Source organism: Leiobunum rupestre, chromosome 1 (genome assembly GCF_980474605.1).
Source record: "Leiobunum rupestre chromosome 1, qqLeiRupe1.1.hap1, whole genome shotgun sequence".
NCBI classification, from domain to species: domain Eukaryota; kingdom Metazoa; phylum Arthropoda; class Arachnida; order Opiliones; family Sclerosomatidae; genus Leiobunum; species Leiobunum rupestre.
In genome coordinates, this window is record NC_143384.1 from 52,651,527 (window position 1) to 52,714,156 (window position 62,630).

The 62,630-nt window shown below is 36.8% G+C and overlaps 2 protein-coding genes across 4 annotated transcripts; one reads left to right on the forward strand and one right to left on the reverse strand.

Annotated features, from left to right (window-relative positions):
- Positions 1–12,017: 12,017 nt before the first annotated feature.
- LOC149963227 (uncharacterized) lies at positions 12,018–29,378 on the reverse strand. 3 transcript variants are annotated; one of them, XM_090180437.1, is made up of 7 exons: positions 28,001–29,378; positions 25,520–27,964; positions 22,069–23,682; positions 18,269–18,979; positions 17,208–17,960; positions 15,094–15,467; positions 12,018–13,542 (listed from the first exon to the last, which is right to left on the reverse strand). In XM_090180437.1, exons 1-7 carry the CDS (start codon positions 29,370–29,372, stop codon positions 12,487–12,489), a joined length of 8,325 nt encoding a protein of 2,774 aa, XP_090036563.1. In that variant the 5' UTR covers positions 29,373–29,378; the 3' UTR covers positions 12,018–12,486. The 3 variants fall into 3 exon arrangements, with proteins under 3 accessions (XP_090036563.1, XP_090036562.1, XP_090036561.1); XM_090180436.1 differs by having other exon boundaries at positions 17,208–17,977; positions 18,292–18,979; positions 25,520–29,378; XM_090180435.1 differs by having other exon boundaries at positions 25,520–29,378.
- Positions 29,379–46,514: 17,136 nt separating this feature from the next.
- Positions 46,515–56,056, forward strand: LOC149963228 (uncharacterized). Its single transcript, XM_090180438.1, has 3 exons — positions 46,515–46,753; positions 51,921–54,031; positions 55,197–56,056. The coding sequence occupies exons 2-3, from the start codon at positions 52,006–52,008 to the stop codon at positions 55,817–55,819; spliced, it is 2,649 nt and encodes an 882-aa protein (XP_090036564.1). The 5' UTR covers positions 46,515–46,753; positions 51,921–52,005; the 3' UTR covers positions 55,820–56,056.
- Positions 56,057–62,630: the final 6,574 nt, after the last annotated feature.

Here is a 62,630-nt window from a genome sequence, read left to right on the forward strand (position 1 = left end):
TCCAAATTTGGATAAGAAAATTGACGTCCAAATTTGGATGGATATATTAGAGTCCGAATGTGGATCTAGCTATCCAAATTTGAAGAGTTATCAATCCCTTTATGGCTTTAAATATAACCAAAATTAGACGAGTTGTCTTGCATTTTGGGAGGTATTGGTTCAGATTTGGACAAAAAAAGGTTCAGATTTGAACTCTATTTAATCCCCCATTGGATTGGCAAGAGTCCCCTTTTGGACGGGCGAGACTCCCCTTTTGGACGGGCGAGACTCCCCTTTTGGACGGGCGAGACTCCCCTTTTGGACGGGCGAGACTCCCCTTTTGGACGGGCGAGACTCCCCTTTTGGACGGGCGAGACTCCCCTTTTGGACGGGCGAGACTCCCCTTTTGGACGGGCGAGACTCCCCTTTTGGACGGGCGAGACTCCCCTTTTGAACGGGCGAGACTCCCCTTTTGAACGGGCGAGACTCCCCTTTTGAACGGGCGAGACTCCCCTTTTGAACGGGCGAGACTCCCCTTTGGCATTGTAGGATTCGAATAAAAAACTCTTCGGAATTCCAAAAGTTTTAGTGTTTTAAATATATAAATTGTTGAAATAACACTGCCATAATTTTACAAAATATAAATTTTATTTTTTTATTTAGACATTTGATTTACAAAAGTAATTATGGATGGAGCTACTTTATCTACACTAATTTTAAACCTCGTTTTTTGAAAATATTCTAATGTTCCGCGACGAGTCTTTGGAAGTTCCATTTGGAAAGCGTAAACACCCGTAAATAGAGCCGCTCGATTATAGAAACTTAAAATTTTTCTTTTTCAATTTCGACCCCGCCTTTACATATGGTGAAGTCTTCATTTCCTTAACAGATTTGGAGTGACAGTTTTTGGACTAAATAAATATAATAAAAATATATAAATTAATTCGGAAAAATAAATGTTTCATATGTGAGATTATGGTTCTTTAGCCAATCTATACTTAGTTGCAGCCTTCGAAGAATATAAGTTCTAATACTAATAGCGCAATGATATAACTGCTCATTCCTGGTGTGTACGACACGCATTGATGATTTCCGTTTACGTTGCTCTAGGACCATTTAGATATGACGGAATGCGCGCAAATAGCTGCGTGCCACGCTCTCAATTATGGGGTGGTATGTTCTCGACGCGAAGGCTTCCGCGTGCAGACTACCTGTACAATGACCAAAGGAATGTCCCCCTTCACAACCTTCACGAAAAAGGGGGAAACCTGAGCCGCCACGAACCAACTTTCTCGCTATGTCCAGCATAAACTAAACAGGTTTCTTGGACCTGTCTTTGATGAATATTGTTACAAAATGGAAGCATTTTAAATTTTTTTGTCAGTAACCTAGTTTTTAGCTTAAAATTAATACTGCGCTGTAACAAAGAATTCTTAAGTTTAAGTATAAAACACTTACCTTAAAGATATAGGTCGTAGTGATTTTTCCAAGTTCCGAAACAAAATTTCGAACAAAGCCACTTGTAGAGGTCGGCGGAACGAATGAATTAACCGGCAAAATTTCGATTAACCATAAAAAGTTGGGTTAATTGTTTTTATGAACATTTTATACAAATAAACAACGATTTAACATGCAAAATTAATCGGTTTTTTCGTATATTTTTTGAATAATTTGCGGTTATAAATAAAAAAAAAACAACAACGTTTTTAACGTCATCTGTTTTTTATTCCCTTTATCGTTGCTGCCCCCTGCCGCTGTTCAAAAACGATCTGGTTTTTGAAATAAACTTTATAATGTTTGAAGTTAAAACTTTTTTTTAAAGGATCCACACTTGGCTTTAAGAGGGCAAACAGGAAGTTCATTTACTCGTATGATCCAAAGTTGGAATATTTCGTACAATTTTGAACAAACATTGGATTAATTTTTCTAAAAGTCCATATTTCGCTTTAAGAGGGCAAACTTTGATTTCATTTACTCGTATGATCCAAAGTTGGACTATTTTGTACAATTTTGGACAAACATTGGATCCTTTTTTCTAAGAGTGCAGTGTATTTGATTTCTCATGTAAACTGTTTTGTGATTTGGTTTCACCACTGAGCACGACGGCATATGAAGATTGGGTACATTTCAGTCACGGGTTAAAATTAAACGAAAGGTCCCAAACAAGAAGCTATGATGGTATGGCTAGAGCTGGAATTTTGTTTTTTAAATTCGCGAAAAAATCAGGAAAATTCAAAAGTTATTAACTTGGAAGTTGAACGATTAAAAAACGTAATTGAACGTAGTGTTTGTACGGGGTCAAAATAAAGTCGGGGTCGGGGTTATTCTATTCCCGGAATAATAAAGTCAGGGTCGGGGTCGGGGTCGGGATCGGCGATGGGAAACTATTTGTATGTATTTTGAAAATTGTTCAGTTTAAGAAACCTGTGAATTTTAAATGAAAGCTATAGGTTTTTATTCAACATGCCAAGTAAGTACTTAGTAATTATGAATACCACCGCACTCTGCAGGCGAGACAGCAATTCTAAAACTAAAACTTAAAAAGCGAGAACCACGTCAGCGACCGTGAGCGACGAAGGTCATTCGACTCATTCCATTATCGCCTACGAAAAAAGGGAGGGAAGGAACCTATCTTTTATTTTAAATTACAAAAACCTTAACTCCGAAAATGGCCAACCCCTTCCTAATTTTTGATCGTCGGAATCGAGGACAAAAGTTAGGCATCTTCGACTCTCGGGGTCGGAGTCCCCGTATGAACACTATTTGAACGATTAGTAGAAGCTATATTATATTTGGATAAAAGTAATTTCGTTTTTAGGGGGAACAGCGAGAAGCTAAATACCCCAAATAAAATAAATTTGATCCAATAATGAGTGACCACGTTTCTAGGGCTATATGTTCCTTAGCACTATATAAAATGCCCATAAATCAGTATCTGTCCCTCACAATTGAAAATGAACTGATTTCATCTATGTGAAATTTTATTCGTAAAAATCGCGTCATTTTTCTATATTGTTAGATTCATTCCAAACAAATACCCTGGTGGTAGGCTGCTGTTGGCCTACCACCAGTGTATTTTTCAAGGAACTGGAAAGCGGTGGAGATCTGACTCGTCATTATGACGTAGAAAGAGGATGAAGTAGAGAGGGTTCTTGTTTTATACGAATGTTTATCACTAGTCGCGCTGGGTTTATCCTTTAACATTCCGCGTGCACTATTTCCTTTTCTTTATGTTTATGGGCATCGTGGCAAATTAAAATTAATTATGGAAGATTCCAATAATAAATTGTCTGATGGTGGAAAATGTAAAAACATTGAAAGCAGTAGAACCAGAGTGAGTCTTTTAGGATCTTTTGATAAATTTCAATCTTTGAAAAACAAGTGGATCGAAATATGTGTTGGACGTACTCCAACTTCTCAAAGTTGCAGCAAGCCTACATGTAGGCCTAAATCTTCTGATGGGTATAAAGATGATTCATCTTTGTACATACGAACCTCAGCTGCTAATTTCATTCACAACAAGGATATCAATGCTAATAATGCAGAGTTCCGGCAGAAAGTGGATAAACGCAATTGTCTAAGCCCAAGGGAGTGATTTGAAATCTAGTGTAAGAGGTCTCTTTTATCTCTGATAACTCGTATTTATTTACAGGCTCACTTAAATCATTCCACCCAGTGATTTTATCATACGCCTTTAAAAAGCTTCCATTTGGGTAAACCATTTTGATGTTAATGAAAGTCTAAGAATAAACTTTTTTGCCGTGACTGGCTTGACCGAACTAAGGGTTTTAAAAACATGCATCATCAAGACTACCAATCAGAGAGCTAAATGAAGTGCTAAAAGACTACGAAGTTAGCGTTGAAAATTAAGGCAGGTTAACATTAATTTTGTTCAGCAGCTTTTATTTTTAACCCAGTCAAAGTAGAAATAATAATCAATTGAAAAAAAATGTATAAAATTAAAAAAAATGGTTTTCCTTTATTAATGCAAGTCTAGGTACTTATCGACGCGCACACAAGTATCCACCTCTAGTTGTAGCTCCTCCTTTTTGTATTTTTATGAAATTAGTCACCGATTATTTATACCCAGTTTATTGTCCAGTAGCACCTATTGCCCCTGCGTAATGGCTCTACATACCGAGCAGTGAAAGCTCTGTAGGCCGAATGCCTATAACACCAGCCCTGTTATTATCAAGGTACGTGATATTGCCATCATCGTGCCTTATTTCCATGATAATGTGCAAAGCTGCACGGTTGAGGATAAGACCATCGAAATCCAGTTCAGTTATGCAACCAGTATTTCTATAAAAGAATCTTAGGTGAAATATCAATCGCCTTTCTTGTGAAATAGCTGAATAGATACTTACCTCTTCGAAGTAAAACACACGCTCTCTTCGGGAGTTGGCATTTTTTTACAGTTACCACAGTTGCACCACTCTGGTGTTCCATCTGGGTATCTAGCCGGTCCTGGAGGGTTTGGTGGAGCTGGCCGATTGCTAGCTTCTCTACGTTTACATATTCTGTTTGTCCAGGCCGGGGTTCAGGATCATCCAAATAATTTTTCAAACTTATTTGGGGGTGACTTTGTGCAATTGCTCTCAAAACATGTATAAGTTGGGCCTGAGTAATCTTGGTAATCTTGGGAAGATTTGATCTCTATATTGTTATGAAGTTACAATTATAAATATTCTACAAAATCAAAACTTACATCACTTGGGCCAACTTTTGGGTTCTTCTTGAACATTTTACATTGGACCACTAATGAACTTGAAGATGGCTTAAGGTTCTCATAATTTAACACTAGTTTCTGATTTTGCATTATTGCACTGAATTTTTCCATCATTTCCGCAAGTACAACGGGGAGTACAATTTCTCCCATTTAATCGACAATCGCAGCTATTTCGTTTGCCCGATAAGCAATTTATTTTGCAGTTACCAAATTCCACCATAGATTCCATCCCACGTGCTTTCAAATAATTTAGACCGTGAGGGGCCGCAAAAAGCTGCAGTGCTTATTATTGAATATCTCTATTTGTACTCTTTCGCGTGACGTAGACAAAAAGAAGTTCCCACTCCCTCAACACCACCGTTTTTCTCCCCACTGAAACGTCACTATGACGTTTCTCAAATTCAAAAAGAGCGACCACTTTCCAGCACTTACGCACCTAAGATCGAACAAGGGCCCGAAAACTCCCTCGGGCCGAGGGTTTAAAAATGTTCGGCTCGGCACCGAAACTGAGGCAAAAGTTGAACATAGGGTCGCCAAATCGTGTGCAATAATAAATAAATAAGTCTCCCAAATACATGAACAGAATACAAAACAAAATATAGATTTATTTAGAGCTCGACCAAGGGTATTTTATTTAGAGAATAGACCAAGGGTATTTTATTTAGAGAATAGACCAAGGGTATTTTATTTAGAGAATAGACCAAGGGTATTTTATTTAGAGAATAGACCAAGGGTATTTTATTTAGAGAATAGACCAAGGGTATTTTATTTAGAGAATAGACCAAGGGTATTTTATTTAGAGAATAGACCAAGGGTATTTTATTTAGAGAATAGACCAAGGGTATTTTATTTAGAGAATAGACCAAGGGTATTTTATTTAGAGAATAGACCAAGGGTATTTTATTTAGAGAATAGACCAAGGGTATTTTATTTAGAGAAAGAAACACATTTGTTAGAAGAAAACTTAAACCACAAAGTTAATAAATAACCCCTAATAGAAACCCAGGAGGGTGCACAGGAAAATAAAATTTCACTGTTTAAGTTAAGGCTATGTTCATGTTTTTAATAAGCGCGTATGATCCTTGATACTTCGGCTACATTTAGAAGACCCTCGAAAAGCCCTGGACATTGGGGTAAATTCGACGAGGCACCCTGTTTTTAACTGAAATGAACTTCTACGTATTTCGGGACGAATGAGCTACACACAAACTTGTTTTTGTGTTGTGTGTTCTAAAATAAAAATAAAAAGAGGAACTGATGGAAAATATATATAATACTAACTGCAAAATTAATAATTATTTAGAGTAATATAATAAAATAACAAAAACAATTGGATAAAATAAACAGCAAACCAGGGATAGGACCTATCTAATTAGACTTTCATATCTAAATTGCACTATTTTATTATGAAAATTTATCTCCCATTGAGATATTGAAAGGCGAAATTCCTTCCAGATTGAATGTGACCACTGTAGGTAACAAGTTCATCGAAATCTGGGGGGCTCGGATGCTGCAAACATTTTACTCTCGTTATTAAATAATTCTGGTTTTTAGTATCAATTTACGAGTTATTAGTAAGTTTTTTAATTTCTTCAAATTTGTTTAGGATTTAGATATATTATCCCTTTTAATTATGGACTAATCTACTTTTTCGCGTATTTTATCATCCTATACTGGAAAAAGGTTGAGGGGGTTGTATTTCGGAAGTGGAAAATATTTTACATTTTAATCATTCAGCCTGATAGAAACCAAATTTTTGTTAGAATAGTGTTTTATTGTATACGGATGTAATCAGTGGGGTACAAAAGGGGTCGGATTGGGGAAGATTTACCAAGGCTAACCTGGAATTTTTCCAAGTCACAAACTAGACCTCAGTTTGCCAACTATAAAAAACATTGGTAGGCTGAGCCTCCCCATCACATAAGGGACGCCCCTGGAAATAATGATTATAATATAATAATTTATTTTAATCCTATATGGAAAGATGACCCTAAAAAGAGCGCACATTGAAGAAGGCGGCCACGGTCACCGTCGAGCTGAGGATGGGGCGGACGACCACCCAGTAGTTAGTCGGAGTAAGGTTAAATAAAACATTACGAAGGTACTTTTTGAACTCTGTAGAAAGTGACGTGTAGGCAGTGTCCACTCAAGTGTGGCATTCATAAACGGGCTTGCAAACCAAGCGTTTCAATTACGATATCAACTAAATTCTGCGTGATAGAAATGCTACATTTAATTTTGCGGGTTTTTTTTTTACAAACAATCCATAAGGTATTTGTTTCTATTCAATATATAATAGCTGTTTTCGGGATAAAAATGTAATGTAAAAAATATGGCATAATCTCATGCCATAAATAGATATTTGGGTTTTTTAAAAGTATTTTGGATGAAGTTTTTCTTACAATGACCTAATTACCTTTACGGCATTATTTACTTTTTTAAGGAACAGTCGACTGACGGATTTTGTATTATTATGCCCACTGTTTATAAAGTGTTAATTGATGTTTTATATACGGTTAGTTGAGGTATTTTTAGCCGTTAAGTCACTTTTCGGAATGCTAAAAAGTAAAAACGCTGTTTTTTAACCGTTGATTGGCGGATTTATAGCAGTGATTTTACTGTAGACTGCTGTTTTATAACAATAATGATCTTATCTACTTTTATTTATGGTGAAAGTGGGGCACTATCAAACGCGAGTTTTGACCACAATCGAAAACGTCTAATTTTAAGCTGACTATAATTTAAACCATTACATTTACACTCTTTTGGACGGTATATGCTATTAGAGTGTAAAGTCTATTATAACGGAGCAAGGTAAAAATATATAACACATTTGGCAACACATTAATGTTCTCAACACTGTAGCAGAGCCTAAGCCTTAGCGCCTGTTCCGGATAAGGACGAAGGAAACACGCTATTCATTCTAAGACGTTAAATAGTAAACGATATTATTGAAATTGAAAACTAAGCCTCTTATTTTTGGCAGAGGATGTACGTTCGTCGATTCTTTCAAACTCTATCTTTTCACCTGCATATTGGTATTTCGTGTACACATAAGTCTATAATTGAATAAGTTGAATGAGTATGTTAAGTAAAATTTATATACGAATTGTTAAACATGTAAATGTACAAAATAATGTCGAAATGGTCCATGGGCCGAGATATGCAAAAAGCTCGAGGAAATGGGACTACTGTATCGGAATGCAATGGCGGTTCGAGGTGCAATACGTTAGTCCGTTAGTCTACTTTCCTGTAGTGTTTATACCGCTTTTTTCTAGCGTGCAGATAAACTTTACCCATTAAAAATTGTAGGTGAAAAGGGTTTTGATAATGACCGAGAAGCTTGAAACGGCAGAGCTGGTAAATTTAGCGGTGGAATATTCACAATTTAAAATCAGAAATAAATTATCAAATTTCTAAACGTGCAATAGCGTGATTAACTATTACGGGATACGAGCTTTTAGATTTTATTTTAACTTTATTTTCTGTACTAACTCCAATTTAAGGGGCTAATATCGTCATTTTTATTTCATTTAGATGGTCTTTTTTTTGCTCGGAAAAGCGATTTCTTTCAAAAACTATTTATACTACTGATTTCAAATTTAGAAGGTCAATTTAGTATTTACTATACCGGGGGACATTTGTTTGAGAAATTTTCTCGTTTTTGGTAATGTTTTTCACCGATTTTGAAAAGTTATTTCTTCACCACTAGGTCCGAGATACAAAATTGCTATTATAAAGTTGTTGTCCGTCATTGAAAACTTTTAAAAAATTTGACTCGGCGAAAAAAGACTATTCAGTGAAAATTCGAGATTGAAAAACTTACAAATTGGTCAAACCAAATTACAATTGTTTGAAACGATAATTAAAAAGCGAACAAGTCTTATGTAGACGTATTAGAGTTTTTACACTGGAAAAAATGTACACAGTTTTTTTTAAATGCAGATATTTTAATCAGATTAATTTTTACAATATTCGAAACACGCATTGGGTATTTAAAGGGAAACTCGTTATCCAGTAGCTGAGCGTGTACCGAGATAGTTGCCATTTACAATGGAGAAGCTGGGCAAAACCTTAGAAGAGTGACCGAAATCTTCGCAGAAAGACATCAAAATGGAGCACCTTCGGTAAATGCAGTAAGACGAGCACTTCACGATTTCAATCAATTGGCAACTTGCAACCCAGGTTTCGAGGATTGGGTCAACCGGATTTAGACTTCGATAACAATGTTTTAGCGTACTCTGCGGCAAATCCTCGTAACAGTTGCGCTAACGCCGCTGCTGATTTGGGTTATTCCGCATATCGTGTGTGGAAAATTCTGCGTAAGAATCGCTATCACCCATACAGCGCTACGCTTCACCAAGGACTAATTGACGGAGACCATCAAAGACGTCATTAATTTAGCAACTGGTTACTAAATGCTCTCTTTGAAGATCCGCAATTTTTGCGCCTGTGTTGTTCTCCGACGAAGCGTCATTTTCTAGAGATATGCCCTTTAATCATCAAAATAGCCATCTTTGGTGTGACACGAACCCACATAGGGGCTCCTCCCCATTTTGCCCGGCAAGTAACTGCGCACCTCGACAACTAGTTTCCTGAAATGTGAATAGGAAGAAATGGTCCAGTGCATTGGCCAGCAAGGTCACCTGACCTACCACCGCGGGATTTAATATCTGGGGATTCATTAAAGCAAAAGTATACGCGACGCCAATTGAAACTAGGGAGGAACTCATCAGAAGAAGAATCATGGCTTGCCGAGACGTCACACCAGAAATGATAGAGAGAGCGTTTGCGAACTTCATTGTCCGCACACAAACCGGCGTTGCAGCCAATAGTGGTATTATGGAACATGTTTTGTAAAAATTGATATGATTAAAATATCTGCATAATTTAAAAAAAACAGTGTACATTTTTTCAAGTGTAAAAACTCTAATACGTCTTTATTAGATTTGTTCGCTTTTTAATTATCGTTTCAAACAATTGTAATTTGGCTGGACCAACTTGTAAATTTTTCAAGCTCGAATTTTCATTGAAAAAGAAGTCTTTTTCGCCGAGTCAACAATTTTTAATAGTTTTCGATGACGGACTTCAATTTTATAATAATTTTTTTATATCTCGCACCTAGTGGTGAAAAACATCACCAAAAACGTTGACATTTTTCAAACTATTGTCCCCCGGTATAGTAAATTGACTTTCCAAATTTGAAATCAGTAGTATAAATTGTTTTTGAAAAAAAAATCACTTTCCGAACAAAATAAAAAGACCCTGACAATTTAATTAAAAAAGGCTTAGCCGTCACCTCTTTTGTCATTTAATCTATATGTTTCCAATAAAAAGAGCTTTTAAAGACCATTAGAAATAATTATTCATTGTGTGTTCATAAATATAAATAAAGATGATTTAAACGTGAAATAATTGACTAAACTTCGTTGATTTTGTATGTAAATAAAAAGAAGAAAAGTAAATGGTTCTCTTTTAGTGTGACCAAAGCCGTCAGACTGATCTTACCATACGCGATACAGCAGGATAAGCATTCCAAGTAGAGGTATGGGTTCCTGAGCGGAATGATTAAAACGTAAAATATGGAAACACTGTTTTCTAGCAACTGGAAAACAAGGTTGCCACATATTTTCGAGGTAAATAGATAATTTTGTAGAAAGTTAATTACGTCTTATTGCTGCTGCGTTGTTCAACATGCATGTACTAGTACAACTAATAAAAAATAAAATCACATTTTCTTATTAATTAATTTATTTGTGTGACTACTTAGAAACAACATTTTACACTACATATAAAAAATTGTAACGTCTGGAGACCACAAGTACAATGGATCATCAAATAAATAATTTAAATTAACCTCTTAAAGTAATAAACCAAGTTTCCTCATTCGTCAGCTGTGCCTGCAAACCATTTGCAAGAAGAAGAAAAAGGATTCAACTAAAAAGGTGACACTGACGTTTGAAATTTACTAGTTTATCGTCAATCCTCGAATATAATTGGACGAATTAACTAGCACGAGGAAAGGAAACGAAGGAACAAATCAATATTTACAATTATTCAAACGCCAATGTGGCCCTTAGGAAAGGTACCAATCATTGTAATTTATTTAGAATATTGCCCATCAATCTTCAGTTTTGACCATGGCCGCCATTTTGAGTGTTAAAACGTTTTCTGAATTGGTGGTATTCACGAGAATACATTATTTAGGAAGGTGGTGGCAAGCCTTTCACCTCACAGGAGCCAACAGCTCCCTACACTAACTATTACCGTTAATAGCTGTCATGGCTCTACGGCGGGGAATGTTTATGGAAAGTGGCATGATGACTCCCTGTGGGGGAGTAGTAACACTCTGTTCAATAGAAGCCATTGCGAGGTGGTAAGTATTTTTCGCTTGGTTGATAAATCGTTTACTTTAACTGTTTAAAAAACACTGTGGTTAAGAAAAAATGACTGATGACACTAAAAGGAGTGTAGACGCCATTTATACCAACATGGGAAAAAGGGGATACAAGGTTGTACGTGAAAATATTATTAATGATAGAAAAATACATTCCTTTAAACCTTATCACCTTTCCTTATTTAAAAAAACTAAAATTATTGCAAACAAAATGAGTACAATACGGTCTAGTGCCTTACCACTATAAGTTATTTTCAGGGATAGGAAAAATAAGTGATTGGCAGATTTCGACCACAAAAGGTAATTGGAGACCAACAGACTTAAAAAGCCAACTAATGGGGAAACCAATGTAACACTGTGGAAAGGAGGAAACTGTGCTTTGATCTAGTTCTAAGGAAGTTCACCAGTGATACTGGCGTAAGTATTAGCTTCAGTGTCACGGTGAGGTTTGAGCAAATTCTGCTAGTTAGTTTTCCCAAATCCACTGTTGTTTCACAGCGCGTACTTGGTTATTCCTCAATACGTATATGATATGCAAATAATTTCGTATTCATATCAAAGATATGTCTATTTATTATATTTATACATAAGCTATTTTTTATTTTTAAACAATAATTAACAAGCACCTCATTTTGAAACAAAAATTACTTTAAAAAAAATGTGAAATTGTTCAGTTTAAACGACAAATGAAACTCTGTTACAGACACAAAGTTTTCCAACGATTTTATTCAATAGACGGAGTAGTTTAGTGGTGTCATTTGATTATGAACGACTAATAGAAAACGTGGTGTTTTCGACAACATCTGTGTTGGTGAACTAACTAACGCGGAATAAGTAAATGTTATTTTTTTAAATTAATTTTGAACCAAGATTTCAACAAAATTTCAGTTTAAGAAACGTCACTAATAAGTGCGCCATATTTAGGCAGTAACAACCTAAAACAAACCAGCTTGTAGTGAATGCACTATAAAGAATCCGATGTTAGATATTTCCTATTTGACATTCATACCTTATCGCACTTAAGTGAGCTATATAATATTATCACAGTTTTTTAAACAAAGCTTCAAAATTAGAATTTGACTCAAAAACTACATTTAAAAACCAAAATAAGTTAAACCAATATAATTATGTACAATAGTATTTCGCGTTCCGTTTGGATCAGACTTTGGTTTCCATTGTAGGAATTACCAGAAATTTGATCTTCAACACGTTGTACTTTTTCACAACCATTTCACAAGTATTGGTTTTCGAATATTTACAAATAATTTGTGCTAGGCCTAAAACGTATTATCGGTGGTCCTACGTCTTAAACCAATTATAAGTTGTCATAGACCTTAAGCCTTTAAAAGAGGGTTAGGTCTTAAACTTATTATCAAGAGTCCTAGGCCTTAAACCTATTATCAGTCGTACTGAGTGCTCTGGCTCTATCTGATTCGCTTGTCTTAAACTCCGGGGTAGCTATAGGAGCTATTTCTATACTACTACCGACTAATTTTAGATGCGTTTGCAAATGATCGGCCAGTGAGAAGGGCGAATTGAGTACCTGATCGCAAATGCCACATTGATTCGGATTGGATGGGCTCAAAGTGAACGGGTCATCTTCGCGTGTCCCGTCGCAACTCTGTCTTCCGAGACTACGATGAGTTTGCGCGTGTATTTCTAAATGGTCTTTAGTGAGGAACAATTTGTGGCACACATTGCAGCTTCGTGGTAGCTTGTTAACAGGACGCGTTGGTGGTAGGTCAGACGCTTTACTGTCTGCCGTAACATTAGAAGCTGCCAAAATGGCGTTGAGGCGTGCTTGATGAACCTGTATATGTTGGGTCAAATTAACCGTCGAAACGAACTCTTCATCACACAAAGTACACTGATACGCGTTATTGCGTTCTTTTACAAACGGTAGAATGTCTTTGGAAATTTTCGCCGGTACACGTGAGGAGTACTCGTCCCTCCGACCACTGATACCGTTATCGAGGTAGATGGTTTTAGTACTTGAGGAATCGACGATACCCATTCGGTCGTTCGGCGAAGAAGCGTTTGTGATAGAAAGCTTATCGAAAAACTGTTTGGCGCTCGAAGCGGAAGGAGCAAAGACGACGCTGGTAGACTTGCCGATATTGTGAGCGGAGTTATTTGGAGATAAGGCGGACATGGGAGCGAGAGAGCGAGGGTCGCTGATTTTGATGGAGCAGAGATCGGTGGCGGACAGTGAGCCGTGGCTTTGATTGTGCAGTTCTAGATGACCTGGCGTAGCGAACCGTTTGCCGCATTCATCGCACGGATAAGTTTGATGGAACGTGTGCATCGCTTTGACGTGACGGGTCACCGAAGTTTTCAAGCAGAAGTACAAGTCACAGTAGCAACATTTTAGGTAATCTCGGTAAGGGTCCAGGGCCAGGATGTCTTCCAACGGCATACCAGTGTCGTTCTCATATATCTGGAAATTAACTCTATTAAAAACCAGGATCTTCTTATGAAACGGTTTAAGAGTAGGAATGAACAAGAAAAACGTTGTGTGTTTCCCCTAGGGTTGGCTAGTTAAAGCACACTTGTTTAAACTATGTTTTAATCAGGGTTGCCAGTTGGGCGAAAAGTCGCCCAATTTGGGCTACTTTCAAACCGATTGGAGACAAAAAAATGCTTGGGCGATTTGGGCTCCTTTATCTGACGTCGCCGTTAAAACAAACCGACTTTATTTCGATTTTTTATACCCGATACTAAAAGATATTAAGCCAATCACCAAGCTTTTTCAACGGGGGATATTATAAATTTGTTTGGAGAGTTTGAGCGATTATTCGAAGCCGCAGCCGTGAGGATATTGAAACCAAGTATATTCAAGTTTAACAAAGAGAACAAGACATTGATAACATTAGATTTGGTCTGAATGGAGAGCATTTACATGCCAAGTGAGTTATGTCATTTCGGGGTTAGTTTCTTTGACCAATTAAACCAGTCTTTAAAGAAATGTACCAAAGAAGAGATTTTGAAGAGGTGTTTTAGCTTTTTAAAAAGCGTATGTTTAAATTGCCAATTACGGCTACCAAGCAATTTAAATGTTGTTAGGAAGTTAGATAAAATTTCTCCCGAACATGTACTAATAAATTGACCCCAAGTGTTGAACGATTTGCCATAAGATTTTTTTAACTGCACGAAATGGGAGTTGGAAAGTCAACTTCGATTGCTAAGTTCTCTAGTCTGGGAAAAGAAAACAAATGTAAGTGAATTTTGGATAGACTTATACCGTTTTCAAGATGCCTCTGGAGAGCACATAATGAAGGTATTAGCTGAAGGTGCAATTAAGCTTTTAAGTTTACCAATTTCTAACGCACAAGTAGAACGAGTTTCTCCCAAGTGAACTTGACGAAAACTGATCTTAGAAACCGAATGAATCTCGATTTATTGTCTAGTATATTATATGTTAAATTCGGACTAGCGCGAATAAACATAAAATGTTCGGAATTTGTGCCTCCAACTGAACTTTTAATTTTTGAAACGCATTCAACCAATAAATGTATAACCAATTAATATAATGTAACTTCTATTTTTTTAATAAAATGATTGGTTTGATTTAAAAATTAGTTTAAGTGAGGTTAAACCATTTGGTTATTAATGTTTTACTTTGGGAGACCAATTGAGCTACTTAAGAAGGACTGAATTTATTTTGGGTGACAAATTGGGCTACTTTGAAATAACGTTTGGGCGACTTTCTCAAAAACGACCTGGCAACGCTGGTTTTAATCTTGGTTTAAGCCATGGTGTAAGAACTAACACCATAGTGATTTTGGTTTTTCTTAAAAACAAAACCCAAATTTTATCCAATTACGCCTCTTACAGAAAATAGAAACGACCAGAATTTTGGTATTTTTAACCAAAATGTAAAACTGCATTAACAGAAGCTACAATAATTTTTAATTAAATTGAACCAAAAAGCATGTAGTTTTGTTTTTTGCCGACCCTGGTTTCCATGTTAATTAGCAGCTAGACTTACTTGTCCTCGTAGAGGATCCTTGGATTTCAAACCGTGATTGGTCCGTTTGTGGTTCCAGAGAGAGCCTGGACTGGTGTAAGACTTGCCACATAAGTCGCAAACGAAGGGTTTTTCGGCTCGGTGAGTTCGCAGGTGGATGTTCAAACGGTACTTTTCCCGAGTGGAAAAACTGCAAAGGTCGCATCTGAAAGGCCTGGGATTGCCGTGTGCCTTCAAGCAATGTCTCTTGTAGTGACGCATCTCGATGCCCTTTCCGCAGTCTCGACACTCTATTATTTCCTTCGGAGAAGTCGAGCTGCTCTCCTGGCTGGTTTTCGCTTCCATCGGAGATCCTGAAACACTGGAAAAATACCCAGTCGCACGCACAAGGTAATCTGAAACGATTTTCACATTACACTTTTGTTTTTCGTGAACAGATTATGTAAATTAATTAAACACGCAAAAATAAGTAAGCGTAGAGATAATAATAGTCAGCTAGGCTTATACCCAAGGCACCACCTTAGGCCTAAGTCATCAAGCGACTTTTAAAGCCATTATCCCAGGTTACAATGCGAAGGAGGGTGGTGGCAGACCCTTCACGCCACGCGCGCCAACAGCTAGCTACACTTACTATTACCGTTAACCTCCGCAGTTATTATGGAAAGGGAAACCGTAGAACTCGGGGGAAAACCCCTTAAACCAGTGGGGAGGGAATTGGCAAACTCAACGCAGAAGGATTAGTTCCGAGTTTCCACCCAGTGCCACAAGCTGGGATCGAACCCGGCTCCTCATGCTGCGGGGCGAAATTGCTAACCACTCCGCCATCCCATATCGTGTAAGTAGTCAAAAGGGCACTTTCAGATTTCTTTGCTTTAACGCGTTAAGTAATTTGTGAAAAATTAACTCAGCTTGAGATACTCACATAGTATCAGAATAATAATTAGAAAATAAAATTTCTATTGAAATTTACGAGTTTCCTTTAAAAAAAGAAGAATTTGTTGAAATTACAGAAAAATATAGCTCTCAAAAAGTAAAAAGGTGGTTTAATAAATGGTAATAGGGTCGATAACTCATCTGTGGAACTTGTTAACTTAAGCATCTTTGGTCAAAATGTTTTCCAAATATGTAATTTTTGATATTGAACACATGGAATGGTAACGTCTAAAGTACGAAACAATCATAAACCTTAAATATAGGAGGTGTGGTAGGTCACCTGAGTTCATAATCTAAAATTTAAAATGTGTTTAATGAAAACGTGTTCAACATATTTTGGGTTAGTTTAAGCTAATTTAAACTTGTGGTTTTACGTAATGAATGTATTTATTTGCACTTAGGAAGCATGAATATGTTCATCAACCTTTTCCTCTTCGCTAATTTTATATGTTAGGATACACTTAGACCGCCTTCAGAATATCAAGCTACGGCATGGCATACCTGGCCTATACCCTGCCGCGGAGGATCGTCTCCAGAAGTAGCTATTACTAACCCATAGATTCAACCAAGAACTCCATAAACCAGTATAATTCTAGGGCCCCGAATTTAGACAAGTGGGTTTATCGCCAAAAGTATAGAGTTATATCCCGTAACAATGGATCTCATCGGGCCCGGATTCCGGGGCCACTTAACTCACATACTTGGCCTCATTGCTTCCAACCGATTCTCAGATAACAGTTATTCGAGGTGAGCAAATGATTATGATAAATCAGATATCAGATTATCTGTATTTACCTTAAGATATTATTAGATTAGTTGATATGGTTGAAACTGCAAACCTGATAGTTTAAACTCGAAACTTATCTGAATTCATTATAAACCAACCAACGGTTGATGATCAGATTTCAGATGCCTCACAGTTATCGATCTCACATATGCCCTTTAAAATTCTTAATTATAGTTTATTTCGATTTCATTTCCACAAGATTTTAAATATATACCAATCGTTTAAGTCAGATAATTGAATCTGGTAAGATCAGGATAATGAAAATTTTCAGATCAGATTGCTTGGTGAGGGCAATATACTTTCAGATATCTGAGAATTACGACCTGAACGACGTGAGCACTGAGCAGTTGGCGGTTAGAAGCTCTACTTATCCTACGCATCGGAATTCCCTCGTAAGTTATAATGAAAGTCTTACCTTTTATAGACACACGTTTTTCGAGTAAGTCATGTTTGACGCATTGGTACAATGTCGTTTCTGGTTGAGATGGATATTCAGACAGGGCAACGTTAATTTCACTAGCATTGCCTTCTAAGTCTGTTACTGATGTCGGAATGTCAACCATTTTTGACGCGGTGTCCGTCAAATCTTCATTGAAATAAGTTGTGTTTACTGCTTGGAATTCCGCTACTGATTCGCTGACTTGAAATATTTCTTCGCCTTCTGATTGATAATCATTCGCGATGGACAACGCGTGTGTTCCAGGATATTGGTCAGCGGGTTCGACACCCCCGTGAACGTTCATCTCGTGGACCAATAACACGGCCATGTTCGGAAAGATGTCCTTGCACTCCGCGCATTCAAACAGGGCTTGATTTTTAGCGCTACATTCCAGTCCCAAGGTTGCTTTACAAGGTCGTTTTTTCCGCATCGAACTCCACTTTAATATGTTCGGTTTGACTTGGGTATGCGCCAGTAGGTGAGCCATCATTTGTTGCTTTTTCTCGAACCGCTTGTGGCAAACCGTGCATTGAAATGGCACGAGGGTTCTGCAATCGACTATCTTGATGGGACAGTCCGCGTTCTGAAACTCAACGTTCTCGACAACGGACAAGTTAACCGGTGCCCCGTATTGAAGTGCCTCGTTGAAGCAGGCGCTAATGGTACTCTTTATCGATTCCGACGAGCTTGGTCTTTCAACTTTGATTTTAATTGGAGGTGATGCAGTCACTGAAAGAAATTCAGTTGTGCCAAGAATGTTATATTAAAGTGAGGTTAATCAATGGGCTAGATCTAGACTGGTAATGTTGTGTGTAAGTAATGGATTTTCTACGTATACTGAGTAACTAAAGCTAAATTCGTCTGGGAACCTTGAAAATTGCAACCTTAGATCAATTGATGTAGAGTGCTTTTGTGTCTAGTGTTTGGTGTTATTGCGAATTATATAAATTCTGGAAGTTATTTCTAGTTATAAATTAAATATATAAAAATCTTCCTGGTCGATAAGTAATTTCTTAAGAAAATAATTTTATAATTACCTGGATTTGAATACGCATTGAAGTTCAAATTCCCAATGTATTCCAAATTCTGCAAATCGTTCTGTTCCAACTTTTCCAACTTCACACTGAACTCGCGTAAATCGAATTTTTTCTTGACTAAATCGTAATCGCTGAGAGACGGCTGATCAAATAAGACGGTCGGATTGGACTGCGAACTCGACGTTCGAACGACGGGCGGCGGTGAGCAATCCACGTTGTGACTTTCCAGGTCCGTTCGTTTCTTAAACACTTCCCCGCAACGTTCGCATTTGTACTTGTGCTCGAAATGAACGTTCCAATTGGAAGGAAGACCACGCTTGACCATGCTTCGCGTTCTGCGAAAGGTGTTTGCGAAACAGTCCGTCGAATTAGGAAGGTTTTCTGCAACCAGAGCACAAGCGTCTACCGGCACTTTACAAGAACTCTTGCAGGCTTTGGAGCGGGGTGTTTTAACTTTTTTAATCCATTTTCTTCGTTGCTTACCAGGATGGTGGAGGTGAACGTGTTTCGACAATGAGCCTTTCTGATTGGTGGAGAAATGGCAAACGCTACATTTGAAAGGTTCTGGGTCTCCGTGCACAGAAAGATGATGGTCGATGTAAGGTTGTTGGTCGCGGAAAGCGTTCCCGCAATCTTTGCACAGAAACAATTTAATTTTTCTTATCGGTTCCGGTTTTTTTGTTTGGTCGTTTTCCAGGTGCGCATCTCGGACTGTAAATATACACGTCATCTCAATTAAGTGGTTTTAATTTTAAGGAAAACAAAAGTGGCATGCGGAATCTATCTGGCAGAAATGGCTTAAATGCTACTGAACTTCCATGTTTATGTTGTATCAAATAAATTTCACATTTCAACCAACAGGTTTAACATTAGGGGTGAAGGCGCTGGTAAGGTAAAAACAAGTCGTGTTAGCAAATTTTTCGCTTGTCTTCAATCGTTCGAATCCTACAATTTTGGCGGATTTCAATTAAATTTACGAGGAACGTTTAATATCCAATAATTAAATATCATTTTATTCAACCTAACCCTAACTCCTAGGGATGTATTACTTTTAAAATATCGGATATTTATTCGGTCAGTTGAATGGGACCCCGCCAATTTGGTGCTATTTTTTTTATACATATTGGATATATTGATTCGGACTAATGGGAATTCGGTTTTATGGGAGAACACCCGATTTTTCGATTTAGTTAATTATCCCTTTAAAGCTTATACTTCTAGCATAGCACACCAGTGCCGCTGGTGGAGTCGCTTAGAACTAGATCCGATCACAGTTCCCCGATTTTCACAGCGTCACGGTGCCGGTTCAGTAGTTTCTGCTACGTAGTTTCCTTTGTTGCCCTTTAAAGGGACTGGAAATTGGGGTTTTGAAATCGTCTAGTGACGTGGTATCTCCAAAAAAATCCGGACCCTGTTTATTTTCTTTTTTTCCCGCTTGAAAAATTTGGCTCTGACGGAGATGTTTTGAAAATAGTGAGGAGCGACCCGAGGGAGAGACTAGTGAGAGGTATTCATACGCGAACTAAGATATTCGGGCATTCGTGGACGTGGTTTTGGTTCTAGTATTTTAATATTTATTTAATTATAATGAAGTTAATGAACGAGTTTAATTCAAATAAAAAACGGAAACGTGATGATACGAAAATATCTCTTGTTGGTGAGTTAGATAAGTGAGAAAAGGTAAAATAACTGTGGTTGAGTACTAAGGTTTATCAAAATGCTCCAGTGAAACCAACGCCCTTAGAAATTGGCTTCGATTCATCAAGCGTTTTTTTACAAAATTCGATGAAACTTGCAAATAATAATTTAAAAATTACGAACACCCTACTACCAAAAGACCTTATCGCTCAAATGAATTGTTCGTTAAACAATTGTTGTTCATTAAACTAAATTTCAATAAAGATTAATGAAATTTTAAAACTTCCTACGAGCTCAGCTAACACTAACCAAGACCACGCTGGATTTCGTCATACAAAAATCTCAACACAGCGGTGCCTGTTTACATCTTCGGGAACTTGACAAAAAGTAGTTCTACGCGCTAAATCTCGTTAATGACGTCACAGATGACGTTTTTCAAAACCCCAATTTCCAGCCCCTTTAAGTCGAAGAATCGTAATCATTCGTGTTAAATTAGTTGAGGCAGGACAAGTTATGAAGTGTAAAGTTTGCCGTAAACACCAAAATAAACTATTTAGATTTTAACTTAATTTGTACATTTTAACCTCAGTTGTGTAAATGTTTTTAGCCAGTACAGATATGCCTACCAAAGTCGATGACGTGGACTAATAAAAGCCTAGCTGAGACAGCCAGGTACTTGAATACAATTAAAACAATGATGCTCAAGCGTATAACAGATATTATTTGTAAAGGAACTGATTCAAAAGAATGGGAAACAATAAAAGTATTTCCTGTTGATGATGTTTGAATCACCAAGAATAGCAATTCGCCTTGCAAGTTCGTCACCTTTTTCTTTTCACAAGGAAATGTTATAAGACCGGGCTGTCCCTGTCAGGGATTAAAATTAGTTCATGACGAAGATAAAATGTATCCTGATTGTTCCTTTTTCAGCTAAAAAAACTAAAGAAATAACTCACAATCAATCACTTAAAACCCTATTAAAATATCTTAAACACAAGAAAAAATTGTGAACCCCTAAGTCTAAATTTTATAAGAAGTTATCTTCAAAAAAGAGTTGGACCGCTGGTTCAAAGAAAATAATACTTGTGAACTACCGTTAAACTAAAGCCATAAACGCCACCTCTGAGGCCCTTTAACACGTTATGAACTAAGACGTGGGTTTGTGTATGGACCGGGTTGTCACCGTTTTTGATATTCAAATTCCGTGAGTTTATCTGGTTTTCCATGACCATTTTTAGAGATTATCCCCGATTTTTTAAGCCAAAATTAAATTTTAACGTATATTTTAGTCATTTTTTCTGTTGGCAACCAAAAGTAAATTATATCACTTTTCCCTAACTATTTCAAAATTATTTCTTAAATACGCCAACTTTAAGACCATATTTTCCAATTCCCAGAGTTTTAGACCCATTTTCAAATTCCCTGACTTTTCCAGGTACTGTGGCAACCTTGATGATATACAAGGTTTAATTATTGACCAATCAAAAACCCACTCAAACTAAAAACCGATTTTCTTGGGAAAATCATAAATGTAGTAGTAGTTGTTGTAGTAGTAGTAGTGGTGGTAACAGACAGTTATAACAGACCACAAAAAATTGCAAATGTCTTACATTTAAGACACAAAATTGAAATAACAGAAGACACTAGCTGCAATTTAAAATTTAGCTAGTTTGTACTGTAAAATTCTAATACAAACACACTCTTAACATTCTGAAGAAACTGCCAAACGGCACCGTGGCACTGTGGAAGCTAGGAGCAACAAACACAACACCCCACACAAGGAGAACGCTACCCCTCAAAAGTCGTGGATTTTCTGGTGTACGTTTTTCATTGGCTAGACGCTTTAGCGCCTGCTGCCGTCGGAAGGGGAAAAATCGGAAATTGTCTTCCCCCCCGCCCGTAAAACGTTCATCGTAAAGGCTCGTGACGCTCGTCCAATGAAATTCGTACACAACCCTTCGTTAGCCCGTTTAAAGGCTAGCTGCGTTCTCCTTGTGTTTGTTGGTCCTAGGTGGCAGGATCTAGTTCTAAGAAAGTTCACTATACTCTAGAAGTTTCACGGTGCCGATTGAGCTGTTTCTCTCACCACTTTGGTTGCCATTTAAAGTGGGGTCAATGACAAAAAAATCAAGTAATGAAAACGGAATTAGAAATTGACCTACCCGACGACTTATGGTGTTCACTCTCTGCTACGAATCGGTCGGAGTAAGATTTATTCAATTCGTCTAATTGAATGGCGCATTTGTACGACGGTGTCAGGTTCTCTGGTTGGTCTTTCTTGGGTTGGAACATTGTTTTGCTGACCCGAAACAACCTTATGGGCGAAACGGTTTTCCTTTCGTGGGAAAGTTCCATCTCGTTGGTATAGTAATTCTCAACAAAAGTCTCGTTAACGGTTTTAGGAGGTAGGTTAACCAATGTTGCCGAGTTCTTGTCAGTTTCACTCCAAAAAAATTCACGGCTATCGAAAACATCGCGCTGGTTCCCATTCTGACCCGTTTCACCTTGAACTTTTGAAAGCATTTCCAAGATTGCGGTTATATTTTCAATAACCTGCTGAACATCTTTCGAAACCCTTGGGCTTTCTATGCAGACCACTTCCCTATCTTCAGTGGCAGTGGCAACCTCTTCAGCAATGGCTTTCGAGACGTCTTCAGCAGCTATTCTCGGGTCTTGATCAGCAGCTACTTTTAGAACTTCTTTAGCAGCTACCTTGGGTACTTCTTCAGCAGCTACCTTCACTTCTTCTGCTTTGGCTACTTTGGAAACTTCTTCAACAGCTACCTTTGCTACTTCTTCATCGGCTACTTTGGAAACTTCTTCAACAGCTACCTTTGCTACTTCTTCATCGGCTACTTTGGAAACTTCTTCAACAGCTACCTTTGCTACTTCTTCATCGGCTACTTTGGAAACTTCTTCAACAGCTACCTTTGCTACTTCTTCATCGGCTACTTTGGAAACTTCTTCAACAGCTACCTTTGCTACTTCTTCATCGGCTACTTTGGAAACTTCTTCAACAGCTACCTTTGCTACTTCTTCATCGGCTACTTTGGAAACTTCTGCAACAGCTACCTTTGCTACTTCTAAAGTCTCGGTTACCACGGGAGTTTCATCAAGAAATGAAGAACGTTCTTTAGCGCCTGTAGATATCTTTTTGGCAATGGTTGATGTAGTTAAGTATAACTTGTCGGAGAGAGAATTGAAAGAGTCCGATATTGAGCACGTGCTTTTTAAATTTTCATCCTTAGTGAAATTTGATACGAAATAATTCGGGTCCTTCAATACCGTCGCGAAATTCGATTGCGTAGTCGAACCAACCCGGGGCGAGGATATTAATCCTGGTAGATCCGAGGTGATGTCTTCGAGGGAAAATGAATTTGAAGAATTTTCGAATTCGGAGAAATAGGTTTCATCATATTCGTGGTGAGACGAACTAAATTTCGAGGAAGGCTTGGACTTGTTGACCATTGCGTCGTTCTGAGATATAGGATCCTCAGCCTGGCTAGTTTGTGACTCGAATTTAACTCCTAATGGTTCAGGCTGGAATAGTGGTCTGCGCTCCGCCATGGATGTTACGGATTGGAACACTGTTGATTCTGGCTGTAAAGTGACTGGTGAATAGGAAAGCTTAGAATAGAGCAATGATATTTCACGCTTGGCGAACAATGTATGGATTCCAGAAATTGGTTGCTTTTCTTTCGTTAATAAGGTTTCGGATCCAGGAACTGAAAGTAATTTTATTGCATCCAATTCGTTGAGCTCATTCGTTTCCATAGCTGTAAAATTAAAATGTAAAATTTTTACTGTAAATGGGGCGAAATAGGATGTTTAGACTTTACAAAAATTTAGTTTATTCCGATACAAACATGTATTTCATTTATAATTGTCAACGGAATCCAAGATAATAAATACAGAAGTTTTTAAAATATAATAAAATTAAATACAGAAGATTATTTTTTTAGACACTGGAAAAGTTTTAAAATTTGTATTTTTTCTATAGAAATAATTATATAGGCTATCGATACCTTATACTTTCAATTTAAATTCTATAAGACTATATTCGTAGCTTGCTCGTGGGTGTGGCTTGTGATCGTTGCCATGGTAAGGCGTAAAGGTTTAAGCTACGACGTATGCCTACGACGCTACGAGCAAGCAACAAATAGAAAATATTTGTAAGGATTGTTCAAAAGAAAAAACACAAATTTCAGGTGTAAGATAACTGAAAATCAGATGGCAAGTGATGGGCTAAATTCAGAATCTGCAACAATCAGTTTTTAACATATAATCGCACACCCTAAGAAAACACTTTTTGTTGGCAATTACCACTGAAGCAGGAGATAAAAAGATTCTGCCATCGTTCTGATGAATTACTCAAAAAGTAGGATTCGTGATTAACGAAATATAATTGTAGTCCATACTAAGCAAATAAGTAAAAAATGAAAATAGCTTTACAATTTTGCTCATTACAACTATGATGGGGAGGCTCACTTATTACGTAAAATTTAGTCGAGTAAATTTAGGTTTTCAATTCGTAAAAAAATGAAAGTAGGTTGAATACATAAAGTGTCAAAAGTCCAAATTATTCTGTAGTTTATGGCGGGAAAAATATCTACGTTGGTATTTCATCTACAAAAGTAAGGTTAGGAAGGTAAATTTTTTTGTAAGACTTTTTCTATAGATAATTCTTGGCTTTTATTTTGGTATGATTCGAGCTTTTGACACATTATGTAATAAGTCTAAATTAGAGTGCTTCCCAAAATTACACTCGGTTGCAATTTCTTTCGAAATTTGGGCACAATGTCCAAAGTTACTAGATTATTAGTCATTTTCTGTATTAAATGTTTTGGGTCATAGCTGGTAACGCAACGAAAGTATTTAAAACGAACCTTAAGTGTTACGATTTGATGGAAAATACTATTGAAGACACTCAACTGCTCAGATAATTATTTGAGTGCTCAACGTTAAGAAATAAGTTGAAACCGAAATATATAATATAATCTCTCAAGTATAAGTATTTACATTCCACTATTCTGCTAATGTTATTCGTTCGAATCATGTACCTTAGCAGGTTCCGATTGAAAATACGCTGAAATTCATTACATGGTGACTTTGTTAAACTTTCATACCGGAAAATTTTTATGAAGTAACGAATAAACTCTACATTTTCATTTGTGGTACGGTAATTTGTGAACCGTGAAGTGGTGTACGGTTACGTTGATTTGGAGGAAAAATCGGGTTCACTGAAAACTATCTTGAACCTGCGAAGGTACATGTTTTCATTTTCTTAGTCCTAGTCTCCTAGACAGGTACTTTGAGTTATATTTTTATCCTTTACGAAAATGGTGAATCAAAGTTGATTCGATTACATCAAAAATCGAGCTGATCCGATTACAATGTAAGAAATTCAACTTTTATTTAGATTCGATCAAAGTTATTGAATCCCAACAGATTCAAACTGGATGGATCTGGGAATTGTATCATTTCATTTTCGTTATGGATACTTCTGTTTCTTACCCGCCAAACTACTTGAAATACTTGTACATTACTTTAGTCAAATATTATAAAAACTATTTTTTTCAGCCAAAAGAATGTAATTATAAAAACAAATATTACCTTTATCCGTCTGAGACCCTTCAATCTTCTCTGTGTTTTTAACTCTGAAAACGCCATTTTGTAGTTGAGACACGTCGAACTGAGTACAAAGGATGCGAATTTCACGATATTTGGATTCAGATGGCAGTCTAATTTCCTTGGCACTTGAATTATGTAAAGTCTTCGGAGTCTTTGTAGTTTTTCTGCTGGTAATTGTCGCGGTTTTGATGGATTTCTTTATTTCACTAACCTCTTGATTATTAATTGGATAGTCCCTTAAAGTGTTTTTCGTTTTAATAGCACGTTTGGTCACTTTCCTATTTTTCGTAGCACCATCGATTGCAGTAATTCCTTTATTTTTAACAGTTTTAACATTTTTAATTTTTTGGGGGATATTTTTTTCGACTATTTTTGTTAACTTCCGTCGCCTACCGCTGATATTTTTGATTGAGCTTTGCTTAATTTCATCGGCTTCGCAACCAGAAAAATCAACGTTTTTAGTACCGTGAAAGTGTTGGGTTTCTTGGCCCATATCAGATACGCTTTTGACAGTCAAAACCCCTGATTTACTGTACGTCTTGAGAGGTTTGAGTGCAGCACCTTTCCAACTTTGATTAAGAACTGCATATTCTGATTTCGACGGTTCGATTGTTTCATTTAAAAGATGCGGGGCTTTAGCTTCCCCGGCCGATTTAGAAATAGCACCAATTAGACTAGAGTTTTCAGAAGATGGACCATCGGATTCTGTTTTAAATTTACTTCGTTTAGTACCGTTAAGAAAATGTCTCCTTTTATTCGACTTCCCTTGTTTGCCTGATGTTTTCGGTGGGGTATACGATCTACGTGAAGGATAGCGGTTAGGTACTTTGATACTTGCTAGGCCGACATTTATTTTTTTCTCGGTACCGTCTTGGTTGTCTGTAGAAAGTGATGTTAGTTTATTTAAAATTTCAGACGTAAGATTTGGTTCGGTGATCTTTTCAGGTGTTTGGTTTCCATTAAACATTTTTTGTGTTTTAACGATTTCCGATTGCTTTATGTTATTAGATTTTCGAAAGGAAAACAGTTTCGCTAGTTCACAGAGGGAATCTGTTGTGTCCAGCGTTTCATCAAAATCATAGACATCTGTAGCTGGTGAGGTAAGACTTTGCAGAACTTCGATTCGTTCGGACTTGTCACGCGATATTTCGCTAAGGTCTGTGATATCGCGAATTGGTTTCTCGAATATTTTAGAACTCTTCTTAGTTTTGCTCGTTCTTAAGAGTTTACGAGTAATTTTAGGATGCTTGGATGGATCTCGAATATCCCGTGGCTTGATTACTTGATTTGCAGATTCCTTCATTTCCAGTGTTTCTTCGAAAGAATATACATCATCAACACGTAAATCAACTCCCGACTTTGCGTCAACGTATCCGGACTTGTCGGAAGATTTGATATCATCTCCCATATCCCGAACTGGTTCCGGGACGTTTTGCGAAGTCTTACTAGTTTTGCCGGATTTAACAATTTTAAGATTTCGGGATTTGGATGGTTTTCGTAAAGAATAGCTCTTAACACTTGGACTAAGTGAATCGCTTGTCGATTGAGTCTTTTCGATAACACGACAAACATCTGTAATTTCCACTAGTTTGCCAGTATGTTCTTCGTGATTTACGCCTACTTTTACATCCGTAAATATTTCCAAGGTGTTTACTTTACTAACAACTTTCTTAGATTTTCCAGCTTTACAAACCCCTCTTGGCGATTTCACTGATGTCCGTAAACCATACCGGTTAAGTTTGTTACTAGCGGTGTTCTTATCATAATTTATTTCCAAAGCGTTACCTTCTTCACCGGGTACAGAAATAATGGGTTTGGATAGTTTCGACTTTACTATTTCAGATGGAATTGCCGATAGACTGGCTTTTTCAGATAGCGTTTCGCCATTCCTAGATTCCAGTGAATTACTTGGGGTAATGGTAACCACAGCAGTTGACTTCTGAATTTGTTTGGGTTCACTTTCTGTAGCTCCCGCAGACAATGCTATTTGGGTCTTGGCACTAGTTACTTTCAAAACTGGTTTTACAAAAGCTTCACTAGAATGGTTTAGTTCGACCAATGATTTAGGAACATTTTGAAGCACACTCGAAGATCTGGTTTCTCGTAATGTTGTTTCGGAACTAATATATTCCTGATATTTATCACTATTATATTTTACTTCACTTGTAGCGACATCAGTGCCATTAGATGGATTTTCAACAGTACTAAGATTTTTCTCCATATTTTTATTTTCGGCATAGGTTTGATGTATTTTACCGAGTAATATTTTTGGTACTCTAATGAACTCAGGTAGTATAATTTTAGAATTTTCGGGACTACTCTCCTCAGGTGATACGCCAGTTATAGGAATTTTTGGAGAGAACCTTCTCGCGTATGATTGTTTATCATCATGAAACTTGTCATGTTGAGGAAATTTATCAACGTGAGGTAATGGGTTAAGGCGCGGCACATGGTCACCGTGAGGAAATGTGTCAAGGTGATTCAATTGGTCAATGCGAGGCAATATTTCATCCGGTGGTGATTGTTTATCAAGGGATAATTTTTCATCCTCAGATAACCCATCATCACGAGGTAGTTTTTCATCATTTTCATCATGCGATTCGATTGCAATATTTGTAACATCGCAAATATTTTTATAATTGTTATTTGTAGTTGTAATCGAGTTGAGTATTTTCCTACGACGTCCTTTCATTGGTACTCTAATGTGAGGCGATTGAGGCACTGTCTCATCTTGAGGTAGTTTCTCTTTTCCGTTTCTTTGGGAGGTGTCGATGGTCTTTTCTAACAAAGAGTTTCTACTACTATTAAAACCGTTAATAGTCGAATTTCTGACTTTCTCAGTGGTACTTCTTGTCGTCCTAAGTTTTAGAGATTTTTTGTCGTGAGAGATTATTGTTGGTTCGTTTCTTTGGGTGTGTTTATCAGCCGGGTTTGGAACTACATTTTTAAGATCAGGATTGTAATTTGCTATTTTACTGGATTTCTCTTTTGTTGGTGTAAATAATATTGGTAGTTTTGCTTCATCGATTTGCTTTTCACGAGTCGTATTTGTAGTGACGTTTGCTGATTTGTTACGAGGCGATATAACTGGGTAGTTTTTGCGTCTAAGTATCATGTCATTCATTTGCGTAGTACTTTTCCTTCTTGACTTCATTGCAGTAGATTTTTCATATCTATAAGTTTTTTCACCGTGCAGTGATTTCTCGTCGTGCGGCGATTTTTCATCGTGCAGTGATTTCTCGTCGTGCGGCGATTTTTCATCGTGCAGTGATTTCTCGTCGTGCAGTGATTTATCGTCGTGCGGCGATTTTTCGTCGTGCAGAGATTTTTCGTCGTGCAGCGATTTCTTGTTGTGAAGCGATTTCTCGTCATGAAGTGATTTTTTAACCTGACTTGATTTCTCGTAAAGATTCAAGTCTCCACCACTCTCAGTAGTAATAGTTAATTGTTCCACCACATTTGAAAGGATTTCAGTATCGCGGACGTTGGTATGAACCGTTTTACGTGGTCTTCCTCTAGGTGGCTTATTTATTTCAGTTGCCTTTTGTAATAGAGTAGTATTTGTAGATTTAACGTTTTCGGTTTTCTGAACCTTATTACGAAACTTAGCTTTTAAAGTTGTTTTAGATAAAGTTGTTATTTGGTTGCCAATTACTGAAGTTTTGTTGGCCTTAGCTCGTTTAAGGATATTTCTGATTTTTGTACTCGCTGCAGGTTTATGCATCGTCAATTGGTTTTTCGACTTTGGCTTAATTGTTTTGCCATTTTGAGATATTAACTCTTTCGTGTTGAGTTTTACGGTTTGGGATTTTGACTGTTTAATAGTGTGTTTCATTTTTTGGGATTTTGACTGTTTAATAGTGTGTTTCATTTTTTGGGATTTTGACTGTTTAATAGTGTGTTTCATTTTTTGGGATTTTGACTGTTTAATAATGTGTTTCACTTTTTGGGATTTAATCTCGTTCTTCGCAAGTTTCGGTTTTGGTAATTTTAACACTTTAGTTTTCATTTGAACGTTTGGGGATTTTGACTGCTTCTTGGAAAGTTTAGATTTTTTGGATTCTAACGCTTTCGTGACGAGTTTAACGTTTTGCGATTTTAAAAGTTTCGTGGAAAGTTTCACGTTTCGAGATTTTAACACTTTGGTAGCGAGTTTTACATTTTGATTTTTTGAATGTTTCGTGGAAAGCTTTACTTTTTGGGATTTTAAAACATTCGCAGTGAACTTTTCCTTTTGGGATTTAAGTCCTTTCACAGGGATTTTCTTTAATTTCAAGTTTGGGGATTTGGTCTTTTTCGCTGAAAGATTTACGTTTCTAGATGATTTTATCACTTTAGAAGCAAATTTAGTTTTTCGGGGTTTAAATCCTTTCGCACCGATTTTCAAGTTTGTTGTTTTGGTCTTTTTCATGGAAAGTTTCACTTTTTGCGATTTTATCATTTTTTGGGATTTAAATCTTTGTGTGGAGCTTTCCAATTTTGTGGATTTTGGCTGTTTCGGCGGCGGTTTGCCTTGTTTGGATTTTATTTGTTTCTTTGTCAAACTCGACGAAACTGTGTCAGATTTGAAAATGTTCCTAGTTTTACTAGTTTTCACAGTGATTTTAGGAATAGCACTTTTCGAAGCCTTTGATAGCTTAGGCGTCGTGCCACTGCTCTGACTAGTAGCTGAACTATGAGTTCTTTTAGCAACACTACTGACTTTTGCAGTCGACGACGACCTGACGTTTTTGGAACTAGTTTTCTTGTCAAATTTAAGTAATTTAGATAAAGCGGCCATAGTACCTCTCTTTTTGACGTCTTTATTTGTTTTAGCATTCGTAACCTGATCGTTGGCTTTATCATTTTCAAACGAAAGTTTTTTAGTATTAAGTATTAATTTATTACTAGATTTCCCCTTTTTAGCAGAAATGACTTTAGTGAGTTTTGCGTTTATTTTCGATTTCCATAAATGAGTGGTTTTGGGGGGATTTTTTTCTCTGTCATTCGCGACAAGAGATTTACCCAAATTAGATTTGATGTTCTTTCTTTTAACGGCGTTGTTAGACTTAGAAGGGCATAGTATTTCAGGTTGATTAGTGGAATCTGTTACCACCGCAACTTTTGTATTGGAACCAGTCCTAAATGTTTTATTCGTTTTAACTATTTTATTACGAATGATCTTAGCAAAATTTTGTGACTTCTTTGTGGTTGCAGTTACCAAACTGCTATTTAAAATTTTCTTCGCTTGAACTGTCCTAGAATTTAGCTTAAGGCGACCACTAGGGCGTTTTGATGATGCGAAATCGGCGTTGTCAGTCCAGCCGACTGCAATCACGTCGTTTTCCCATTGACCGATCCCATCGATGCACTTCCTTTTACCCTGTCCATGGTTGGAAGACACGGAGCATGGCCGCTTCGTCTTAGTTCTGGGAACTGATTTCCCAGAAGGCATATTCCTTTCAAAATCTGTCAAAGAAAATAAATACCATCGATTAATTAGGAAATATTTACAGTTTATATAAAATTAATAGTTTCGATTTTAATACTATGATTAAAATTAGATAGCCCTAAGTTGAACCTTTTCGGCGGGAAGGGAATTCAAGGGGCCGAATTTCGAAACAGATTACTCTGTAGCCCCACCCTACAAATTCCAACGAGTATGTTGCCCTTTATTACAAGAAACAACGTCTAAAGCTTGTTTTCCACTAGCGCGCGCAACGACGCGTTTCTCAGCTTTGAAACGTTCAAACGTTTTTACGCGCGTAAAGAAAATAACATTATGACGCGCGCTAGTGGAAAACAAGCATTACGCTATTTTACCAATTTCAACTAAAAAGAAACGGGAAATAAATATTTTTCGCTGATTATAGATAATTAAAAATTTCTAGGTTTCAGACTGTTGATGGCCTCTGGTTTAGACCCCCGATATTTAAAAAAAAACGCATGTAATTATTACATAAAATTAATTGTAAAAACATTTAAATAATCAAATATACATGAATATGAATGCATGCGATTGTACAAAAATGTTTCTCTAAGCAAAAAATCTAAACAAACCAAATTAAACGGATTAAATACTAGCTGAAGTATCTCTCAAAAGTATTCAACTTCTCATTTTGCTAATGTTATTCGCTTGAAACATGTGCCTACGCAGGCTCCCGTTTCCTAATACTTTAATTAAAATATGCTCTATAAATAGGTAAATATCCCGACGCATTAGAATTTTTACATTTTACATCTATAAGCAAAGTAATAGACTCTAGGAGGTAGTTTTTGAGTGGTGATGCGGTGTACACTTCCGCGGTTTTTCGGGAAACTCGCGCCCAACGGAATCTGCCTCCATCCTACGAAGGTACTTGTTTCATTTTACCGGTCTAAAGGTTAAATGTCATATCCAGGTAAGATCCAATTATTTTAATCAATACTGGATCGAGTAATATCCATATAGGGTGTAATCCAGATATGATCCAATAATTTTAATCAAGACTGGATCACGGTATATCCAGATAGGATCCAATAATTTAAATCAAGACTGGATCACGGTATATCCAGATAGGATCCAATAATTTTAATCAAGACTGGATCACGGTATATCCAGATAGGAACCAATAATTTAAATGAAGACTGGATCACGGTATATCCAGATATGATCCAATAATTTTAATCAAGACTGGATCACAGTATATCCAGATAGGGTCCAATAATTTCAATCAAGACTGGATCCAGGTATATCCAGATTTGATCCAATAATTTTAATCAAGACTGGATCACGGTATATCCAGATTGGATCCAATAATTTTAATCAAGACTGGATCACGGTATATCCAGATACGATATAATAATTTTAATCAAGACTGGATCACGGTGTATCCAGATAGGATATAATAATTTTAATCAAGACTGCATCACGGTATATCCAGATAGGATCCAATAATTTGTATCAAGACTGGACCACGGTATATCCAGATAGGATCCAATAATTGTAATCAAGACTGGATCAAAGTATATCCAGATAGGATCCAATAATTTTAATCAAAACTGCATCACGGTATATCCAGATAGGATCCAATAATTTTAATCAAGACTAGATCACGGTATATCCAGATAGGGTCCAATAATTTTAATCAAGACTGGATCAAAGTATATCCAGATAGGATCCAATAATTTTAATCAAGACTGGATCAAGTTTTATTCAGATAGGATCCAATAATTTTAATCAAGACTGGATCAAGGTATATCAAGGTAGGATCCAATAATTTTAATCAAGACTGGAACAAAATATATACACATTGGATCCAATAATTTTAATCCAGACTGGATCAAGATATATACAGATTGGATCAAGATATATACAGATTGGATCCAATAAATTTAATCAAGACTGGATTAAGTTATATTCAGATAGGATCCAATAAATTTAATCAAGACTGGATCAAGATATGTACAGATTGGATCCAATAATTTTAATCAAGATTGGATCAAGTTATATCCAATTTAATCAAGACTGGATCAAGTTACATCTAGATAGGGTTTAATAATTTTAATCAAGACTGGATCAAGATATAAACAGATGGGTTCGATTAAATTTAATCAAGACTAGATTAAGTTATTTTCAAATTGGATTCATTAAATTTAATCAAGACTGGATCAAGTTAGATCCATACAGGATCCATTACATTTAGTCAATACTGGATCAAGTATTATCCAGATAGGGTCTAAAAATTTTAATCAAGACTGGATCGAGATATATAAAGATTGGATCCAATAATTTTAATCAAGACGGGGTCAAGATATATACAGATTGGATCCAATAATTTAAATCAAGACTGGATCAAGTTAAATTAAGATAAGATCCATTACATTTAATCAATACTACATCGAGTATTATCCATATAGGGTCTAATATCTTAATCAATACTGGGTCAAGTCAAAACCGGAAAGGGCGCCCCAATGAGATCTCTAACCACCTGAAGAACTTGCTAGGGCCGCTACTGATCTGATTTAATCAGATTTATCATTATTATTTGCTCAGGTAAGATAACAAAACTTTTGTTATCTGAGAATTGGCTGGAAGCACTAATATCATATATAACATAAAATTAAAAATTATAATATGGTACATAATACATAAAACAAAATGCACTAGATAATATATAAAACATATTTAATATAATAATATAAAATACATATTTAATATATAATATATAATACATAATACCTAATATAAAATACATATTTAATATAATAATAATATAAAATACATGTATAATAATATATATAATATTATAATATTTAATATATAATACATAATATTAAACATATAATACATGATATATATTAATGTAATTGTTTTAGTAATTTGTCGGGCTTGGTGATAGCATAAGTTAATTAACTTATGGTGATAGGAATCTAACATTGGGCGTAAGCATTGAAAAGACGAACGAGCCAAATAGAAAAATATCATTAAGAAAAGAGTTTTATTATAAGGAACTACAAAAAAGACACAGTAAATATAGAAAAGAATGTCATAAAATACGAGGGTGAACACCCTTAAGATGAATTCATCTTACCTCCAAAGCACCTACTTGCAATTTAAGCCGTTCTTATTATACTTTGTTAAAAACCGGTGGTAGAAAGTTAAAGACACACGCGTTCAAACGGAGGAAGGGGCCATTTTTTTTCGAATCGGAATTTTTGTAGAGAAGCATGACATAAAAAAGATAAGCTGCGGACGCAGCTGCAGAGCATGCCATCCCCCTCGACGCTTTCCAGAACTGGGTTCCCCTCCGAAACAAGATATCGTGGTTCTCCTCGTGACCGAGTTATTCTAAGGGAAGAGCTGTGGGGGGCGCGAGGGGGAATGAAATAGCCTTGGTCTCCATGGGGAGGATGGGGGCAGAATATATCGATCGCTCTTAGGAATGGAAACTCCCCATTCGTTTTAAATATTCTACTCCAAAAGCCAGAACAATTACTGGGTTAGGTTACGTAGGGGATGCTAAATGACACACCAAGTACGTACAGGTCTCAAATTTCTAAATAGAAACCTTCCGTAACTAGGTGTTTCCAAAATATTTTTTTACGAAAAACATTTAATAAATAAATAATAAACAATTTTATAAATAAACATTTTTATTGAGAATTTTTATTTATAAAATTATTTATTATTGGTTTATTAAGGAAATGATAACTTTAATTATAAGACAATTGATAATTAAATAATGAAATTAATTACGAATTTACTAAGCACTTTACTAACGAAGTAAATTATGAAATGTTTAAATGTGCAAATATTTATAAATACCTAATTTTTAAAATTGCAAATACTAAATATCTAATTACAGGAAATAATAAAAAATTCAATAAATTAGGAACTTTCTAATTGCATTGGTAAAATATGAAATTACTAATTAACTATTTTATCAAATTACGCAAATTACTAAATTATTCATCTTTTTAAATAATAAATTACTTTTATAGCAAATCGTTCATTTATAATTTTTTAAAAAAACTTTAGATTCGTGGCGTTACAATTATTATAAAATAAGTAATATAGAGTCAGGATACTTAAGTGAATTAAATTGCTTATTGTCTAAAAGTAGAAAATACTAAATTTCTTATTTATAAAATGTTTAATGGATTACTTATACACTTAATAAATCACTTATTGCAGTTAATTATTAACGTTTCAATTGCGTAAAATACAAAGTTTCTAATTATAGGAAATTACTAAATTAATATATTTTTAAATAATAAAATATTCTAATAGCAGATAATTTCATTTTAAACTTAATGAAATATTTAGATTTATTACATTATATTTTCGAGACGTAGCAATGTTGGCGAGTTTAGTACGCAAGAAAATGAAGGCAGCAAATTTTTATAAACCTAAAGGTTTCCAATATTTACCATTTTCTTACTTTTTCAAATTCCTTCTTTTCTGGTTAGAATTTTAACAAAAAAAACTTACTTTCTATCCACCAGAAGCGGTCTATGACTTTAAATATTGAAAATTCAAGATTTAATTTTAAAGAAACTCAATTCTAAAAACCGATTTTTGCGGTCTTTTAATAAACAATTTCTAAGAAAAATCTAATGACTATAATATCTTTATTGTTATTAAAGTAGAGCAGAACACGTTAAGTAAATAGACGATACGGAACTATGGATAGAAATCTCAATGTAGTAAATAGCGCAAATGTTTATAACACCTAGGGCATGAAGTGATTTCAAATATTTGTGGCTATAATGGTTTGAAGTAAAGGTTCTAAAACAGATCTTTGGAACATGTATATCAAATTCTTAAAGGTCCTTAAATACCCTTAATTTTAGCGGCCCTGGACACTTTCTATCAAGACCTGGTAAACACAATGAGCAGAAAAAACCCCAATTTTTCAAAGTTGCACGTACTATAGAAGGAGATACCATATAAGTTGAAGATTTTATTTATAAAAAAAAAACACATTTTAAAATGTCACACTTTGATGGGGTAAATATAACAGAGCATTATCGGAACTACTTTTAATTTAAAAATAAATTAATAATTAGGTTTCGTATAAAATATGTGCACTAATGAAGATTTTGGATGAAGTAGCAATGTAGCTTCACCATTACGGCAAATGCGATAAAAGAGTAATTTAATGTTTAAAAATCCATCAAGTCAGAAATTCAATGAAAATTAAAAAGTCAGACTTAAATCAAATAATTATGTGATGAACAACAAGATTTTGCTTATTTTCATTAATTTTATGCATCTTTGGCAGTGCTACTAAAACTTCTTTTTAAATTTTCATTAATTCATTGAAGTATAACAGGCTGCGATTTGAACCAATGCAAAACATTTAATTGAAATCAGTTGAAGCTTAGAGTGACCACCGGAAAACCCAAAAACCTCTAGGAGGATTATTCGGAAATTGGAAATAGATTTACAAGCTTTTATTAAAGCTTTTTTTATAAATAAAGAAAAATAAATATAATTTATGTTGATATTATAATAATTAACGTCGACACAATCAAAGGGGGTGTTTTAGATAGTGCTTCCAATCGATTTTCAAATAACAGTGGCATTATCTGAACCAATAAATAATTACGATATATCAGATATCTTCATTTACGTTAAGATATTATCACATCATTTGATATGGGTCAAAATAAAAAGCAGATAGTTTCAAACAGAATACAATCTGAATTCCTAGTTAACCGTCACAGAAGGTGAGAGAGAAATATGAATATTAGCTTTGTTCTAAAATTGTTCGTAGGGTCGTCGGTTATCTGTTGCTGACTCGCGTGGCATGTAACCCGGTTACCTGTTTAAAGGCATTATAAGTCACTAGATGACTTGGGCCTAAGGTGGTGCCTTGGGTGTTAGCCTAGCTGATTATTATTATTATTATTATTTGAAAATACTTTTATCATAATTTGTCTTTATTCTGATCAAACTTATTCGATTTAAAATCAATTTGAAGGTTATGCAAGTTCATAGTTGGTTGGGAATTTTATATCAAAGTTAAACGGTTTTTGTTGAAACATGACTACATATCTGTTTGATATTTTCAGTGCAAAGGTTTTACCGTTTCGGATATAAGTTGCTCCGTAATATGTTCCAAGTTGGAAGTGCAAATTGAACCAAGGTCCAGAATTTGTTCTTTCGCAAGGATTAGTATTAACCAATTGGTAAGGGTCCAGGGAAATCGATGGACGCCGATTGCCATGGATGTTCGGGTAAAGGAAATGGGGTCAAAGAAATTATTTCTCGCGAAAGACCCGTGGTTTGACACGCCAAGCAGTCTTTCGACCATTTTACCTGTGTGGGAACCTTAATTTTCAGGAGCTATTTGATTTAAAGGGGCTGGAAAGTGGGGTTTTGAAATCGTCTAGTGACGTGGTATCTCCAAAAAAATTCGGACCCTGCTTTATTTTCTTTTTTCACCGCTCCAGGAATTTGGCTCTGACGGAGATGTTTTGAAAATAGTGAGGAGCGACCCGAGACAGACTAGTGAGAGGTATTCATACGCGAGCTAAGATGTTCGGGCCTTTGTGGACGTGGTTTTGGTTCTAGTATTTTAATATTTATTTATTTATAATGAACGAGTTTAATTCAAATAAAAAACGGAAACGTGATGATGCTAAAATATCTCTTGTTGGTGAATTAGATAAGTGGGAAAAGGCATAAGAACTGTGGTTGAGTACCAAGGTTTATCAAAATGCTCCAATGAAACACCAAGGCCCCAAGAAATTGGCTTCGATTCATCTAGCGTTTTTTTACCAAATTCGATGAAACTCGCAAATAATAATTAAAAAAATTACGAACACACTACTACCAAAAGACCTTATCGCTCAAATGAATTTTTCGTTAAACATTTGTTGTTTACTAAACTAAATCTCAATAAGGATTAATGAAATTTGAAAACTTCCTACGAGCTCAGCTAACACTAACCAAGACCACGCTGGATTTCGTCATAGAAAAATCCCAACACAGCGGTGCCTGTTTACGTCTTCGCGAACTTGATAAAAAGTAGTTCTACGCGCCAAATTTCGTTAATGACGTCACGGATGACGTTATTCAAAACCCCACTTTCCAGCCCCTTTAAGCCATTCCTTGGTGGCCTTCGTGTGCCAAGTTGACGGTAAGATACATGAAGTGAAACGAACACTGATTCGTTCACTTTAAATATTGTTCAATGTCTCTAGATTTTTATTTCGCTGTGCGGTATGGACTTTTTATAGGGATTTGTGTCGTCTTGCGGAGACTAGGAAAGATAATCATTTCGATTTCTATTCCTCTGTCATATCCCGCGAAAACGTCCAAAGGTTCTAAACGTAATTTCCAGCATTCAATGCTTTCCGCTGAAGTCCAATTAAAGACAAATTTCAGCGGTTTATCATCTGTCACTACAGACCCAAACTTTTGGCCAAAATATAAATGTGAAACCTTTCACACCTCCAGTCTACTTCAAATACTACAGCATCGAAACGATTCGCCGTTATTCTGCGAGCAAAAATCGCACCACATTTTAATCGATGCTGTCAATCAAAAGATATTACCATAAGCCTACCATAAGGTCCCCATAAGCAAAGGTCTACCATAGGGCCCATGTTAACGGCGTTGTCCTGGAGATAAGAAAGTTAACGTACGACGATAGGGTAGTAGCGCCATCTTCGTTTTCAAAATTTCTACATCTAAAATATTCTCTTACTTGGTAGAGCAGCCACGCTCGGGTTGATAAATGCCACAAAACGCGTCTAAGTCTCAAATCTGAAAAATAAATACCTTCAGAAACAAGTTCTCTTATTTTTAAAAGCCAGTTTAAGGATCTGATGAATCACTTTGCAACGATAAGTGCTAATTTTAAGTTTGAAAGCGAAATAAGCCTTGGCTACGGTGCTAAGGGCTCGCGCCGGAGATTTCTCCCTAGAGGTTCTAAGTTTAAAAACGTTCGCGCACGGCTTCTGCGCATTCATCATGCAACGCGTGAAGTTAATTTGGGGAAATGGCTAGTTGGGGATGTGGCCACTAGGAGGTGCAGATTTTAAATACTTACCTCTTAATAACGGGTATGTGATCGTCAACAATTTTACCTAGACCTTTGCTTATGGGGACCTTATGATAGGCTTATGATATTACATATAAAATTTTGTTGTTATTTTATGTTTAGCTTCGACGTACATTTTTATGGTATTTACATTCAAATAAGTGAATAAGTATTAAAAAAGTGTAGTCGCAAGATAATAACACTCTCATGTGCAATTGTGCATGGGACAGGATACAAAAGTAAGGTCACAAAAATTGGTTTGTAGTGTAAATTCTGTAGCTTTTCAAACCTTGCATAATAAATATGAGATACATTATCCATAGCAGACGGAATCAACTTTTTAACAGATTAGTTTGGCAATTACTTAAACGTGATTTTTATTATGGGCAGCGAATACGAGTAACGTCTCAAGTTTGGATAACATGTAAGATTAAATTTAATAGTATATTCCTTAAGAATGGCTTATGATTGAAAAAACATTTTCTACAAAAGTACAAGACAACCAACACATCAAGTCACGAAGAGGAGAGCCACTGAATGGCTGTGAAAGGTTATTAGGGCTGTCGTCACTAATTTCCTGTTTTGCTTATTTCCATGGAAAAATTAACTTCCACGTGACCTAAATTTTGAGCTAATAATGTAAATTCGGTGGATTAACTTGTAAATGTGATAGCTTGGTAGATCTCATTTGTTATATTGGACTTAAGATTTCTTCTGGGTCAATGCAATTGACTCAACTGAAATAATCCGGGGAAGTTGAAATCAGAGAAGTCATTTCTCAAGGCAGAAAACAATTTAGTTTGGATTTCTGGTTTCAATATTCTTAAGTCTGTGGCTAGAATTGTGGATGTCAAACCATTTCTGAATGGTTTTTATGTATTAGATGGTAAACCCGTTTGTTTCTAAGATAACGATTTTTAAGTTGTTAATTTAAAACCAACACAATTGTTCATGTTTTGATTTGCATAATTTTAATAATAACGTTGTATTATATTCTGACAAAAGAATATTTATTCATTTATAACTCGGGTTGAAAAGAGCACAACCAATTTTATCCGTTGAGACTTCGTGATCTGAGTTATCAATAATTAACACTCCTAGAGGCAGTTCAAGTATGGTGTATTTTTCGCGTACACAATTTATGAAATGAAAATGAGCATAGAGTGGATATTCGTATTAAAACTTTTACGGTGTGATGTTTATACTGCGATCAAAGATGCACTTGAACTAAAATATTAGATGGCTTTTCGACTAACACTTCAATTATTAAAGTAACTTTCTTCCAAATACATTTTAAAATGTCAGTGGCATTGTTTTGCACAAAAAACGAGGTGTCGAAGACGAACATAAAAATTCATTATCCCTAAATATAAGAAAATGCATTCTTGGCTATATTCAAGAAATCAATATTCAACCTTAATTTCATTAAAAATAGGATTATTTATTCAAATTTTGTGAAAGCAGATTCATTAGTAATTATTATGAAAGGTTTGGCAGTTTCAAATATAACCACTAGAATTTCGATACTTATATAAATCAGTGTAACATTTTGCATTGAATATTTTTTAAGTTTTCTTCTTAAATTGCAGTAGCTTTTTTGTTCCGTTTAGACACATCTTTTTGACACGAAGCATCTTGAACAATATAGAAAATTTCAATACATTTCGAGAAGGCTTGATACATTTATCATGGAGAAATCATCGTTGGCTCTTCATTGAGTGCCCAAAAACAATCTATCTCTACTTCAGAAATCTTTCCATTATTAATACTAGTTTCAGTGCCAATTGGTTCTTTAGACTTAATTAATTCTGATCTTCACATAATTTCACAACCCATGGAAAAAAACGACCGATGCATCGGTCGCTTTTTTCCATGGCTTGTGAAATTGATTTTGGCTTTTAGCCCAAATTTAAACGTGAGATCCAATCTTCATTTCATTTTCCTAATGCTGTAAGAAACATTTGTCAATTTTACATACCTCAACTTTTTTAATATTAAAAGTTTAAAACTACCTTCGAACTTTTATTTTTTTCTTTAGTTAGAAAGTTTCTTTTTAAAGCTCGTCACATACACGTTAATTGATTAGTTCTCGTCCATTGTCAGATATCTAATGTTTTCGTCACATACACGTTAATTTATTAGTTCTCGTCCATTGTCAGAGATCTAATGTTTTCGTCACGTACACATTAATTGATTAGTTCTCTCCACTGTCAAGATCTAATGATTTCATCACATACACGTTAATTGATTAGTTCTCGTCCACTGTCAGATATTTAAATTGTTTTCGTCACATACACGTTAATTGATTAGTTATCGTCCACTGTCAGAGATTTAAATTGTTTTCGTCACATACACGTTAATTGATTAGTTATCATTCACTTTCGGATATTTAAATTGTTTTCGGCACATACACATGAATAGAGTTCTCGTCCATTGTCAGAGATCTAATGTTTTTGCCACATACACGTTAATTTATTAGTTCTCGTCCATTGTCAGAGATCTAATGTTTTCGGCACATACACGTTAATTGATTAGTTCTCGTCCATTGTCAGAGATCTAATGTTTTCGTCACATACACGTTAATTTATTAGTTCTCGTCCATTGTCAAGATCTAATGATTTCGTCACATACACGTTAATTGATTAGTTATCGTCCACTGTCAGATATTTAAATCAATACACTTTAATTGAGTAGTTCTCGTCCACTGTCAGATTTAAATTGTTTTCGTCACATACACGTTAATTGATTAGTTCTCGTCCACTGTCAGAGATTTAAATTGTTTTCGTCACATACACGTCAATTGATTAGTTCTCGTCCACTGTCAGAGATTTAAATTGTTTTCGTCACATACACGTTAATTGATTAGTTATCGTCCACTGTCAGAGATTTAAATCAATACACGTTAATTGAGTAGTTCTCGTCCACTGTCAGAGATTTAAATTGTTTTCGTCACATACACGTTAATTGATTAGTTATCGTCCACTGTCAGAGATTTAAATTGTTTTCGTCACATACACGTTAATTGATTAGTTATCATTCACTTTCGGATATTTAAATTGTTTTCGGCACATACACATGAATAGAGTTCTCGTCCATTGTCAGAGATCTAATGTTTTCGCCACATACACGTTAATTTATTAGTTCTCGTCCATTGTCAGAGATCTAATGTTTTCGTCACATACACGTTAATTTATTAGTTCTCGTCCATTGTCATGATCTAATGATTTCGTCACATACACGTTAATTGATTAGTTATCGTCCACTGTCAGAGATTTAAATCAATACACGTTAATTGAGTAGTTCTCATCCACTGTCAGAGATTTAATGTTTTCGGCACATACACGTTAATTGATTAGTTATCATCCATTGTCAGAGATCTAATGTTTTCGTCACGTACACATTAATTGATTAGTTCTCTCCACTGTCAAGATCTAATGATTTCATCACATACACGTTAATTGATTAGTTCTCGTCCACTGTCAGATATTTAAATTGTTTTCGTCACATACACGTTAATTGATTAGTTATCGTCCACTGTCAGAGATTTAAATTGTTTTCGTCACATACACGTTAATTGATTAGTTATCATTCACTTTCGGATATTTAAATTGTTTTCGGCACATACACATGAATAGAGTTCTCGTCCATTGTCAGAGATCTAATGTTTTTGCCACATACACGTTAATTTATTAGTTCTCGTCCATTGTCAGAGATCTAATGTTTTCGGCACATACACGTTAATTGATTAGTTCTCGTCCATTGTCAGAGATCTAATGTTTTCGTCACATACACGTTAATTTATTAGTTCTCGTCCATTGTCAAGATCTAATGATTTCGTCACATACACGTTAATTGATTAGTTATCGTCCACTGTCAGATATTTAAATCAATACACTTTAATTGAGTAGTTCTCGTCCACTGTCAGATTTAAATTGTTTTCGTCACATACACGTTAATTGATTAGTTCTCGTCCACTGTCAGAGATTTAAATTGTTTTCGTCACATACACGTCAATTGATTAGTTCTCGTCCACTGTCAGAGATTTAAATTGTTTTCGTCACATACACGTTAATTGATTAGTTATCGTCCACTGTCAGAGATTTAAATCAATACACGTTAATTGAGTAGTTCTCGTCCACTGTCAGAGATTTAAATTGTTTTCGTCACATACACGTTAATTGATTAGTTATCGTCCACTGTCAGAGATTTAAATTGTTTTCGTCACATACACGTTAATTGATTAGTTATCATTCACTTTCGGATATTTAAATTGTTTTCGGCACATACACATGAATAGAGTTCTCGTCCATTGTCAGAGATTTAATGTTTTCGCCACATACACGTTAATTTATTAGTTCTCGTCCATTGTCAGAGATCTAATGTTTTCGTCACATACACGTTAATTTATTAGTTCTCGTCCATTGTCATGATCTAATGATTTCGTCACATACACGTTAATTGATTAGTTATCGTCCACTGTCAGAGATTTAAATCAATACACGTTAATTGAGTAGTTCTCATCCACTGTCAGAGATTTAATGTTTTCGGCACATACACGTTAATTGATTAGTTATCATCCATTGTCAGAGATCTAATGTTTTCGGCACATACACGTTAATTTATTAGTTCTCGTCCATTGTCAGAGATCTAATGTTTTCGTCACATACACGTTAATTTATTAGTTCTCGTCCATTGTCAAGATCTAATGATTTCGTCACATACACGTTAATTGATTAGTTATCGTCCACTGTCAGATATTTAAATTGTTTTTGTCACATCCACGTTAATTGATTAGTTATCGTCCACTGTCAAGATCTAATGATTTCGTCACATACACGTTAATTGATTAGTTATCGTCCACTGTCAGAGATCTTATGTTTTCGTCACATACACGTTAATTGATTAGTTCTCGTCCATTGTCAGAGATCTAATGTTTTCGTCACAAACACGTTAATTTATTAGTTCTCGTCCATTGTCAGAGATCTAATGTTTTCGTCACATACACGTTAATTTATTAGTTCTCGTCCATTATCAGAGATCTAATGTTTTCGTCACATACACGTTAATTTATTAGTTCTCGTCCATTGTCAGAGATCTAATGTTTTCGTCACATACACGTTAATTTATTAGTTCTCGTCCATTGTCAAGATCTAATGATTTCGTCACATACACGTTAATTGATTAGTTATCGTCCACTGTCAGATATTTAAATCAATACACGTTAATTGATTAGTTCTCGTCCACTGTCAGAGATTTAAATTGTTTTCGTCACATACACGTTAATTGATTAGTTCTCGTCCACTGTCAGAGATTTAAATTGTTTTCGTCACATACACGTCAATTGATTAGTTCTCGTCCACTGTCAGAGATTTAAATTGTTTTCGTCACATACACGTTAATTGATTAGTTATCATCCACTGTCAGAGATTTAAATTGTTTTCGTCACATACACATTAATTTATTCGTTCTCGTCCACTGTCAGAGATTTTATGTTTTCGTCACGTACACATTAATTGATTAGTTCTCTCCACTGTCAGATATCTAATGTTCTCGTCACATACACATCAATTAACGTTTTTGTACCCTTTAAAATTGCACCCAAATCATTAATAATCTTCGAAATAAATTCGAATTATATAAACTTTGGGGAAAAGAAAACACGATAAATAATAATTATATATAATTATGGGAAAAAAGTGGTTACTGAAAACGGACCGTGTAGGAGACGTAGCTTTATTGTGCACAGACTGTTCACGCTACACGTTCCACGTGCTCGTTTTCTAGTCTAATTGAAGTACCTGGGTTTTTTCACCATTTTCTGCTAGAGGGTTAGTCAGAAATAATAGTAATTGCTTCAGAATAAAAATTTTCATAAATATTAAAATTTCTTTTAAATCTATCCATGGAAAGATTTAAATAATTCTTTCATACCATGTGGGTCTCTTCATTTTATAAAAGAATTATTGAATTTTCCATGTTAATTTAAACACTTTACTGTATAATAATGACGTGTTTTTATTACTTTATTTTGTATAATAATATATATAATATTGTTAATCTAGTATATATTATTTTAACATTTAATTTAATAAGAATCGAAACTTACCTGAAATATAAAATGTCGTAGCTATCCTGAAGGCACAAACTTTCAATCTTCCTGAAGCCGATATAAAAACAGCAATTTCTACGAAACTAGAGATTGAGTGCAGTCTATCATCCTAAATTACTTGGATACTCGTTGGTCCGCGTGTATCCAGTATCTCACCAATTTGAAGTATTCTAAAAATAACTCACGTTTCCACGGTTTTAATAAAGAAAATACCTCAAATTTCAGTAGTATGGAATGAAATACATACGTTTCATAAATAGGGGCATTAAAAGTTGTGGATTAAAATATAATAGGATACATTAACGTCTAAACTGACACAAACAACATTATCTTGTGATGTGTAGAAGACGCTACGGCGAGTCTATGACCTTATGAAGGGGCGGACTTAGCAACCAACACAACAGATTTGAACCAATGAGGTGATAGCTGGAAATAGAGTTCAATCGACTATGGGGGTTCAAAATGTTTCCCCCTTTTCTTGTGAGCGCGGGAAACAGAAATATTTTCAAAGTGCGTATGAAGCAGTTCGGTTCAGATCAGTTTGGACTGGGACAATCACTTTCGTAACAGGGATGCCTAATCTCCTTGGATAGTTTGATCTTAATAAGTCTATATTCAATCATGATTAAGTGGAAATCGATGTAAGGATAATTAAAATTATCTCGATTATCGTAGTATACACAATTTCGTATTATTAACAACTAGTATACAGGAAGATTAAGCCCGTTCAATAAAGATTCAAAAGGGAAGCTCGTAGTAAATTTCAATGCACGAAGTATTTCATATATAATTTTATATCAATTTTTAGACGAAAATATTTGTTATGTCTCAATTTTAAAATGAACGGTATTTAGAAAAACGATTTTTGCGTAAAAAATTAAATATTATTGTTAATTTTTTTCACAGAAATTGCTTTTTAAGGAACAAAAATAGTGTGATTTTTATATTAATATGACATGACTTGCTTCTAATAATTACCCTGTATTTCAAAACATGTTTTATAAAATAGCAGTATCCTAGTAAAGAGTTTGTTTGGGGTACTCAATTGACTAAAACAAATTAATAAAAATTTTGATCTTCGAACCTTGCCTAAAAATTAGCTACAGAAAATATATAAAAATGTATAATTGTTTGTTAGTATAGCGTCCACGTAATGTCGAAATTGTACCGTCGCGTGTTCGTTGATATCTCAAATTCTCAATATGTTTATTTTTTACATGTGAACGGTAGGTGTATTTTGGAGTACAATGGTAAATTATTCATTGTAAGTATACTACTTTGTTTTATTACTTGGAATGAAATTATATAGATGAAGCAAACAATTATTTAAGATACGCTCAATATAAAATTTGTAAATCATGTATAATCTTTATTTTAATATCATTTGCAATACGTTAACCAAGGTTTAAGGGTGTACGTGTTAAGCGTGAAGCTTCGAAAGATAGAGGAAGCCTCGAGTGTAGGGGAAAGAACGACGCCAGGAAGATACGGTTGAGTTTTTGTACATTTATTTAGCTAGAACGATCGCGGGGAATAACGCTTTTGGGAAGCTTTGGCTTAGTTATTTACAGAGAAAGATTCTATATGGAAAATGTAAGCAGTTAGAACTAAACTCATTTTTATTAATCTACCAATTAATTTATAAATAATGTACCAATTCTTAAATAACAAAATGGCTAGACTAGTAGACTGTTTAACCCCTCCCTAGGAAATTATCACTTTATTGCTGCAGCAGTGCATTGCTGGTGGCATCGAATCAAGGGCGCTATATGGAGTCACGTTATCGCGCATTATTGATCCCATCTTTGTTCAATGCCGTTCCCCTTTTCGTGGATGGATCATGGAAGCCCTTTTCTAGCCGACTGGTATTTTTTTATAAAACGTCTTTCACTGTACGACAATTTCCACTAGAATAAGCCTTTGCTCCGTAAATGAAAATAACAGACGTGCATAATAAATCTCTTAGTAGTATTTTTCTTCCTATTTTGTTGATGTGAATTGCTTGAAACATGTACCTTTGCAGGCTCCCGCTGATTCATCATACAACGAGTTTCTAAAAATCATTAAAAATGGTTTATTTATTTGGTGCATATTCCTATGCAGTCGCAGTGTAATTTTAACATTTGATAGGGATAGGAATTGCAATGCTATTCCCTAACAATTTGCTGAGGGGTTGAAAATTAAAATTTATGGAATAAAGGCTTAATACTTAATAGAGTAAATATTAAACTCCGAAATTTGATTGTTCATACGAAAGTGGAGGAGTTAGCTGAAATTTTTATAATTATACACGTTCCCAGGGGTCGAACATTTAGAAAAAAGGTATTGAATTTTCAATTCCAGTGTATTTTTATCCTGAATTTCGTGGGTTTTTGAAATTTTCCTTGGATTTCTGAATTTTTTCACTAGATTTGTTGATTTTCCACCGGATTTGTGAATTGGTCAAAAATCCAGTTGTATTTATATCAAATCCAGTTGTATTTATATCAAATCCAGTTGTATTTATATCAAATCCAGTTGTATTTATATCAAATCCAGTCGTATTTATATCAAATCCAGTCGTATTTATATCAAATCCAGTCGTATTTATATCAAATCCAGTCGTATTTATATCAAATCCAGTCGTATTTATATCAAATCCAGTCGTATTTATATCAAATCCAGTCGGATTTTTATAAAATTCAGTCGGATTTACATAAAGTCCAGTCGTATTTTTATAAATCCTAGTTGTATTTTTAAAAAATCCAGTCTTATTTTTATAAAATCCAGTCGTATTTACATAAAATCCAGTCGTATTTTTATGAAACCTAGTTGCATTTTTAAAAAATCCCACTGATATTGTTTTAAATGCAACTTGTTTTTTTTTAAGAACTCACGTTGTAGTTTAAAAAAAATCCAGTTGTATTTAAAAAAAATCGGTGGTATTTAGTTGAAAATTTTGTGGATTTCTTAACGATCCCGGCTTAAAATAAATAAATAAAATCAATGCTGGTTTTTTTCGTGGATTTTTCGGTGAGTCTCCGAGGTTTTATTTGAATATCCGACCCTCGAAACGTTCTCCGTCCGTACATCCGCAATAACCGTTTGGAGTTTCTTGCACCTGTGAATGACAAAGCCAATATACGTGAAAACGTAGTTAATATTCGTCCCGGCTATAACAACAACACAGGGAAGCGTCAGTCGCCAGATTTCACCCCTCCCCCCTGGTGTGCTTTTGTATTCGCTGAGAGAGATAACGCTATTTACCAGAAATAAATGTTACCTGGGACATACCAGTCATAAAATAGGAGTCCTGGAGCTTTCGGTAGTGCTATCAGATAAATGGTTTTTGCTTGCCTAGGTCACTCGAAAGAGAAACAGGCGGAAAAATTTATTTTCATGCACTATCTGGTGATAGCTTGTTAACAAGTTTTAGCATACGCGTTTCAAAATAGTTATGGTTGCGTGTACGATAGGGCCAGGTTTTCTAGTAATGTAACGATGTATCCCTTGAAACATGCAGTAAATTGTGTTTGAAAATAAAATATACGGCGCGAAATTTTGTTTTTTATAGTAATGATCGTAGGAAGGCACTTTTAAGCATAGCTGCACACCAAGACTTGGTCTCGGGCTCAGTCTCACCAAACGTTTTGTTTGGCCTTAGTCTAGTCTTGGTCTCACAATAATTTCCCAAAAACGCGAGAGCTCGTCTCGGGCTCATTAATATTTTTTTAAACACGAGAGCTCGTATCGGGCTCATTAATATTTTTTTAAACACGAGAGCTCGTCTCGGACTCATTAATATTTTTTTTAACACGAGAGCTCGTCTCGGGCTCATAAATATTTTTTAAAACACGAGAGCTCGTCTCGAACTAACAATACCTCTCCCTAAACATTTGAGCTTGTCTCGGGCTCATGCTTAATTCTGTTACTAACAAGGGCTCGTCTCAGTCTCATAAGAATTTGCATAACTCGCCGGGCTCATTCTAGTCTTTTAATATTTTAAGTCTTAATATTTTTTCATATTGAAATCATAGTCAACCGAAACAGCCGGGCGACCAGGCCTGCTACTCTCTTCACTACAACCATTTTCGAAAATTCTAGAAGGTAGTTTACTTTGGACCTATCAGAAAACGACTTGGTTAAATCACGTTATCCGAAATAGCCTATTACGTAAATTCCATATTAACCCAGTAGGCCAGAGCTCCCTTCAAGGGCGACACGGCCAACTGTGATCACGGGCTGTTCGCGCTTTAGCTATAGCGCAAACAGCACGTAATCAAAGTTGGTCGTGTCGGTGAGAAAGGAAGCGTTACGGTTCGGCACGTGTTGCTCTGCGCCGCAGCGCTTCCCAGTGGCCAAGGGACACATAATCGTGCAAAAACGGCCACATAACCGTCTCTTAAAAATTGAAAGGTCTCATATCGGGCTCGTTTCAAAAATATGGTCTCAGCTCAGACTAGTAGTAATACACTATATTATATGGAACTTAGCTCAGGCTCACAGCAATTTACCATATTTTAATAGTCTCATCTCGAGCTCACAAAAATACGCTATATTATAAAGGTCTCACCTCGGACTCAAATTAAATGACCACAACGTTTTGGTCTCTTCTCGGGCTCGTATCATTCTCATTATAAAACCTGGGCTCAGTCTCAAATCGAGCTCGGGCTCTTAGTGTGAGACGAGCCCGTTCGGCTGTGCTTTTGAGGAAGGCGTTTTAAGCCCCATTTTCATGCTCGCTGGTAGCGGGTAAAAATCGACAAAATCCGCTTCCGCCACACACTTTTTCACTTTCCGCGTCGATCTGTTTCGATCTGTTTCAAACAGATATTTTAGCTTTATTTTCACGCTTGCGAGTGGCGGATGCGAATTTTGTCAATTTTTATCCGCTACCAGCGAGCATGAAAATGGGCCTTTAGGGAGATAAAATTTTAAACCCGAAGGGAGCCGCGAACGTGGCGCCATCCCACGATCCATTGTTTAACTATTTATTAGCTAAGCTTCGGGACTCTAGAACTAAACTGTCATATGCTAATTAGTGGTATTTACAAAATTTCCCCTAATTATGACCGAAATTAATAACCAAGATTAAAAATTTTTAATCTTTAAACACTAAACACTACAGATTTTATTTTAATCACGATTTAATCATTTTAATCTTTATACACTCAAAACTACAGATTCTATTTTAATCACGATTTAATCTTTTTAATCTTTATACACTCAAAACTGCATTTTATTTTAATCAGATTTAATCATGATTCGATCATCCGAGGATGTCCTAATAATTAAGCTACTAGAATGTTTACCACTAGACAGCGGATTATTATTTGTCAGTTTTTAATAAATTCGAGTACTATCCGTTGGCCGAAATCGAAATATTGACCCACGACCACCGATTTTTGTCAAATGGTGCACCCGATATTCTGTATCGAAAAGACGTGATTTTCCAAAGTTCCGCTTTAAAAGAAAAACTATTTATCGAGTTAGTCCATTTTAGATTTAACCCCTGGTTTTTGAGTTTCGCGAAAATTTTCGCCGTATCACGAATATCAGCTCACTGATTCAAGGGAAGCTAATGAAAATCGAGTTCCTATTGTATTTTGGGGTACGGAATTCATTCAATCAGTGTAGTAGTGTAAAATTAAAAAAAAATCAGTTGAATATTGAAACTTTATAGGTGGTATTCACGAGAAGATGGCGGCCATTGCTCTAAGGTAGATAGTTATGGGGGAAAGGGGGATGACACTAGCGATGATGACGTCACGAGAATACACCCTTTAGACGGTCCATATTTGAAATCAAATGCCACGACTTTTTAATTGATACGGAAATTTTTTATTTGTCTAAAATGAGGTTGTTACCAAAAACTACGTTAAATTGGTTTATAAGTCGTCGGAAGTATTTTATTATCATTACAAATCTTTAATTTTAACTGATTATTTACAAATCGTTACTTTCATAAAAACCTCGAGGGTGTCAAAGTGAAAAATGTTGCACTACAGCGACTGGACGCACAACTGGTTTTTATTTATTATGCCAAAGCTGTTATAAAAATTCTGGCGGTGAGTGTGAGAGCATTTTATGGAAACAGTTATTATGTACAGTATTTTAAAGTGGGAGAAAAGATACGTGCCGTTGTATGGCAGCGCCACAGGTGGTCTATCTTTGAACTAAATCAGGATAAATTAGAATATTCGGTGGTGGTTCAATGAGTTGCGTCTTTTAGCCGCTTAGAGCGTAGCTAAGGAAGAAGTGTGTAGGACTACACTTCATGCAAAATTCGGATGTGTGCGCCTTTTAGATCTAAAAGATTCTGCTAAGCAACCTACTGCGTAAATTTGTAAAACAATCGTATCGTACTATGTCCGAATGTAGATCTCGCTGAGTTTGAACTGCGCATTTGAAATTAAAAAACTGATCCATAATATTACCCCCCCCCCCCCCCCCCCCCCCAATTTTCAAAACTCTTTATATATTCTTAGTCGATATGTACGCCGCAGAAGTCTCGCCAATTTGCGGCGTTTTCGCGGGAAATCTCTGATCACGCGATCAACGTGGAAAAAGATTTTCGAAAAATGTGTCTGGCAGCAGTTCTCTGACAATATGGCAGTCGTTTTGGCATTCTGGTCATATCGACAAAGACGATTGCCTTGGAGATCTACGGAACTAGTTAATTTTCCTACTTTTTTTCTAGGGTTAGGCCTATTTTTAAATATATAAAATTAAAAACCATTTCTTCTGCACACTCATATCTATTTTTATTTTTTTATATTAGTGACATTCATGAAGATCTCGTACTTCAAATAACTACTGTGCCAAATTATCATTGACACTGACGGCTTATTTACGTTCAATTTGAAATGCTAGTGATGGAAAACAGTAATGAAATGAAAATTAACATTTCATCCCAAGAGAGCATTGGAAATTCGAATGAGACGGTACCACTTGTAAGGTTTAAAATTAAAACTACAAGTCCCGATTTGGTGGGAAGGCAAAATAATTCACCAGACATCATTGTAGACCAAGTAATTGGAAATGACAATACGTTTAAAAATAGACACTTACGTTCGAGAGTTGGTACAACAACTAAGACTATACACGACTCCTCTTCGAACCGTGCTCAGCCTTATCCTTTACTTAACAAACCATCCAACGATTGTAAACTGAGTTCCAAGTCGAAATGCTTTGTGAAACTAACGAAACTAAGCGACCTTTTTGTTGTAAATAAGCTTGGTTTGGATAAATCGAGTAACAACCTTGAGGGTCCCGATGTGTCGAAAGATATCACCTACAAAGTACTTGACCATAAATCAACGTACCAGTCTACGAATAATGGAAAGAGGTCTGAAATACCTTTTCGATGTAACGTGTGTGGATTATGCTGCGCTAGCAGGTCTGGCCTTACGAAACACGCTGAACAGCATGCTACTGTTTTTGAAGACGCGACTAAGAAGTCACTACGTTGCAAACCTAACAAGAACATCCGGCCAGTCCTCGGTAAGCAACAGCCGTTCAGATGCGAATCGTGCAAACAATCCTTCCCCACGGTGGCGCTTTTGTTGGAACACGAAATGGTTGAAACCGGCGGTTTCCTGCTTGAGTTTTTGGAGCAGGAATGTCAGAAATATGTCAGTGGTAGTGCTTCCTCCGAAACTCGACAATCGGAATTTTTGCACGGTAAAGATTCAGTTAGTTTAGAAACAGATATTATTAAAAGTGAAAGTTCAATCGTAACCATTAATGGTGCTTTATCAACACGTAAAAAAGGCACGTTTCGGAAGCCAAGTGTAAACCGTAATGGTAAATTACCAGCAGCTAAAAATGCACGTGTTGCAAGTGTAAACCGTAAATTTAATTCACCGGTAGCTAAAACTGGCATGTTTCAAGGTCCAAGCTCGAGCCAGAATGTTAACTTAACTTTGGGTAAAGTTGGCAAGTTTCCAAGCCCAACTATAAAACACAATGTTCATTTATCCATAGGTAAAAATTCCGAGTTTCAAAGTCCAAGTACAAATCATAATGGTAACTTAACGGTTGGTAAAGTAAGCACGTTTCAAATTCCAAGTACAAACCATAATGTCCATATAACGGTGGGTAAAGATACGTTTCAAAGTCCAAGTGTTAAGAGTAACGTTAAAATACCTGATCGTGCAAATGACTCCCAAAAATCAATTCTAACCGGTAAAGTTCAGTTAGATAAAAAAAACTATTTCAATTTGACCAAGAACATCGCTGACCTATTACCAGAATTAACGGTAACATCGATCAATGGCTCGAAGGAAAGCAATAGCACCGCAAGTAATTCAAAACTGTTACCGCAACATAATAACGTACAAATTTCAGCATCAAACGTTTACCATAATGCACCTTCCCAACCGGTGTTGCCAGTTCCGTTACAAATATTTCGAGAAACTTCAGGGGAAAACGTAGCATTGGCTTTCCACACTCATATGAATTCGAATATGGATGGTGAATATATAATTCCACACATTCTTGATGAAGAAGATATTGACGAAAATAAGGATGTCTCGGATTCATTTAAGAAGAAAGGCGTACTAATGACCGCTAAAACAGCCACCATCGAAAACGTTTCTATTAACCGCGCTACAACCACACCCTTTAGATGTGGCGTTTGCAAGAAGTCCTTCCTAAGAAGTAGTCCCTTTAAGAACCACAGCCTGATTTTCGGACACTCCAAACATTTCGAATGCAACATTTGCGACAAACAATTTAAACAGATGAACAATTTAATAGAACACTCGCTTAGCCACGATATTTCTAAGAATTCACAAAGCAGCGATGGTGGTTCTTCAACGACAAGTAAAACTGCACTTGATGACCCTCAGTCAGGAAAGGAAACCATGAAATTAGGAGAGATTAAACAAGGTATAAATGTGACCAGATGTATATCTTTTAGATCAAAATATCCAACCTCCCCATACCAAAAGCGACCAGAGACCCAAAGTGTATCAACCCTACCTTGGCGCCCTAAAAATATTTACTGAGAGCTAGTCTCACAATATACTACATAGCCTACTAGTAGGAATAATACTAGCAACGTTACATTTAGTCTATGGTCTGGCGCGATTTTCTCGCCCATAGACATACGTTCCAAGACGCCTCACTCGGCGGCGTTGGGGTGAAGAAAATTACTTCGTGACAAGGCTTCTGACAAGCTCTCATTAAACATTATACCGTACTGAGTTACTGACACACTTGGTGCACAATGGACCTAAGGTCAAAGTGCATGGTTGGGCATTCATGCCTCCCCGCCCCCTTTCAATAATACTGACACACTTTTAGGTCTTCTGTTGATTTTGCTCATACTGATAACGTTATTTGGCGAAAGTAGAATAGGCTTCGTGCGCACAGGCAGCGCTAGGCACTAGACGAGGTCTGACCAAAATAAAATTTTCCCCTTCGCGAGCTGTGGTTTATAATTCCCCCCCCCCCCCCCGAAACACTTTCTCTTCTCGAAAATACAACAGCTGAAAGTTTCAAAGTACAAACATTTAAATCTAACACATTTAGTTGACTGGTATTTAAACAGATGGCGCTATTATTTCTAAGCACGAAGCCTATAGGGAGATTGCAAACTAAAGCATGACATAGTTGTTGTTATTTCATATGGCCCAAGCCTTGATCTGGGTCAGGGTAGCCCGAGGGGTAGCCACAGTACCTAGAAAAACTGGAAAACTCTGGAAATATAAATATATTCCTAAAATTCCCTGACTTCTAATAGTCAGGGAATTTTAGGAATATTTAAAAAGAAGTAAAAAATATCGGGAAATTTTAAAAAAGAAGTGAAAAAAATAGTAAATTTTAAGAAAAGTTAAAAATATCATTGAAATTTAAGAATAAGCTGGTTTTAAAAGTTTTATTGTTTATTTTTCGGTCTTTTGCCATTTCCAAACCGTTTTTATGGGTAAACTGGTAGCCATGTCGAAAATGAAAAATGTGACAACCATATAGTCAATTTTAACCGTAGGAATTCAGTTAAGCATCAATTATAATTAATTTGTTGCGTTTATTTTTGTTTATTTCACAATAGGTGGTAAAGGATCGGCCAAGAAACCTGCTAACAGCGCCGTAGACAGTCGCGTGACACAGTTTGTCGAAGAGGTGACCCTAACTACTGACAGTGAAGACGGACACAGTCATTTGGCGAAAAACACATTGCAAGGCAAAGTGAACCCGATCATGCCGTTGAAACTGACTAAGATGAGGACTACGACCACGATATCCATGAACAGGTGGAACTTGCAAGGGAGCTTTAAGTGTGACGACTGCGACGAGGTGTTCAATCGCACACGTCCATCGATATTCGCCCAACACCGACTGAAAGCCCACGGGGACAAAGTTCCTTTCAAGTGTCACCGATGTCCGTACTCGGTGGCCAAGAAAAACGTCTTGCTCAATCATTTCAACGTTCATAAACGAACTGGTTGTTCGGTTTGTAGGAAAACCTTCGATGAATTGGAACATTTTAAATCCCATAAGTGTGGTGGATCTTCTTTGCTGAATACTACAGGCGAAGGTCAGAAACCTAATGTGGTCATTGAATCTCTAGCTAAAACCACCGTCTTAGCTAAGCAACCTATTTTAAATTCTAGTTCGATTAAATTAGCTAACCCTAATTCTGTGAGTTTCACCGAAGTCATAGATCTTGAGTAAGTTTACTATTTTCAAAATCAGTGGAATGTCGATTAAGCAGATACGTGGATCTAACTGTTTTGGATATAATTGGATTGGAAGGTTATCCTCAATTTTGTAATTGTACCTGGTGTAATGCGGTTGACCAAACGTAGCCAATGAAATTTTTGTACTTTTAATACATTTTATGTAGGCTTCCAATATCTGTGTACTGTTTTGTAATATTTGGTATTACGCAATAAAAGAAAATGCGTTGATTCAAATAATATTTTTAGAGATAGTGTTTTCTATTACTGATAATTTCCCTCTATTGATAAATCGTTTTATACAAGAAAGGTTTAATGGGCACAAAGGGATAATGATCTTCACAAACGTTAAATCCGTTTCCTTACATAGAACTAGGGATGCACCGATATATCGGCTAATTTTTCAAATATCGGTATCGGCCAATATCGGCTTAAGCGAGGCCGATATTAGCCGATACTTCTGGTATTAGAAAAACATTTTCAGGAAAAACTTTAAAAAAAGGCGATACTCAACTAACTAATTAATGGAAAACATTTATTGCCACAACCTTACATTTCCTTTTAAAAAGGCCAGTTCTTCCACAACACTCGGCTTTAGTCTATTTCTTAACTTAAAAAGTAAAAACGACCTTTGATTCCTTCGGTGCATGACCTCACGCTAGATCATACCATTTTTTGACAGGGGGTTAAGAGTGTAAACAAATAAAACAATCTAGTGTTTCTTTTTGATCGCTGTTGTAGGAAATAATTATTCGCGTCCCAAACGGTCAGGAATCATAAGTGGTTTTTAGACTCCAAAAGCCATAGATCATATCATTTTTTAACAGGTGGTTACGAGAGTAAACAAAAAAGCATAATATTGTGATAGGTAACTTTGTTAATATCGGCTATCCTAGGCCGATATACCGGCTGTACTCATATCGGTGCATCCCTACATAGAACACCAGTCCGCCTAGTTGTAAAATGTTTCTAATCGAATGCTATTACAACGGCAGGCCTTAGCAGGCTAGCGATTGACGTATCATTTACATTTATCGCCATAACAGTTTCAACAATATCTAATGCCCAATTTTGTACCCCCCAATTGCCTAAATTGGTAATGTTACCTCGAAGGTTTTTCATTACCTATCATTTACATTTGTCACCTTAAAGATAATTGAGATATCTAAGGTCCAACTACAACAACGCCTATCTACGCTTCTTGTCAAACAGTAGTTTTAATACTACAGAATTTGCCCTTTCAATTTAATTAGAACCACGTAACGACCAACGTAAGAAGTTCATAATCTGCTGAGCTTTTGTCTGTTAAGCAGCTGATCAATCCCAAAGCGTCTGCTTTGCAGATGAAAATTCAGCTCGCGTTGGCCACTACGTGACTCTATGCAAACTGATAAGGGTAATTGAACTCTTTACGATTGGGTGAACGCCAGTAAGGGGGGTCCATTTTAACGACGCTCGATAAGTTTTTTACGCTTCTGGACCTAATAAGAAATTTTCATGAAGTTATGAAAGTGGGTGTTTCATTATTTCTGGAATTTAAATTTCAAATTTTTAACAATGCAACAATTTTCAACACGATCGCCAAACACCTTAGGCAAGGCTTGTAGAGATCCTATATTTTCCTATAATTAAGAAATGGTCCTGTTAAACCCTTAAATTCGATTTTTTATCCTATATTTTTTGGGAATTCGGATAAAACCCAACTGATAAATTTGAAAAGTTTTACATACTAAATATATCTACAGACTATCTGGTTTGGGTCCACTTGCGCAGTTTTCATTTGCGCAGTTTCCATTTGCACGTTTCCCATTTGCGGAATTGCTATTTGCGCAGCTCCCCATTTGCGCAGTTTGTCATTTGCGCAATTTACCATTTGCGCGCTTTTTCCCGATTGCGCAGTTTCCCGCTTGCGCGGTTTTCTCGTTTGCGCAGTTTCCCGTTTGCGCAGTTTCCCGTTTGCGCGGTTTCCCCGTTTGCGCAGTTTCCCGTTTGCGCAGATTTGTTATTTGAACAGTTTTCCCATTTGCGGGGATTTTTATGACTTAAATATTCACTATTAATCCTTTTTCCTAGAAAAAGGGTTATTTCTGGCAGGTAAATTTTAACATTACCTTGTTTACCATCCAGCTGCGCTGCTAGTGTTTGTTTAATGTCCGGTTGGGCTGTAAATACCAAAAAAAATTCGTTGAATTAGTCTCTTGGGAAAATATATATAGTCCAACAACGACTCGAAGCTTCTCGGCCTTTAGGCTAAGATCATAGTGTAGTAACTGTTCACTGACAGTTCCAGCTTTAAGGACGATTTTAATGATGGCCATACCTCTTAAACAATTGTAGGCGGCACCACTTTTAAAATGGCTTCTGTCTAGGACAATATACGTCCTCTGTAGTAGAACACCTATATGAAAACGGTGCCTACGCGCACCCGGCTAACCTAACCGTTGCGCGCGCTAGCCTTGATATAACAACCTCTATATAAAAACTATTTCGTTGAAATGGCCTCCAATATAGGACAGTAAGCGTCTTGTATTTCGTAAGAATGGCCTCTGTCATAGGACAGTTACATCCTATGTGAGAGGCCAATACCAAGATATTTCGTTAGAATGGCCTCTGTCGTAGAACACCTCCTATATGAAAACGGTGCCTACGCGCCCGGCTAACCTAACCGTTAAAAAATATTCTTTCTGACCCTTAGGAAACATGCAGTGCAATTAAAAAGGTGCATTTTTGGTGGCAAGCACTAAATTTAAATAGCAGCCAATATACTGTCCTCAGTGTTACAGATACTTCATTTTCTTTTAGCCTAAAGGCTCAGAAGCTACGATTCGCTTGTCGACCGAAGATTTATTCCCAACAAAATAATTCAACAATCGATATGTCAACTTCAAACAACTTTAAATTATTGGTATGGACAGCGCGACCGGTTATTAAAAATACACCAGCAGCACAGTTGGATGGTAAACAAGGTTACGTTAAAAATAAACTACCTGAAAAAATCTTATTTCAAGGACAATTGCTTAATATAGAATATTCAGGTCGTGAGAAGCCGCGGAATAGAAAAACCTGCGCAAATGGAAAACAGCCCCATTGGGAAACCGCGCAAATGGAAAATCTGCGCAAGTAGAATACCACGCAAATAACAAACCTGCGCAAATGAAAAACCTGCGCAAATGATAAACCGCGCAAATGGAAAACTGCGCTTACGGAAAAAGCGCAAATGAAAAACGCGCTAATGGAAAACCGCGAAATTGCATTTGCGGAAATGGGAACTGCGCAATTGGCCCATTACCGACTATCTTGTACATACTGTAACTAAATTTAAAAAACCCCTATGCTACGGCCCTTTCGATGCCAAACCACTAGCGTCGTCGTCAGGCAATTACATTATTTATATACCAACAAGAAATGCATTTAATTGAACATTTTTACCCTCGCGAAAATTGAAATCTGTCATACATTATTACAACTCCTATTAAATATGCATGTACGCTCTAAAACTTGCGTATTTCTATATAATATTTTAACCCTATAAAAACTAATTTAAATTGATAATTTAGTAATATAATTTTAAAATTTTTATCCTATAATTCGTATGTATTTTAGAATACTAATGGCTAAGAGCCCTGTTTTGGTCATCAATTTGGTTGTTCAATGGTTGCTAGCATAGGACCTGTTACAAATTACGTAACAAATACTCTTAATTATAACTAGCTGAGAAGCCCTCAGCTAGTGGTGTGTTTCGAGGCACCCTTTTCCCCATATTCGAACCACCGCAGTAAGGCCGCCTCCCCTTTTTCCCATGCGAGAATTACCGTGGCACCCTTTACCCCATAGTCGAACCCCCCCCCAGTAAAGCCTCCTCCCCCTTTTTCCCAAGGGATAATTTCCATGGTAGAACCACCCCAGTAAGGCCCTTCCTTACCTTTTTCCCCATGTGATGATTACCGTGGTACCCCCTCCCCCCTTTTCAAATGTGATAACTACCGTGGTACCCGCTCCCTACTTTTCCCATGTGATAATTACCTTGGTACTCCCTCCCCCCTTTTCCCATGTGATAACTACCGTGGTACCCGCTCCCCTCTTTTCCCATGTGATAATTACCTTGGTACTCCCGCCCCCCTTTTCCCATGATAATAACCGCGGAACCCCCTCCCCTTTGTCCCATGTGATAATTACCGTGGTAAACCTCCCCCTTATCCCATGTTATAGTTACCGTGGTACTCCACTCCCCTTTTCCCATGTGATAACTACCGTGGTAATCCTTCCCACTTTTCCCATGATAATAACCGCGGAACCCCCTCCCCCTTTGTCCCATGTGATAATTACCGTGGTACCCCCTCCCCCCTTTGTCCCATGTGATAATTACCTTGGTACTCCCGCCCCCCTTTTCCCATGTGATAATTACCTCGGTACTCCCTCCCCCCTTTTCCCATGTGATAACTACCGTGGTACCGCTCACCTCTTTTCCCATGTGGTAATTACCTTGGTACTCCTTCCCCCCTTTTCCCATGTGATAACTACCGTGGTACCCGCTCCCCTCTTTTCCCATGTGATAATTACCTTGGTACTCCCTCCCCCCTTTTCCCATGTGATAACTACCGTGGTAATCCTTCCCACTTTTCCCATGATAATAACCGCGGAACCCCCTCCCCCTTTGTCCCATGTGATAATTACCGTGGTACCCCCTCCCCCCTTTTCCCATGTGATAGTTACCGTGGTACTCCACTCCCCTTTTCCCATGCGAGAATTTCCGTTGTACCCTTTTTATCGGAAAAATAACTCAAAAACTCGCCGCCGTCCCAAACCCCTCTGTACTCCTTTAAACCCCCTGTGTCCAATGGCTGATTTACTCTCATGACGAACAAATAAAAATACGCCCGTCCTTGAGTCCCGATTTACAGTGCGAAATTCGAGCCAGTGCGAAATCCGATCCGAAATTCCAAAAACAAACTTAATGACTAAAATATACTTGACCTAGTCTTAAGGCGAAGCGCAACGACCGCGGGTTATACACAGAGAAATTACCTTCGGCGATGTCACGTTAGACCCGATTTATGAAATATACTCAATGACCTAGTATTAAGGCGAAGCGCTAGGGAGACCTTTGGTGTGTACCTCCGTGTATCTTCGGCGACGCCACGTTAGAGGCGTGAATTAAAGTCAGAAAAAATAGTGTAGATGACCTAGTATTAAGTCAAAGCGCTAGGCATACCTTCGGTGCGTACCTCCGTGTACCTGCGGCGATGCCACGTTAGAGTCGCGAATGAAAGTCAGAAAAAAATGCGACGAAAGGGGCTTAGAGTTTTATTATATAGACTAGCTGAGAAGCCCGCCTTACAGGCGGGCCCTCAGCTAGTGGTATGTTTCGAAGCACCCTTTTCCCCATATTCCTACCACCGCAGTAAGGCCACCTCCCCCTTTTTCCCATGCGGGAATTACCGTGCCACCCTTTACCCCATAGTCGAACCTCCCCCCTGTAAGGCCTCCTCCCCCTTTTTCCTAGGGGATAAATTCCAAGGTACTCTTTTCCACATAGTAGAACCACCCCAGTAAGGCCCCTCCGCCCCTTTTCCCCATGTGATTTTTACCGTGGTACCCCCGGTCCCCTTTTCCCATGTGATAACTACCGTGATGCCCCCTCCCCCTTTTCCCATGTGATAATTACCTTGGTACTCCCTCCCCCTTTTCCCATGTGATAACTACCGTGATAACCTTTCCCCCCTTTCCCATGTGATAATAACCGCGGTACCCCCTCCCCCCTTTTCCCATGTGAAAGTTACCGTGGTACGCCTCTCCCCTTTTCCCATGTGATAATTACCTTGGTACTCCCTCCCCCTTTACCCATGTGATAGTAACCGCGGTACCCCCTCCCTCTTTGTCCCATGGGATACTAACCGCGGTACCCCCTCCCTCTTTGTCCCATGTGATAGTTACCGTGGTACTCCCGTCCCCTTTTCCCATGCAAGAATTACCGTGGCACCCTTTACCCCATAGTCGAACCACCGCAGTACGGCCCCGACCCTTTTTTCCACGCGATAATTTCTTTGGTACCCTTTACCCCATAGTCGAACCTCCCCCCTGTAAGGCCTCCTCCCCCTTTTTCCTAGGGGATAAATTCCATGGTACTCTTTTACACATAGTAGAACCACCCCAGTAAGGCCCTTCCGCCCCTTTTCCCCATGTGATTTTTACCGTGGTACCCCCGGCCCCCTTTTCCCATGTGATAACTACCGTGGTGCCCTCTCCCCCTTTTCCCATGTGATAATTACCTTGGTACTCCCTCCCCCCTTTTCCCATGTGATAACTACCGTGGTACCCGCTGCCCTCTTTTCCCATGTGATAATTACCTTGGTACTCCCGCCCCCCTTTTCCCATGTGATAATTACCTCGGTACTCCCTCCCCCCTTTTCCCATGTGATAACTACCGTGGTACCGCTCCCCTCTTTTCCCATGCGATAATTACCGTGGTACCCCACCCCGCTTTCCCATATGATAGTTACCGTGGTACCCCCTCCCCCCTTTCCCATATGATAGTTACCGTGGTACCCCCTCCCCCCTTTCCCATGTGATAGTGACCGTGGTACCCCCTCCCCCTTTCCCATATGATAGTTACCGTGGTACCCCCCCCCCTTTCCCATGTGATAGTGACCGTGGTACTCCCCTCCCCTTTTCCCATGCGAGAGTTTCCGTGGTACTCTTTTTCCCCGCAACAATAACTCAAAAACTTGCAGGCGTCGAAAAACCCATCTGTACTCCTTGAAACCCCCTGTATTCAAGGGCTGATTTACCCTCATGACGAACAAATT

Excerpts from the sequence above, each read along its gene's own strand:
- LOC149963227 (XM_090180435.1), bottom strand. The coding sequence starts at position 29,372 with ATGAAACACACTATTAAACAGTCAAAATCCCAAACCGTAAAACTCAAC. Across the intron at positions 23,683-25,519 it reads AGGGTCTCAGACGGATAAAG|CTATGGAAACGAATGAGCTC; the intron begins GTAATATTTGTT and ends TTAATTTTACAG. Across the intron at positions 17,961-18,268 it reads CAATGCGTATTCAAATCCAG|TGACTGCATCACCTCCAATT; the intron begins GTAATTATAAAA and ends AATTTCTTTCAG.
- LOC149963228 (XM_090180438.1), top strand. The coding sequence starts at position 52,006 with ATGCTAGTGATGGAAAACAGTAATGAAATGAAAATTAACATTTCATCC. Across the intron at positions 54,032-55,196 it reads ATTAGGAGAGATTAAACAAG|GTGGTAAAGGATCGGCCAAG; the intron begins GTATAAATGTGA and ends ATTTCACAATAG.